This window comes from Neoarius graeffei, chromosome 7 (genome assembly GCF_027579695.1).
Source record: "Neoarius graeffei isolate fNeoGra1 chromosome 7, fNeoGra1.pri, whole genome shotgun sequence".
NCBI classification, from domain to species: Eukaryota; Metazoa; Chordata; class Actinopteri; order Siluriformes; family Ariidae; genus Neoarius; species Neoarius graeffei.
In genome coordinates, this window is record NC_083575.1 from 63181304 (window position 1) to 63253392 (window position 72089).

General features: G+C 41.7%; 1 protein-coding gene across 1 annotated transcript; it reads left to right on the forward strand.

The window, feature by feature from the left end:
- Positions 1-7151: 7151 nt before the first annotated feature.
- valopa (vertebrate ancient long opsin a) lies at positions 7152-46502 on the forward strand. Its single transcript, XM_060926227.1, has 5 exons — positions 7152-7515; positions 23123-23333; positions 26873-26990; positions 27280-27519; positions 46269-46502. Exons 1-5 carry the CDS (start codon positions 7152-7154, stop codon positions 46500-46502), a joined length of 1167 nt encoding a protein of 388 aa, XP_060782210.1.
- The last annotated feature ends 25587 nt before the right edge of the window (positions 46503-72089 follow it).

The following is a 72089-nucleotide window of genomic DNA, read 5'->3' on the forward strand; positions in this document are numbered from 1 at the left end:
CAATTGTAGTCTTCAGCAATCATAGCAAAACTAAGTGTCCAGAGCCATCTTCTATGTGTGTCTTTTGACTATCCATATGGGGCTGTTCTCCACAGGAGCAATGTGATGAGACTCCAGCCAGACATAGGGCATCAGGATGGATCAGGCAGGTCTGAGGAGCAGAAGATTTCAGCATCACTGGTGTCTCAGGATCAACATGTAACTCAATAGAGAGGGACAGACAGAGGGAGAGATGGGGGGGGGGGAGTTGTTAAGTATGCCCGGTGTCACCTAACAGTTAAGAACAGTATACATTTTGTGCTGAGTGCAAGCAGGGACTTCGGCAAGACTAACTATGACAGCATAACAAAAAGGGGAGAGCCAGAAGGTAACACGGACATGTGGGAGCCCTGGGACATAAAGCAGCCAGCCACTCCACCGTCAATAAACCCGAGTGAACGAGTGAGAATGGGGGGGGGCAGTAACCATACATTCCAGTTTACCAAAACACTCTATGCCCGAGGACTGTCCAGATCTACTCCTTTACCTAATAAAAACTATTAACAAAAGGCCTGATTAAAAATATATGTTTTCAGCCTAGACAAACACTGAGACTGTGTTTGAGTCCCGAACACTACTTGGAAGGCTGTTCCATAACTGTGGGGCTTTGTAAGAAAAGGTTCTGCCACTGATGTAGCCTTCACTATATGAGGTACCAACAGACAGCCTGTAACTTTTGATATAAATATCCACTTGCTTTTAATGAGCTTGCTTTAAATGCGTTTGCTTTTAATAAAACTTTTCCTGCATTTACAGCCATCCATCACTTATTCACATGACATTTCTTTCTCTGAGATACACATTCCTCTTACATGCTGAATTTTTAGTGGGCTGCAGTGTTTTCAGGATAATAACCCATGATTTTCAGAGCCTTCATGGCTTCAGTTGACAAATTATGCTTTTATGCTTTTAAACTTGTTCTTAACCATTTTTAAAAGGAAAAAAACAAATACTACCCAAAGTTTTTGCCACAGTCTAATGGGTTACTACACCTGAAAAATAACATTAACATTCTTTACAATGATCTATCGTAGTGTTGTGTAATTATGTGTCTGAGTCATAATACAATTCATCATACAATTCAATTTTTTTATGTAGCACTTAACTATAGACATTTTCATAAAGGAGCTTTAGCGAAATCTGGATGTAGTATTAGCATACCAATGAGCAAGTCAATGGTGACCATGCCAAAGAAAAACTTCCTGAAATGAAATGCAGAAGGAACCAGATTCAACAAACCCATCTTCTTCTGGGTGACAGTGCATAATAATCTTCATTTTAATCAACTTCATAATTCATCAGATAGATAGATAGATAGATAGATAGATAGATAGATAGATAGATAGATAGATAGATAGATAGATAGAGTGGGTATAAAATGTCTACACACCCCTGTTAAAGGTTTTTGTGATGTAAAAAATTAAACAAGAAGACAGAGTCATCTATATCCCCCACCCTATATACCAACTATATACCAAGTTTCAAGATATTATTTGTCATATTTTTCAAGTTCTGCTGCAGGAAACCAACCCTACCTCTTTAAACTGACCTCAGCAGCCCATGGCATAAGCCCACCAGACCTTTGGTCCAGGTGAGCTAAAAATTAAAATTTCTCACATTTCTTAGTATCAAAAGGCACATATGCATTACTTAATCAACACATATACCAACTTTCAAGACCATACCACTCATAGTTTTCAAGTTCTGCTCCAGAAACAAAACCTAGCCCTAAGACTAAACTGAGAAACTAAGTCTGAAATTGTTTCCATGGAAACATGAAAAATTTAAATTTCTCAAATTTCTTAGTATGAAAAGGCACATCTACATTACTTTGTTAACATGTATACCAAGTTTCAAATCCGTAGCATGAATAGTAGGGTTATGACTGTGAAAGTGTTTTCAAAATTTCTACTTTCCTGATGTTGCATTTGGTGAACTTTTACTCATATATTACTTTTTTGAAGTTATTTTTATTGGGTGTGTTTTATTTTAACAATTAATTGCTTAACAATTGTTGTAATAATAATTATAATTGTTAATTACAATTATAATTATTATTACAACAATTGTTAAGCAATTTATTGTTATATAAAAGTACTTTACACATCTTTCAATGAATTTATTTTATAATCATGATTTATTTATTTAATATACATGTATTTATCAAAAGTGAGGCAATGTTGGGTGCGGGAGGTTTTTGCATGACCCAATAAAAATAACTTCAAAAAAGTAATGTATGAGTAAAAGTTCACCAAATGCAACATCAGGAAAGTAGAAATTTTGAAAACACTTTCACAGTCATAACCCTAATGAATAGTTTTGGATATATGCTCCAGAAATGAACATTGCTCTTAGAAACGAAGTCAAAATCTATTTTTTATGTAAAAATTTGAAAAATACTTTTTTTCAAAAATCCAAAATAGCAAAAGGCACCAGTTCACATGTTGCTTGATATTTATACAAAGTTTCATGAAGATATCTTCAGTAGTTTTAAAGATATGGCCCAGAAACGAAAATGTGACCGGATGGATGGACCCCGTTTCTATATCCCCCACCAAACTTCGTTTATGTGGGGGATAATAAAGATAAAATATGTCAGACAAAACATGTGTAATGTGATATAGCAACCAACAAACCAACAGAGAAACCAACAAAATCAAGTGAACACCAAAGTGCAACATTTTAGGAAAAAAGAAAAAGTGACAATAACCTTAACTACTAAAAAAAAAATAATAATAAAAAGCACCTTTTGCTTGTATATAACACTCAAGCTTTTTGGATAAGAATCAACCAGCATGGCACATCTTGATCTGATCATTTTATTCCACCCTTTTTTACAACAATTCTCCAGACCTATCTCATTGTGAGGGGATCTCCTGTGCACAGCCGAATTCAAGTCAAAAGGATTTAGATCTGAGCTCTGACTGGGTCATTCCAAAACTTTTATCATCTTCTTCTGATGCCATTCCTTTGCTGACTTGGATTTATGACTTTGGCTGTTATCGTGCCTGCAGGTTTTATACCAAGAAAGATTGGTATTTGGCATTATCCACGATTACCTCGATCTTGACTACAGTCCCAGTCTCAGCTGAAGAAAAGTAGCCCCATGGCATGCTGCCGCTACCACCACCATGTTTCACCATGCATATTTTGTTATTTGGGTATTTTGTTCTTTTTTATGTATGAAACATACCTTTAAGAATTAGGCCCAAAAGGTTCTAACTTGTTCCCATCAGGCCATACTACTTTACTTTAAAATTTAGGCAGACTCTGATGGGGATTCTTTTTATGAGAAAGTGCTTCAGTCTAGCCACCCTAACCCATAGTCAGACATTTGAAAAATATGAGAAAATGTCATATGCAGAGAGAGACCAGTACTAACCAAGTGTTCCTGCAGTCACTTTAAATGATACCATAGGTCTTTTGACAGCTTTCATGATAGGTTTTCATCCTTTTGTCAATTTTGGAGATATATCATGATTTCAAGCAGATGAAACAAAGAAAATGAACACAGTCACATAGTCCTTAATAAAAGGATGTGCACACTTATGCAATCAGGTTATTGTAATCCTTTTCTTTGTATTTTATTCCCCCTGAAAATATTTATATTTGTTTTCATTTGAAAAAGATCTGATATGATTTGTCATGGTTTCAATTTTTTTACATCACAAAATCCTGCCATGGGCGGCACGGTGGTGTAGTGGTTATCACTATTGCCTCACAGCAAGCAGGTTCTGGGTTCGAGCCCAGTGGCTGATGGGGGCCTTTCTGTGTGGAGTTTGCATGTTCTCCCTGTGTCTGTGTGGATTTCCTCCAGGTGCTCCAGTTTCCCCCACAGTCCAAAGACATGCAGGTTAGGCTAATTGGAAGCTCTAAATTAACCGTAGATGTGAATGTTTGTTTGTCTCTATGTGTCAGCTCTGCAATGATCTGGTGAATTTTCCAGGGTGTACCCTGTTTCTTGCCCATAGTCAGCTGGGATAGGCTCCAGTTTGCCCACAACCCTGCACAGGCTAAGCAGTTATGGATGATGGATGGAAAATTCTGCCATTTTAATAGGGGTGGGTACACTTTTTATATTCATGATAGACAGATAGATAGAGATGCATCTTACCATCCTTAGGTAAGATGCATCTCTTAGGCTCATAAAATAGAGCAATACACATTAGTTTCATTAGCATTACTTCTGTTAACATTATTCCTTGCCCAGTTCCATAACCTAAAACTGATTCTGCTGGAAGATGCCCTTTCAATTACAAAACATACATTTCCATTTGTAAAATGGTTATCAGGGAATGAGGACTGTTGTGGACCTTTAGTACTATTAATTTAGATCGTAATTATAGAACGTGAGTCATAAAGAAACAAAATGTCCAAGACTTAGCAGACTTGATCCACTAGGGGCCATAACAGCAGTGGGACATTTCAGAGACTATGTTAAATCTAGGTCACTTAATGGAGCATCAGTCACTGTGAGATGCAACAGGTTAAAGATTTTATGACCTGATCAAGATGAACCTGTGTTCAGATGGTAACTTGGTGACAGGATTGTTCTAATGACAGGGTAGAGGTGAGCAATAATATTTAACATGCTATGAGGCTGAAAAATAAACAGTACAGCATAAAGTCAGATGGACTAATTATTATTATTATTATTATTATTATTATTATTATTATTATTATTATTATTATTATTATTATTTTCATTATTACAGCTGCACGGTTAAGTCAGATGGACTAATTATTTTTTTCATTATTACAGCTGCATGGTTAAGTCAGATGGGCTAATTATAATTTTTTTTATTATTACAGCTGCATGGTTATTTGTGAAGTAGGGACTGTTAATAATGGGCAATTTAACTTTACTTCATTCATAATCCTTTTTGTTCAGATACACTTTGTTCAGAAGAATTTATTGTCAACAAAACAGCTGTATACTCTCAAAAAAAAGGCCACATTTTGAATCCTTATGGGTTCATCAATTGTCCCTCTGGACAAGTCTTTCAAGGGTCTATGTGAGTTTCTCTGTCAGAAAGATTTCCAAACAGAACCCTAAGAAGCCTTAAGTATACAGAAAACAATATTTTTTTCCTAAGAGGCAGTTTAAAAAAGCAGTTACTACAGGGGGTCTCAAAATTTTGCACCCCATGAGTATTAACACTAGCTAAAAGTGTATTATAATTACTTATATTAGCTATAACATAAGCACACAACCTAAAAGAGTTACACCATATTAAAACATTTTGCACCAGTATTAATAAAACTGCAGTTAGATACAGCAGGATCATAAGGCTGGTCCACCCACCTGAGAGAGAGAGAGAGAGAGAGAGAGAGAGAGAATTTGTGTTATCACAATGATAAATATCTATATTTAATTGTTTATTATATCCATCCATCCATCATCTATATCCGCTTATCCTGTACAGGGTCACAGGCAAGCTGAAGCCTATCCCAGCTAACTATGGGTGAGAGGTGGGGTACACCCTGGACAAATATTGTTTATTATACTTAAACTTAATTTCTTAAAACCGGCTGGCTTGGGGTTTGTCTGTCGGCAACACTGATGGACTGATCGCCGCTACCACTGCTGGATGGGCTGACAGCAACAACAATGCCACAGATGTGCATGTATACTTCACAGATCTCTGGGGTCCCTTAAGCACAATTTGAGAATCATGGATTTAAACAATCTGGCTTAACTCTCTAAACAGTCCCAGTGATTGATTATGATCATTGAGTCTAAAATCAGCCCATCAGTAACACTGCACACGAGTCTCCTGCTGTTCCAGCAATGCTGACTTGTAACTTCATTGTCAATTGTCCAAATACATTTTGATCCAAATTCTTTTAACTAGTAAAGTTAGAAAAGGGGCAGCATGGTGGTGTAGTGGTTAGCACTGTTGCCTCACAGCAAGAAGGTCCTGGGTTCAAGCCCAGTGGCTGATGGGGGCCTTTCTGTGTGAAGTTTGCATGTTCTCCCTGTGTCTGTGTGGGTTTCTTCCGGGTGCTCCTGGAAAAATAGTTGTTTTCCAAGCCCAAAAATGGGAGGATTACAGCAGGAAGGGCATCCAGCGTAAACAACAACAACAAAACAAACTATGCTCCAATTAATATGACATGTGGATCAGTAGGGTCCACGTGGACCCAGACCTGGCAATAGTGCTGGACAAGGAGGAGGAGGAAGAAGAAGAAGAAGAAAGAAGAAACCTTTATTTGTCACATGCACACTTCAAGCGAAATTCATCCTCTGCATTTAACCCATCTGAAGCAGTGAACACACGCACACACACACCCAGAGCAGTGGGCAGCAACACACAGCGCCCGGGGAGCAGTCAGGGGTCAGGTATAGGGCACCTCAGCCCAAGGCCGCCCCACACCAACCTAAGAAGCAGTAAAGTTAGAAAAGGTGTGTGGATTCCCATTTCCACAAATTTCAATGAAATGCAAATAAACAAAATAAAGTAGGCCTTTTTGTCTCGTGGTACATTCAAAATAGATGCAAAGCTAACCAATAAACCGGAAACATTTAATTTCAGTAGGCCTAATGTCGATAATTGCGCGCTCGTTACGCATGCGCTCTGTGCGCATTCCCGCTTATCGATAATCGAGACCAGCGGCTGGAAGGAGAGAGGAGGAAACGGCGCTGTTACTTGAGGATAGGAGAGATGCATGTGTTCTTACCTGGCAGGACGTTAATAGCTTATATAAAGCCACCAGAGACGCGTAACGGTAATCATACCAACTGGAGACATGACCCAAGATGACAACTTGAGCACTGCACAAACTCGATAAGTTCATGGGACTTGCACTTTCCTGCATCCATTAAAATCACAAATAACTGCGGACACACTGCGGACAACTGCGCGCATGGATTCCACGGGCAAAAGAGCCGTTATGGACTTCCTGCACTAACAGAGCACAAGAACATTGATAATAAGCGCACTGAGCTCATTCTGTCTTTCCTTTTCACTCATGTGCAAAAAGAGTGGATGCAGATTTGCAGGAACAAATGAACAAATGACTAAAGGCACAAGGCGCAGCGCGTTCATGGCTATGTAAAGCATTACGCATTGTACAGGATCAGAAGTGCGCTGTGGATCTGGACTGAGAACATGGGCGCGTTTGGCACGGCACTGAGCGCTGTTAATTACACAGAAGTAGCTGATGTGCTCCAACCAGATGATCAGTTTTCCGGACCCGTGAAATCCATTGCGCCGTGGAACTTTACAGTGTTGGCAGCATGGATGATCGTGATCACGTCGCTGTCTCTGTTCGAGAACTTTCTGGTTATGCTGGCTACCTATAAGTTTAAACAACTCAGAAAGCCGTTAAACTTTGTCATTGTTAATTTGTCGGTGGCAGATTTTTTCATGTCACTGATCGGTGGGACTTTAAGTATTGTCACAAATTTCCGTGGCTATTTCTTCCTGGGGTCCTGGGCGTGCGTGCTGGAGGGGTTTGCGGTCACTTTTTTTGGTAAGTGAACTTCACACAGTCCTGACAGCTGTGCGCCTGAGACTTCTCTGACTGTTCTTCCGAAAATTATAACTGTCCTTAATTCCAGTTTATTCTTCACTATCCGAGACATCTGTTTGTTCCTATTAGAATAGGAAAATCAATAATTTAAAAAAAAGACTACTTGCATTACTGAATAAACCTTTCCAGTCTTCATTAGGGCCCAGCTCCAGGTGTTTTGCAGCAATGATTTAAAAAAAAAAATGGCATCAATAACTGTTCCAGTCATTTCTTGTGTAAGGAATAAGATTTGAGGCTTGACTTTTGAGAGGAGTTATTTAAGATATGGCTCTTTGAACATGACAAACTGTTATTTCATTTAAAACTAACAGCCTTCCAGCCTATGTCCTGTGGGATTTTTTTTCAATACTAAACTATGTTAATATATACCTAATAACAGTAATAAAAGGTCTTGAAGTGTATAGAATTAGCTGGAACAGTGGTACATCACTTCAGTTCCACAGCTGCTTTCTTTCAAATTCAAGTGCCACTGTAGTGTCTGAAAGACCCTAATTACTTCGCTGTATTATGTAGTTACAATTTGTGTGAAATGTACCATAGTTAATGGATTTATTTATTTAATTATTATTATTATTTTTTTTTTTTTTTGGGGGGGGGGGGGGGGGGGGAGTTTCACAGGGAAAAGCTAAGGAATATCCGGATTACTTCTACATGGGGTCTGTATTATAAAAGTGCCTCCTGATAAAGCATGTGACCATGTTACATGTTTGGGTATAGGCTTATGGAGTTTGTGAAATTGTACTTTAACCCTTAATAAGATTATAATCTACCAACATTGAGGTTAGATGAAAGAAACAGTGAATGGAGTTTGAAAGTGATTATGCCAATAACTTTTGTGCGGAACAAGTTTATGAAATCTGTTTAAAAAATATCTAATCTAATCAAAATCAGACATGCTGCTGGACCTCTGTGCACTCATTATTATTCAAGATATTTTGTTTACTATTTACTTTTGATACAATTCTTATACATCGTTAATATTTTTAATATAAATGGCACCAAGGAAACTGATGAGAGACGAACCACTGTTGTGGCTGCTTGGCTTGAATAACATCTAACAGCCTGATTGTTCTGTATGGGCTTTTAGAAATTAGTTCAGCCCTCTGAAATCTGGACAACAACAACAACAATAACAAACAACAAAAATATTTATAAAGTGCTCCTAGTGAAAGAGTTCTGAGCACTAAATATAAAATATGTAAATACATATGAATGGGCAATAAGAGATACTAATATGAAGTTCTAAAGAGATGAATCTTAAGCTTTGACTTGAAAAGAGAGAAGGAGTCACAAGATCTAATGTCTATGCACTGTAAAAAATGATTTGTTGTTTTAACTTAAAAAAGGTAGTACCCGGGCTTCCTTAAAATTTTGAGTTCATTGAAATTCATATAGTGAGTTAAATTGTTTGCCTGATTGTGTTAACTTACTATATTAATTTCAATGAACTCAAAATTTTAAGGGAGCCTGGGTACTACCTTTTTTAAGTTAAAACAACAAATCATTTTTTACAGTGTGGGTAACGTGTTCCAGAGGTGAGGTGCAGCTACAGCAAAAGAATGATAGCCATATGTCTTGAGATGGTAACCTACCGGCTTTAAAAGAGCGGCATTCAAAGATCTAAGTATTCTTGTCGGGACATAGAGCTGTGGGGCATCATTGATACTACCAGGTGCAAGACCATGCAGCTGTTTGAAGGCCAGAAGTAGAATCTTGAAGTGAATGCATTTCTTGACTGCTACCCAGTGAAGCTGCTTAAGTACTGGACTGATATGGTCAAATTTATGTGTATACGTCAGAAGCCAAGCAGCGACATTAGGAACATGTTGAAGCTTCAGAAGGTCATACTTCGGCAAGCCAAAGAGAAGCCCACTGTAGGAGTCAATCTTCAATGTCATGAAAGCATGAAAAAGGATCTCGGTTGTGTTGAATGACAAAGTTCCTGATACGTGTAGTATTTCATAGATAGAAGAAAGCACCCTTGCACACAGCATTGAACTGTAACAACACTGACATACAGTGGTGCTTGAAAGTTTGTGGACCCTTTAGAATTTTCTATATTTCTGCATAAATATGACCTAAAACATCATCAGATTTTCACACAAGTCCGAAAAGTAGCTAAAGAGAACCCAGTTAAACAAACGAGACAAAAATATTATACTTGGTCATTTATTTATTGAGGAAAATGATCCAATAGTATATATCTGTGAGTGGCAAAAGTATGTGAACCTTTGCTTTCAGTATGTGGTGTGACCCTCTTTTGCAGCAATAAGTGCAACTAAATGTTTCTGGTAACTGTTGATCAGTCCTGCACACCGGCTTAGAGGAATTTTAGCCCATTTCTCCGTACAGAGCAGCTTCAACTCTGGGATGTTGGTGGGTTTCCTCACATGAACTGCTCGCTTCAGGTCCTTCCACAACATTTCGATTGGATTAAGGTCAGGACTTTGACTTGGCCATTCCAAAACATTAACTTTATTCTTCTTTAAAGGAACAGTCCACCGTACTTCCATAATGAAATATGCTCTTATCTGAATTGAGACGAGCTGCTCCGTACCTGTCCGAGCTTTGCGCGACCTCCCAGTCAGTCAGACGCAGTCAGACGCGCTGTCACTCCTGTTAGCAATGTAGCTAGGCTCAGTATGGCCAACGGTATTTTTTGGGGCTGTAGTTAGATGCGACCAAACTCTTCCGCGTTTTTCCTGTTTACATAGGTTTATATGACCAGTGATATGAAACAAGTTCAGTTACACAAATTGAAACGTAGCGATTTTCTATGCTATGGAAAGTCCGCACTATAATGACAGGCATACTAACACCTTCTGCGCGCTTCGGCAGTGCATTGATACGGAGCTCAGATATCAATGCGCTGTCGAAGCGCGCAGAAGGTGTTAGTACGCCTGTCATTATAGTGCGGACTTTCCATAGCATAGAAAATCGCTACGTTTCAATTTGTGTAACTGAACTTGTTTCATATCACTGGTCATATAAACCTATGTAAACAGGAAAAACGCAGAAGAGTTTGGTCGCATCTAACTACAGCCCCAAAAAATACCGTTGGCCATACTGAGCCTAGCTACATTGCTAACAGGAGTGACAGCGCGTCTGACTGCGTCTGACTGACTGGGAGGTCGCGCAAAGCTCGGACAGGTACGGAGCAGCTCGTCTCAATTCAGATAAGAGCATATTTCATTATGGAAGTACGGTGGACTGTTCCTTTAAAGCATATACGCAGAGCCATGGCCTCACTTTCGTTTATAAATGCCTTGAGACCTCAATAATCACAGAGGAATAGTTTTAAGCGTTAACAATAAATCTAATATAGTAATTTTTACGATTAAAGTGATTTATATAGGTAGCGGTCTGAGTGAATGACCTTGACGTCCATAACGTCACAGCAGGAAGTCTATCAGTCTCATCACCATTTCCGCTATACTAAAACACGGAGCTGACTGCAACTCTGATCCTCCATTTTGAGCTAATTTATCGTTATGCCATGTAGATGTGTTGCTGGACAGTGCAACAACATGACAGAAGGTGGATTTACATTGCATTCATAGCCCAAGAATGTTCAAACTGCAAAGATTTGGACACGTTTTGAGAGAAGTTCACAGGCACATTGGACGCCTATGATGTGGTCTCTCCTCTGCTCTGCACATTTTACTGAAGACTCGTATGAGACTGCTGATCTGTTGAGGATCATTGGCTATAAGCCATATTGAAAGAGGGTGCCATATCAACAATTAAAGAAAAAGAAAACTACAGGAAAAGGAAAGTATTTATTTATTTATTTATTTATTTTTAAAAGGAAAGTGAGTCCAGTTGCACCACTCCTCCTGGAGTGAGCCGAGGGTTGTTGCTAAAACCCGGGACAGAACGGGACGGGACATATCGCTCGGGCAGTGACCTCCCCGCGGTTGTTGCTAAAACTGGTGACATCCCGTTCCATCCCAGGTTTTAGTAATTGCCTGAGCCGAGCAGTAATGGCGGAATAGACAGTATGAAGAAAACAGTGAATGAGTGGACCAGCTGTCTTATTTCTAAACTGGATATTGCTGCCATCTCGCCCTTACATGGAAGAAGTGAATGAACAGAGAACTGAACAAACAACTGAAAGTCAGATTGTTTCAAAAACAGTTGGCCACAAAATCGGCCTTTGAGAAGTGAGAACACAGACGGGTAAGCTCCAACTTTCATTTGGATAAAAAAAAAACACGTTGTTGACCTGCATTTAGATTAATACATGTAACTTGTATTGTGTGTTTAAGTTACCGGTATAAGATTATTTAATTTGCTTCAGAATTTGATTGTCTCAGTTCATCTGCTTAATTAATTAGCCTTTTATGTTTTATCAGTGAAAATGCATGCATGTACATGTATGTTGCATAAGTTGTAATACCTATCTTGTTTTAATGAGAATCAACCCACAGTCAAAGAAATCAAATCAGTCTTAGTTGAGCAAGTCGGTAACGGTATTTCTTATTTTCACCATAAATTTTTATTATATGACTTTGGTCTATAGCTGTAAAAGGCCTCAGCCTTAAAACTGATTATCAGCGGGGCAGCTCGAATGCCAACTTTGTGGTCGATTTTAACTCTCAAAAATATATTTTTTAATTCCCATTTATGCAGCATACAAGAGTCAAGGATGAAGATACTATCCACTCAGAAATTTATTTAAAAATAAAGGTTCTGCGTATCTGCTTTAACCATTCTTTGGTAGAACAACTTGTGTGCTTAGGGTCGTTGTCTTGCTGCATGACCCACCTTCTCTTGACATTCAGTTTAGGGACAGATATCCTGACATTTTCCTTTAGAATTTGCTGGTATAATTCAGCATTCATTGTTCCATCAATGATGGCAAGCCGTCCTGGCCCAGATGCAGCAAAACAGGCCCAAACCATGATACTACCACCACCATGTTTCACAGATGGGATAAGATTCTTATGCTGGAATGCAGTGTTTTCCTTTCTCCAAACATAACACTTCTCATTAAAACCAAAAAGTTCTATTTTGGTCTCATCTGTCCACAAAACATTTTTTCAATAGCCTTCTGGCTTGTCCATGTGATCTTTAGCAAACTGCAGATGAGCAGCAATGTTCTTTTTGGAAAGCAGTGGCTTTCTCCTTGCAGCCATGTCATGCACACTATTGTTGTTCAGTGTTCTACTGATGGTGGACTCATGAACATTAACATTAGCCAATGTGAGAGAGGCCTTCAGTTGCTTAGAAGTTCCCACGGGGTTCTTTGTGACCTCACAGACTGTTACACGCCTTGCTCTTGGAGTGATCTTTCTTGATTGTCCACTCCTGGGGAGGGTAACAATGGTCTTAAATTTCCTTCATTTGTACACAATTTGTCTGACTGTGGATTGGTGGAGTCCAAATTCTTTAGAGATGGTTTTGTAACCTTTTCCAGCCTGATGAGCATCAACAACGCTTTTTCTGAGGTCCTCAGAAATCTCCTTTGTTCATGCCATGATACACTTCCACAAGCATGTGTTGTGAAGATCAGACTTTGATAGATCCCTGTTCTTTAAGTAAAATGGGGTGCCCACTCACACCTGATTTCATATCAATGGGATGACAAACACCTGACTCTAATTTCACCTTCAAATTAACTGCTAATCCTAGAGGTTCACATACTTTTGCCACTCACAGATATGTAGAACATATTATTATTGTTCGTTAATTAATATTGAATGTATTATTATTGTAATATTGGATCATTTTCCTCAATAAATAAATGACCAAGTATAATATTTTTGTCTCATTTGTTTAAGTGGGTTCTCTTTATTTACTTTTTGGACTTGTGTGAAATCTGATGATGTTTTAGGTCATATTTATGCAGAAATATAGAAAATTCTAAAGGGTTCACAAACTTTCAAGCACCACTGTAGTTCTATTCTAGATGGCACCAATATTCCTCACTGAGATTGATCGATCAATGACTTCATCACCAAAGACCAGAGATGGGAAGGGTGGTTGCTTGCGGAACTTTGAATGGAAGATGTTGAAGCTTAGTCTTATCCTTATTCAGTTTCAGACCGTTGATGGACATCCAACAGTTAATATCAACCAGACACCTTTCAATTCCGAGTTTAGCTGCAGACATGTCAGGATTGTCATATGCGAATGTAGCATATATTTGAATGTCATCCGCATACAGATGATACTTCAAATTGCGTTTATGCAGGATATTGCCCAATGGTGAAATGTAAAGAAGATACAACAAGGGACCTAAAACAGAACCCTGGGGAACACCACAGCTAAGTTGGTGAGTTGAAGAGCAGGTATTATCCACATAGATAAGTTGGGCATGATCGCTGAGGTAGGATTTAAACCAGTCCAATGCTTTGCCCTTAATTCCACAATAAGATGACATTATATGGAGCAGCACATGATGGGCCACTGTATCAAAGGCAGCTGACAGGTCTAACAGCAACAGCACCACCAGAGGTGTCAAAAGTACACACATTCTTTACTCAAGTATAAGTATAGATACCTGTGTTTCAAAAGACTTTAGTAAAAGTTGAAGTATTGACTCAACTTTTTACTCAAGTTAAAGTGAAAAGTACAGGCTCTAAAACATACTTAAAGTATAAAAGTATAAAGTAACCTTGCGAAAAATAAGACCACCATTTTAGGGAAAAGGTTACTGGACTCCATGACCAAGAGCAAGCAGAGAAAAATGAAGTGACATGAATACAAAAAACTCTGTCAGCCAATCTTTTCTAAACATATCCAAAAAATAAAACTCTTGTAAAAGATTGAGGGATTGCAAACTCAATGTACATGGTGTTAAAACTTTATTGGTATGCAAATAGATATTACACATAAATATTATCCATCACAACAGACTTACACAGCCTAGACAGTAACATTAAATGCATACCCTATGACTAACGTTTATTTAACAGCAAGAAATCATGAGTAGGACTTTAAGTGCATCTATGTGAGAACTACACACATCAGTGTGTGTGTGTGTGTGTGTGTGTGTGTGTGTGTGTGTGTGTGTGTGTTGGGGGGAGAGGCAAGAGAAAGACAGCCGGTGATGTAAATCTTTAAGTCTGAATTTATGCATGTCATCATTCAAAATTCCGAGTCCCTTCAAAGAACAGGGAAGTAACTACACTGCCAAAACCTCATATATAACTTTACGTGACTGTCCGTCGCTGGAGGGACTATGTCTCTCGGCTGGCCTGGGAACGCCTCGGTGTTCTTCTCGAGGAGCTGGCCGAGGTGTCTGGGGAAAGGGAAGTTTGGGCTTCCATGCTTAGACTGCTGCCTCCGCGACCCGGTCCCGGATAAGCGGAAGAAGACGAGACGAGACGAGAGACGTGACTGTCCGTAAAACATGTGCACGTGTGAGGACAGAGACAACAAACAACCATACCAAACAGGCTGTGTGTATGTTTCCAAAAAAATCTGAAGCCCCTTCTAAACATGGGGAGTAACATTTAAGGTATTCACATCACCACCAGTACCAAAATCTTTTTAACCATGGAGATGTGCGTTGTACAATATTTTGGGTCTGGGAAACTGGGGAGTAGCACAAATATACACAACATTAACTACCACAACCGTGTAAAGTGATGGGACAAAGAACTTTGTGGGAGTGTATTAACAGTGCGCATGTCAGTGTAGGGAAGAAGAAAGACAGAGAGAGAGAAAGAGAGCAGAAGTGATTATAATTATGCCTTCAAGCATGTTTGTGTGTGTAAGAATGTACTGCACGGGCGATTGCTCTAAGACAACGAGGGAGGCTCAGCCTCCTCTAAAAATGACGAACATCGTGTAGGATGAATTGTGCTAGGCTTATGTTATAGCCAACCTTATAATATTGCTATTTCAGATCCAGAATCATAGAAATATATGTGCTCAACCCAACTACAGTATGAAATCATTCCGTTATAACTTTCCCCAGTTCGCCTAATGTGTGCGAGAGTTTTTCCCCCTCGTGACAGCGCGATGCAGCCCAGCCTCAGTGGATTGGGAGCTATGTGCTTGTCAATCTCAAAATGCAAGATGATTATTGGACAAATACTGCAAAAATGCCCGCCCACGGAGTCCCACGGACTCCCAGCCTCAATGGACTTCAACGGCATTTGGGAGCTATGCGCTTTTCAATCTCAAAATGCAAGACGGTTATTGGACAAATACTGCGAAAATGCCCGCCCATGGACTCCGAGCCTCACATGGGAGGGACATGGCAGTTTCCGCGAGGAGACTGGTGATTGGTGAAAGCGGCCGGATATTTTCTTTGATTGACAGCTCATTTCAACTATAGACAGGCAGCACAGTGTTGCCAGATTGAGCGGTTTCCTGCCCAATTGGGCGGTTTTAAGTGCATTTTGGCGGGTTTTGAACATATTTTGGGCTGGATAACGTCAGCAGTATCTGGCAACATCAGTTCAGTCCCATGCGGATTCGCAAGTGCTGTGGTGTATTGTAAGAGATCGGCTTACATTTCAATTTCATTCATTACATACGGTTTCTACCAGCTTTTTTAGTTTGTATATATTTTCATTGTAAATAAAGTGTAAATATAGTGTTGTCAAGTTTGCTATCTTAGTTCCAGAAATTTCATTTATTTGAGTGACTGAACTTGAACTTGAGGGGGCTAGTCAGCTAGCAAGAAAGCTGCGCACGGATGCCAAGCATTGTTGATTTAATTTTGGCGAAGCCATTTGCCAGTCTTCCTTTTGAGGAAAAAATTAAAATTAAAGAGCAGGGTAGACCAACGCCTCAAACTGACTTGGTGAAAAAGGTAGGGAATAATACTCGTTCCTTTCAGCTCTCCTGGTACGAGAAAGTGAATTGGCTAACAGCAAGTGACCCACATCAACAACAGTAAATAGGCTACTTTAGTAATATGTCATGGATGGACCAAAAATATAGAATCTATTTAAAATGTTTATGCTGAGTATATTATATTGGAATATATGTTTTTCTGGATATGAATTAAACACCGCTACAATTTGGAAAACATTTTTAAACAACATGCCACAATTTTAAAATATAAATTGTTAAAATATACCCCCCCAATACCACCATCATGTATATTGGACAGCAGGCTAATGGGCCAAAAGAACCTGTTATTTCACAGTTTGTGACCCTGCCAACAATCAGCCAGATCAGAGGCAAGAGTATGGGCAAAATTGATGTGTTTTTTCTTTTAAAATCTGGAAATATCGTAACTGACCAGCCTCCCCTGTTTGAAAGACTACCAGCCGCCACTGATGTACTGTATATCAGTATTTAGGTGTTTGTGTGAGCCAGAAGTGCAACTCAGGCACAAACCGTAGGACTACAATAATCCTCTGTTTAGCTTCAAAAGCAGTTGATTTTCAAAGTTCTTGGAATGAATACGTGCCCTTTTTGGTGTGAATATCAGTTCGGCTGTGCTGAACAGTCTCTCACACGCAGCTGAGGCTGGTAGTGGAGTGTTAAGTCTTACTGACAGGTTGAATATTGTCGGGAAAGACTTGAGTACCCCCATTGCATCACCTGGGCATCCCAAGTAAGTCTCCACCTGTTTGGCGTTTTCCTGGGAACTAGGGTTCTGTTTGATTGCAGAAAAGAAGTCGTCGTCCTCTGAAGAATGGGAGGTCTCACCTTGATTCTCCACAGCTTGTTCTTGCAAATGACTTTTGATATAGTCAAGGCCTATGGAATAAAAGCAAAATTAGGGCCAAATTGGAATCATGGAATTGAATTACTGGAATGAGGGAATTGGATTACAACATGATTAATATAGTTTGCTAAATAAAAAAAAAAGGATTTCACTCCCTTACTGCAACTTTAATGCAATTGCATGCAACTAGTTAATATGTTAGAGATAGGGCTTTAGGACTTTAAATACCAGATTTTCTATTACCAGGATAAAGACAACAGCGCAATACTTATCAAGTTTTAGGATGCATTCATCGCTTGTCCAGCAGGTATTGAATTTGGGGACAAGAATTGCAGCTGCAATCAGCTCTGGATCTGTAAGCATCTGTCCAAATCGCTTTTCAAGGCCTGCGAGGAGTGCGTCAACCAAAGGCCCACAAAACTTGACGGAAATGCGAAGGTGCTGGAGCTTAGCCTTGAGTAGTGTTATTGTAGGTACCAACCATCCCATCTGCACGCTACTCTCTCCCTGCAGAACATCCAGCACTTTTGCCACCGGGCTCATGGTCTTGACATACTCTGCTAGAAAAGCCAGCTCAACAGGACTGAACCTGTTAAAATAAGAAATGAAAAACATTGGCTACAACATGTCAAGTTTATTTAAATACATGACTGTGCATGAGGCTACTTTTAAGAACCTTCTAAATAAATAAGTGAAATCCAGTGCCAATATTACACACTGCTAATCAACTTTTCAAGAGAATTAGTTGAAATTCATACATAGTAATGAATGTGTGTTAGTAGCACTGAGCAATCCTTATTAGGCTACCACATATTGCAATCATTAAGCTTTAAAAAGCAATTACGCAGGTACGGTACATACATGGTATCTTCAGTGCACTGCAGACAGCAGCAATGGCGCCTTCTCCTTGTTCTCTGGAGATCTGAATGATCCTTTCAACAGCAAGAAAGAGCGAGTTCCACCTTGTGTCATTTGGCCTCAGGAGCTGGAGCTTGCACTTATCTTCAATGACCTCAGCAGCTATGGTGGATCTTGTACTTTTGTTCCACAGACTTGTGCATTTTGCAAATGATGAACAAGAGAGCCGCTTGTAGACTGTGCTGCTGATATTTGCTTCAGCCACATCAACAGTTGACACCAAGTTAAGGAGGTGGCAGGCGCAACGGTGGTGTTTTGGAAGCTGATATTCCAAGCCGTCGTCTTCATCTAAAATGGCTCCAGCTTCAACAAACTCAAGATCAGCATTCTCCATCTCTTCATCATCAACTTCTTCTTCCTCCTCCTCATTGTCGTCTACTTCACAGCTTTCTGCTGCAGGTGCCAGATTGTTATTTTCATCAACATGACCATAGACTCTAAATGCCTTCACAAAATTAGAGCCGTTGTCAGTTGTGGTGCGGGTAATCTTTTCATGGATGTTAAACTCGCTGTGAATTTCATTCAGTGCACTGGCAAGGACTGAAAAGGTGTGGGACCCTTTAAGCTGCTTGCAGGCTAGGGCAGCACATCGTCTCTGCAGAGTTTGGGGTTCAATCCAGTGTGCTGTGACTCCTATAAAACTATCAGTGCGTTTACATGCACATAGAGAAAATCGAATTTCTGCCGTAGCTCGACTGAAATCGAAGTTCTAAATGCCATGGAAACACCTTAGCTCGGCTGAAATCGAACCGGACTGGATTTCTCGTAATCGAGCTACGCGACCTAGATTATGCGATTGTAGCCGAGCTACTTAGTGCATGTAAACCCTATCGAGCTACGTAGTCGAGCTACTTACTTCAGCACTGCCCCTTCCGGAAGTGACGAGTGATGAGACCACAAGTGGGAAACACAACAGCCTCGGTCGGCATGACAACAGTAGTAGTAGCGAGCAGCAGAAGAGGTCAGGAGGAACAAGGAGAACGAACGAACACGGAACTGATAACTTTGTTTATACTCTTGAATAGCTCTTCTTCATGACGACAACCGGAAGTGTACCAACACGATGGGGCGTGTAGCGCCACCTGTGGCTCGGGTGCACAATGTACCTCACACAATAGCTCGATTTCCTTGTGTGCATGTAGGATTGGATTTCTCTGGCACCCCTGCTGGGACCCTTAGCTCGATTATCGACAGCAGCTCGATTTGGATGTGCATGTAAACGCACTGTATGTCGGTGTGAGGTCCAGCAATCAGTCGTTGTCGCAATAAACTCAAGTGTGCTAAGAGCTGTTTTCAGATTATTTTTCATAACCAGTGCAGCCTTGTCTACTCTGTTTTTAGCAGTGCCACGTGACATCACTGACTCATCAGGTTGAAGGTGAAGAACTAGAGCTTTGAAACCCGGCTGCTCAACAACACTCAGAGCGTGCAGGCCTTGAATGACAAAATCCATGACTACTTTATCAATACTGGCCTGCGACACTCTTCTGGTCTCCCATAGTTTTGGTTGTTTGGAGGCTGGACTTTCATCTGTCACTGTAAGCCTTTTGGAAGTGAGGTTTGTGTACCTCTCCAATTGATTTATGTGTCTCCTCTGCAGGTGAAAAGAAGGCACACACACACATTAGAAAACATTAGACTATATTAGACATTAGACTACATGACATAACATAATTTCCTTTGAATAATATATAGCTATACATGAAACAGTATGCAAATTAATATTAGATCATGGTAGTGAAGTGAATATGAGCTTATTTGCAAACTGCACTGATAGTTAGCTAGCTAACCTAAATCCATAGCAGCTACATGCTAGCAAACCAAGACAGCCTACCATATCACTAGCATATCTGCTAGCTGAGTAGCTAACTACAGCATTGCAAACGTAAATTAGCCAAGCCATTATTACTGAAAACGAATTATCTATCCATGATAAGAAGTGTTTCTTACCTCCACATGTTTTTTCAAATTCGAAGGCGAATTCTTGAATGCTAAAAGTTCGTGACGTTTTGGTAGACACAATTTACAACGCATTCTCCAGGAGTCCTTCTTGCGGCCAGCTATTTCAAACATTTCTTTGAGGTAAGGCCAGGGGTGTGGGATGTGCTGGTCTCCACTTGTCTCTCCATTGTCCAAGGGATCTTCACTAACACTCTTACCAGTTTTATCATTCGTTTCACTACGCTAACGTTACGCTTCTAGGTACCACTATCACGAACGATATGATTTTTCTCACTGCCGTTTAGCCACCTGGTTTGTTTTTTTTCTCTTTCGTCTTGTGAGTGTAGACAAATGCACCAATGGGATTGACATTTTTGTGCGTGTTTACATATGTTTCTAATCGTAAACCAATCAGTCACGTTGTCTGCATGGCGCGCATAAATCACAAAAAATGCTTTGCAAAATTGCATAATTTAAATACAAGAGTAACGATCCTGTTTTGAAAATGTAAGGAGTAGAAAGTACAGATACTCATGCTAAAATGTACGTAGTAAAAGTAGAAAGTTGGCACAATAATAAATAGTGAAGTAAAGTATAGATACCCAAAAATTCTACTTAAGTACAGTAATGAAGTATTTATACTTTGTTACTTCCCATCTCTGAGCACCACACAACAGTTGTTGTCTAATACCAATAGGATATCATTCTGCACATGTACAAGTGCAATCTCACAACTGTGATATTGTCTATATGCTGATTGGAGGGGTTTGTACAGGCCATTATTGTGGCATGACTTCAAATATATAGCCATAATATTCTCTATGACCTTGGATATGAAAGGAAGGTTGGAGACTGGTCAGAAGTTCGAAAAAGTCTCATGGTCTAACTGTGGTTTCTTCAGTAATGGAGTAACTACTGTCTTCTTCAAGCACAAGGGCATGTATGATGTCTCCAGACATAGATTGATACAATCACAGGCAAGATGTCATGTTGATACTTACTGAGGAGACTTGAAGGTAAAGGATCCAATCGGCAAGATTTAGACACGACCTTGCCAGTGTTTGTCGATATTTCATCAATAGTAGTTGGTTCAAGAATGTTGAGCTGTCAACAGTGTTATCTGTGCATCATCTGTGCTGAAAAAATATCTGACTGCGAGTCCTTGGATGGGAGTACATTCCTGATGGCCTTGATCTTATCAGTAAAGAATTCAGTAAAACTGTTTGCAAGCTCAACAGCTGAAGCTGCAGTGGGGTAGACTTTCACAGGCTTACAATAGAGTACCATATCTATTAAGTGAAAACGAGCCTTTTGATCATTACCAGCTTCTTCAATGAGAGCAGAGTAGTATTTCCTCTTGGTGGAATAAATGAGATCTTTCAACATTTGGTCAAGTTACCTCTGATGGTCTACTTCAAGCTGAGATTTGCGCCATTATCTTTCAAATCTCCACCTCAGAGTCTTATGTTTGGTGATTTCCTTGCTGTACCATGGAGCAGCTGGTCAAATAACTATAGACTTTCTCTGAAGAGGAGCATGATTATTGAACAAAAAAGTTAGCATGGCATCATACTGATGACAGAGTTCCTGAATGGTTGATTCTGGTTGAGATAGCAATGATGAGGAAAGCAAGTCATGGTGAAAATGAACACAGTCTATATTACAAAGCTTGTGAAAACAAACTTCTTTACTACCAGTGTTCTTCTGAACTAGGAAGAATGTTGAATAGGAAAAATTTTTTTCAGCTCTGGGGTCTACTCTTTTGATTATTCCAGTGTTCAAGAGGGAACAAACTTCTTGGAATAGAGCAGCTAATTCAATGGCATCTGAAATTAACAAGATCCTAAGCCCCAAAAAGGGGGCTATTGGCAGAACTGAAATTAGCCTTGTAACATTTTCATCAGGACCAACCAGTCCAGTATTCGTGCTTTATATGTAGCCTGTGATCCAGGCCACAGTGATTTGAGGGTGCCATCTGTCAGTCGGTCAGTCTATTTGGATGTACTGGTTTCTGTTTTCTGAGACCTGTGTTCTTCTCTCCATGCCCAAAGAACACACTTGACACATAGAATATGTTTCCCAAAGTTGATGTACATGTGTCTGGCAGCACAGACTGCAATTCATAAACCTGATTGACAGAACTATGCAGCCCAGATGCAGTATAGAAGATAGTATTAGTCCTCCGCTGATGGTGTCAAAATAGTCTTTACTCTGTTGGATAGTAATATCCTTTGTACCTGGCATCATGTGGAAGTACACATTCGGTGCTGAGATGTCAGCATATCGGTTCTGTCTGGGCCTCTGGATTTTGGATGTGACTGTTATGGGAGCCTGCCTGTTACTGAATTTAAACATCATGATTCCATTATTCATTTATTTGCACATGATGCCACCCATGCACAGTGTTCCTGGCATAAACTCTGGATCCACTGCAACCCAGACCATGATAAAGTATATATGAAGATGCATGAGTGAACAGTGTTAACATGCTCCTTGATTCACCTTTATCTGAGCTACATTAAAGATCAATATACACTGATCAGCCATAATGTTATGACCACTGACAGGTGATGTGAATAACATTGATTATCTCATTACAGTGGCACCTGTCAAGGGGTGGGATATATTAGGTAGCAAGAGAACAGTCAGTTCTTGAAATTGATGAGTTGGAAGCAGGAAAAATGGGCAGGTGTAAGGATCTAAGTGACTTTGACAAGGGCCAAATTGTGATGGCTGGATGACTAGGTCTGAGCATCTCCAAAATGGCACATCTTGTGAGGTGTTCCCAGTATGCAGTGGTTAGTACCTACCAAAAGTGGTCCAAGGAAGGACAACCAGTGAACCAGCAACAGGGTCATGGGCGTTGAATGCTCATTGATTCGCCTGGGGCACGAAAGCTAGCCCATATGGTCCAATCCCACAGAAGAGCTACTGTAGCACAAACTGCTGAAAAAAGTTAATGCTGACACCTTTCTGTTTTAGCCAGCATTAACTTTTGAATATATTTACAGTATTAACAGAGTTTATTCTTGGACCTTTCTTTCACACCAGGTATCGTGGGTATGTGGTCCTTGGCTACCCTTGCATTCGAGAGATACTTTGTTATCTGTCGTCCTCTGGGAAATGTCCGTCTGCAGGTTAAACATGCAGCACTAGGACTGCTGTTTGTCTGGACCTTCTCTTTTATTTGGACAATTCCACCTGTACTGGGCTGGAGCAGCTATACAGTCAGCAAGATTGGCACCACCTGCGAACCCAACTGGTGAGAATGCACTGCATTTCTGCGAGCATATTCTACACTAAACAAGAAGCAAAACACAAACTGAGACCAGCCAGGCATACAATCTCTGCTGAGCTTTACTAGTGTGCACTTAAATGGTATATACATTAAGAAAAATATGGTCAATTAAATGAACAGAGCACAAACATTTTACACTGTTCTACATTACAGCACTGAAAAATATAAAATATATCAAGGCATATGAGTCATTCTATAATTAGGGGTACATCTCAAGTCCATGTGCTGTATTTGTCAATTTCACTAACTATTAACTTCAGCCAATGATCTTTTGTACATTAGCACACATTTCTCTTTTATATAATACAAAAAGTCAACAAATTACATCATTTTACTCTGCAAAAATGCATATATAATACTGGAATTTGGTGTTTTTATGCTGTCCGATTTTCCAAATGTCAGGTTTGGTCTTCATATTTACATTTTAAAAAAAGGTTTTTGTTTAAAATTTTTTACAAATATTTATTCATGGTAATTATTATAATATGACAAAAGTGTTTAAAAGCCTAAAATGCTTTATATTATAAATTAAATGAAGAATTTTGTGTGCGTCCAAGAAACTTATGTCAACTGTGTTACCCACTGAACCCCCCCCCATAAATTGGCAAATGGTTTGGTCCTAAGTCATGTGACCAACATCATGTGATGTCATATCCTCTTTGGTGGGAAATTTGAAGACCGTGTGGTAAGTTTTGAGTTCACCTCTTCAATATTTTCATCAATACTGTTGTATAGTCCTAGAGAGGGTTAATTGTCTGTCAACTGTGTTGTCAACATATTCATATAAACCTGATTTAGAAATTGTATTTACAAAGTATACAGCTAAAGATAATAAAAATATGAATTGATTAAGGTCTTGTAGTGAAAGCTCTGAGGTCTGCAGTTAGCACAACACTCTAAAAATGGCCGAAATGTCAACTGTGTTACCGTCAACTGTGTTACCCATCAGCTATGACACAGTTGAGGAGGAGTATGTTTTTGTCACTTAATCTTCATATTGACAGACAAACAAACAGAATGATTTAATATGTTCAATTTGTTAAATAAGCTACGTTTCTCTGAAATTGTGTCTAAATGTTGTTTTAACAGTTCACCTGAATTCATCAGCTTATTTGTAGTTAAATTTAAAACAATAAAAAGCTCTTTTTATCCTAAAAAGTGTCCTCTTGTTCTTCTGCCCTGTCAACTGTGTTACTCCCGTCAATTGTGTTACATTGCCTGTCAACTGTGTTGCAAGTGTTTTTTCTGCTATAAATCTCTTATGTGTTTGATGAACTGTAAAATAAAAGATTGGGGATTATCTCTGGATAGGGAAGTCTTGTATAAGGAGGGAGAACAACTCTAAATTCAACGTAACAAGGATTTATGTTGAAAAAAGTGTCATTCTGCATCACAGTGAACCATAAAATCCTATTTATGAAGCTCAAAATTCATATTTTCCATAACAGTTGTACAGATTAATTAAAAACATCTTGTTAATGGACTTAAGCACTTTCAAACAAATGTGTTTTCAAATGTGTAGTATTTTTATATATGTTTAAGATGACATAACATTTGTCCGTAACACGGTTGACAAAATAAACAATCAAATGTTCATTTTCATTAAAATATTTTAAAAGTAATTTAAGATTAAGCTTGGCAATTAATTTGTTTAGGAACTTGAGGGTATATACCATGGAAACATATAGGTTATTTATTGAAAAAGAATACTGATATTTTGAGATTTTGCTTTACATGAAATGTACCCCTAATTATAGAATGACTCTCATGCAGTACTGTCAAGGTCAAGGCTTTTTTGTCATTTCAACAATATATAGTTGGTACAGTACACAGTTGAAATGAAACATTTCTCCAGGACCATGGTGCTACATTAAACATCACAGGACTACAAATCTACATATAACAAAATGCAAGAGTGCAGCGAGTGCAAACATTGCAGACAGTAAACTACACACAACATAAAGTGCAAACAACAAGGACCTTGCAAAAACGACAACTAGCACAAACAGACAGTACAGTACTAACCAGTACTGTATATGTCTTATGTACAGATATAAAACATCTTCCTTATTATAAATCCTTTTTGGAAAAAAAGTAAGATGAATGTATCCTCATTGTGTACTTAAGGACTTCAGATTATGAATGTAGAAAGTTAGAACTGCTGCACTCTTATCAATATCTAAGACCCCTTTGGTGTGAAAACACCTTTTTGCACCTGAAGGGTTGCAGACAATTTAGTGAATAGGGCTTGCATAATGGTGCTCTGACTTCTGGCTGAGATTCAAGTCTAATGTCTTTCATACATTTTCCAAACTATGTGCTTTGTAACTGTTTTTATATAAATGTAGGGATGGATGAATCAGTAGCCCAAGTGCCTGGGACCAGCAGATATTGTGTCTGACATTATTTTTAAAATTCATAGTTAGAAGTTTTGTCAAATAGAATGAAAAAGAGAAAAGTCCTATTTCTATTGTTTTTTTCTCCCCAAAATTATTCATTTGATATGTATGTTTAAATATAATGTGCTTCACCTTGATACTGTAACTATATCATATGCTTCCAAATCCCACTCCATGCTGCACTACACACATTGGCTGAAACACAGTCTAGTTGATGGTACAATGACTTACTAGGATGATTTGACATGCATGAATATTTCATGAATATTCAGACAGATGCCAGACAGATTTAAATAATCTTTAATGTGCAATGCAAGGAGAAAACAGTGCAGCTTATATACTGTAAGCGATATATATAAATAGCTGAAATATTCACCAATGACTTGGCAAATTTTTGTTGAGGGTACAAATACAGTGTGCTACATTACAAATTTTGTTAGAAAAGAATAATAATTAAATATTATTTCTCTTAGTTTGTATTAATTAACTTAGATAACACAATGCCTTTTTATATTTCATGGGCTACCACTTTTTGACCAAGTCATTTAGGTTTGTAGGCCACCAAAACATGGGACTGGGCAGCACATTGGAGCTTCAACTTGTGTGGTGGGCTGGCTAATGGACTGATGATTCATCCACCCTGAAATGTCATGCTACAATGTGACAGCATTAGATAAATGGTTGCTAGAAAACATCTAGCAATTTTTATCATCAGCTGAATCACCTTTGGCCTTGATGGCAGGACTGTACTGAAGAAGTAATGCAACGCCTTGTTCTAGTTCTTAGAACTGTCATTGAATAAACTCCGTATACCTTTAGTGTATCAAAGATGTAATGGAATCCAAAGCTGACATTCACTGTATGAGAGGTACATCCTGCATTTTTAATGAGCACTGTTTTGTTTGGCCAAGAATGTTATTGAAATTCTACAAACGTCACATAGGGGCTTGGGTTAAAATATGCTTTTTTCATACTAGAGTTCATGTTAACTCTTACCAGTATACTATGCTGTGAAAAAAATAAATCACTACTAACAACAATAACAAAAATCTCGCCTCATCTCCACCTGTCATTTAACAGACACTTGGTTTGGTCTCTTAACAGGTACTCTGGTGATCCACACGATCACACCTTCATCATTACTCTCTTCGTCACCTGTTTCATCCTGCCTCTGGCTGTCATCATCTTGTGTTACAGCAAGATGCTTTGCAAGCTGAGAAAGGTTAGTCTGGTGCTTCAGCTGGAGAAATCGTCAGTGTCAGACACATTGCCTTGGATTAAACTGCATGTCATTACTCATCTAAAATATTTCAGTGAATTATCTTCAATTTATGACAGATTATATATTATATATCCTATGTTCTATATAGAAGTGATTTGTCAGCTTCATGCTAAAATAGTTTACAAATTATAATTGCTGAGCTTGATGGTAGACTTAGTATCTGGTTTAAATGATAAAACTAAATAATAAAAGTTTGCTTTGAATCCCTCATACCAGTGTCTCTGTGCAGGTGTCCAACTCTCATGGCAGGTTGGTGAACACCCGCAAGCCTGAACGGCAGGTGTCTCGTATGGTGGTGGTGATGATTGTTGCCTTCATGGTGGCCTGGACACCATATGCGCTGTTATCGATCATCGTTACTATTTACCCCACCATCTACTTAGACCCTATATTGGCTGCTGTTCCTGCTTTCTTTGCAAAAACTGCTGCCGTCTACAACCCCATCATCTACGTCTTTATGAACCAACAGGTATGGAAGAAGCTAAATATTTTAGCCTTTTAGGATATGTTCAATGTTTTGTACAGAGTTACTCAATAGAGTTAAGGCATGAAATAAAAGCAGTTATACCACAGTGCTGTTGAATTCTCAAGTCTGACATTAATAGTGTATATATCAGAGTATTGGGGTATATGCAACGTGGCTCTATGTGTCTGGCTTCCATCTGTCTGGTAGCAGGTTGGAAAATTTCACAGCATCTGGTGCAAATGTCAATCCTGAAGGAAGCCAAGCAGAGAAATCATTTTTTCCTTTTTTCCTCAGCCACCTTTGTTAGATGTGAAATCCTTCTTAAATAAAACACAAGTGTAAAAGAGAAAGGGCAATGTCTTAAAAAATACATTGATTCAGCCAGCCAGATAAAACCCATTTTCCTTTGCTGCTCTCTGAGCAGTTTTTGTTTCAGAATAAACACTAGCTGGCTTATGGTCAACATGACTTTAAATTTTATTGTCACAGTGGTGAATAAGCCTTGCCCAGTATTATTTGACACGCACACAAGATGTTAGAGGAAGCCTGGTCCTCTGGCTCTCACTTGGAAGAGAATCAAGGAGAAAGAGGGTCATTGGTTATTTTACAATGACCCTATTCTAAAGTGGTATTCATTGTAATAATTAATAATTAATAATGATCATTGTACTAAAATTCTTTGGGAGAACCCCTTCATCAATATATTTTCAATATTTTCAAATTGTAAAAGGAAAGTTAGATATCACTCTAACCATGTCTTCAAAGAGATGACATCTCTTGCAGTATTGTGTAAGTCTTAAGTGCATGTAAAGACAGTCTGCAAAACAAAGATAGCTTAAAACATAATAAAACAAACTGTCTCTACATATAAAGATGATAAGAAACAGTAATAACATAAACAAAATCAATATTTTGTGTGACCACCTTTTGCCTTAAAAACAACATAATCTCTAAGTTTGAAGGGAAGAATAGCTGCTAAGTTTTTACAAGCATATTGGAGAAAGTCCCTCAGATCTTCTGGAGACTTTATCTATTTGCTTCTAAAATTAGCCTTTTATAAAAACAGAGGCAGTAATGCATGAGACATATAGTACAATAAATTACAACATACAAAATGTATATTAAACAATGGGTTCCTAAGACTGCAAAGTACTGTATAGAATATGGTTGAATCTGATGATTTGTAATTCCATAACATCATCCTGCAGAATTTAGCTCTGATCCCTAATTTTCACACTGGTGTCCAATATTCAGAAGCTTCTAGCTGTTTTTAATAAATTGAAAAGTATTTGTATAGTCTGTGTTTTCTGTGGCACTCTTTAAAAAAAGGTAGGTATATACATTCCCTCTGGTGTGTATCCACAACAGTGAAAATAACAATACTCTTATCATAGTCAATATAAAAAAAAATATGTTTAAGAAAAAATGTTCAAATTAAAGCATTAACTGATCAACCTTTAATGAAAAAGAATAAAACCCAACAACATTTACATTATTTGTAGATACATAGAGTAATTGCTTCCAGTAGATCTTAGGCTGCAGAGAAAAGGCTTCATGTGGTTAAGATTGCCCCAGTTAAGGATCCCTGCTGCTAAATGGGTTAGTGTGTTTATAAAAAAAAAGTGATTGCACCAAGTAATAAAAAATAAACTTCCTCCTAAATATAGAATACTTTCCAACTTTGAGGCTGTCCTGCCTCACAAGAGGTGATACAGGGTAGAAACACCTTTCTCAAAAAAAGAAGAAAAAAACAACCTTGATCAAACAACAGCTTTCTTATTTTTTCTTAATATTTTAAGATTTCTTATTGTTACTGTTCTTTAGTTTGACAGAACAAATCCTATTAGAGCCACAAGGCTACATCTGTTGCTGCAGATTATGATTGATCTCTAATTTTAGATGGTGTGGGACCTTCAAATGTCTGAGTCCTTTTTGGCAGCACCCTGTAGTTTTAGAATTAACACATGAAGCCTAAACTACAGTATTTGTGTATTGTTTAGATTATTCGTGTTATTTAAAAGTAGCAGTTTGTAATTTTGGGAGCAACTGCTATATCTCATCTCATCTCATTATCTCTAGCCGCTTTATCCTTCTACAGGGTCGCAGGCAAGCTGGAGCCTATCCCAGCTGACTACGGGCGAAAGGCGGGGTACACCCTGGACAAGTCGCCAGGTCATCACAGGGCTGACACATAGACACAGACAACCATTCACACTCACATTCACACCTACGGTCAATTTAGAGTCACCAGTTAACCTAACCTGCATGTCTTTGGACTGTGGGGGAAACCGGAGCACCCGGAGGAAACCCACGCGGACACGGGGAGAACATGCAAACTCCGCACAGAAAGGCCCTCGCCGACCCCGGGGCTCGAACCCAGGACCTTCTTGCTGTGAGGCGACAGCGCTAACCACTACACCACCGTGCCGCCCGCAACTGCTATATGTAAGACAAATTACAATTCGCAATAAAACACTGATAACTGGTTCTCTTTCTTCAACAAACTCCACTCCTACTGTTGTATGCATTAAAGCTGTCTTTAAACCAGTGGTTGCTCATCTATAGGGGCAGGTGGTGCAGAGCCCCACCATTTACGTCAGTCATTTAACAAATATTAATCTGTAGAAAGTCCTAATTCACACTCATTCAACTCTATACATTTTAACATTTTGCAGAAATGCTAATTACTGCTTTTAAAACAATAATGATTTTTTTTTTAAATGTTGCTTTCTGATATGCATAAGCTGATTTTTTTTTTTTTTTGCCTTTCTAGATGGGTTTTGAGATGTAATTGGGCTGGAAATGTTGCTGAAACCATTCAACCCTCTCAGATTGAATTAAACTAGATACATTTACATAGCAATATTGTGAGCCAAGGTTTGCTTTTGAAATTCTAAAATTATTACAGGTCTAGAAACATCATAATTTTTTTTCTCTGATGAAGAGCGTATAATAATTCTGGTACAGAATTATTATAATGCTTTAAAAAGTAAAGCAAAAGGGTTATGATGTTCCAGAAATGTCAAGATTCATTTTTATACAAGTTCTTTTTCATCATGGTTATTCAGTTCAGATAATGCCTGATACACTTAAGAAACCACATGGAACTAAGACTGAAGAACATATGAGTGATGCCTTAAAACGACATGGGAAGACTGGAACATATTGGAAATGATATTAAAGAATGGTCCCCTTTTTGGTACTTAATTAAAATGTTCAGTAACCTAAATTTCTAGCTGTTACAGCTATTAGAAGCCTTGCTAATCTGTCATGCCAATTAGCATGATTAATTAAACAGATTGTTCCTCTTTTCTTTTGAAGAAAAATCTTGCATATTTTTTTTAAATTTAAACATTCCTTCACTCTTTCTTTTGTTTTATGTATGTGCATAATACTATGTACACTATAATGTTTTTGTCCTTGTGTTATCTGCAGTGGCTGACTTGTTAGTGATTGCCATTTGTCAGGATGACAGTAAACTGGGGTTTAGTTTTGCCAGTGGGGAGAATTTACTTGTCACTGTCTTGACACACTCCTTTCTACTGTTAATTAAAGAAAAAGGAACATCAGAGCAACTCTAACGATCACTACAATAAAGGAATCTCAGTATGCTCTACAGTTGGATCTTAAAGACTGCTGTTGTACAGTACCTGAGGGGATACATTTACACTGTGTGGACCTTGGAAAATAATATATAGATTTAGGCACTGCCTAAAAGCGGCACTCCCATCTGTTTCTGGGTTGTAGAATTTTCTTATATCATAGCCAGCCTCTTTTGTTTTATTTATTTACCATTATAGTTACTATACTGTTTCCTTATATTGTACAAAACATACACAGAAAGAGAATAGCTCTGGCCTGATGAGTAGAGTCAGGGCAGTGATTTTATTTACAAATTCGATTTCATCATTGCTGAGACAAGAATACAAAAAAAACAACAACACATATTGGAAAAATATATTGAAAACAAAATATAATACAATGAATACGCTGCCCGGTATGGATAAAAACCCAGTGGGATTAAAAACTCCTGGGAACGTACTCCTCGTTCGAATGCAACGCATGTAGCGCCGAGGATTAGAGCTTTGACTTTAAGAAGACGATAGAGGTTTTCTTTAAAAAAAAAGTGCAATTGAGGAAATATTTAAAACACTCAGCACTGGCATTATCAACATACTAATATTAAGAAATTGTGTTATGAAACTAGAAAGACCATTAAAGAGTTTTCTAGAGTTACAGTTTGTTCATAAAAGATCAACATATATATATATATATTTTTTTTTTTAGAAGTGTGTACATTTTGCATGAAGGTCTCAGGTCCTTATTACACAGTTATCAAAATGAATAATGCATGTAATTCAGTATGTTGAGACAGAAATAATTCCAGTGATCAGCCATCTGGCTGTATTTTTAGACAATTTCTGCAGGCTGGAATCTTTGGGCTTCGTTTCATCCAAAAGAGAAAGTAACTGGTTGCTGATTAGCTGAAAGAAAATTATATTTGTAAATAAGCATACACCCATCACCATTATCATTATCATCATCACCATCACCAACATTTTTTATACCTTGTGATGATTGGGATAAAGTTAGTTGACTGTGATTGCCATCACTCCCATCTATTGTCAAATCTAAGTCTGCAGTATGTAATTGATTGCCTGTTCAGGCCACCAAATAACCATGTATTAGGTAATGTACACAAAAAATAATTGCCACTACAATATATTGTTCATTACTACGTAATCAAAAAGAAAATGAAATAACTAACTTTATGTATTCATCACCTTCATAATTATCACCACTGTTATGTAATCATCATCACCGTCATCATCATCATCATCATCATAATCAACATTATCATCACCATCACTATCACCATCATCATGCATCACTATCTCATGAAACCATCACCATTACCATCATCAACATCAAAATAATTTTTTACACCTTGTGATGATTGGGATAAAGTTAGTTGAACATCATCATCGCCAACACTATCATACCATCTCAGGAAACCATCACCATTACCATCATTTTTTATACCTTGTGATGACTGGGTCAAAGTTAGTTGAGTGGGATTGCCCTCACTCCCATCTACTGTCAAATCTAAGTCTGCAGTATGTGTTTGATTGCCCGTTCAGTCATAAAAAAACAGTGTATGAAGAAAATTCTACTTAAAAAATAATTTCAACTACAATACAGTAAAAAACCCACATATAAAAACCTAGATTTTTTGAAGTTAGGATAAAGCCAGTTGAGTGTGATTGCTTTCACTTTCATCTACTGTCAGACGTTTTTAACTAAGCTTATTGTGATGTTTTAATAATGAAAAGGGCATCTACGTTATATTAATTATTTTTACCTGATGCTGTAGAAAGTCTTTCTCTCTGCAGTTGCTCACCTGTTGTCATGTGGGTTTCTTTTCTCCTTTTTTGTGGTCCATAGTTTTCCTGTACAAAATTATCAGCAGCTGTTTGCTTGAGTAGACAACAATTTGTTCCACTAGCCACATCACATTGGTTTCTCCTTCTTTCTTGCTCTCTTCATTACTCACCTTCTCTCCCTTTCTTCCTCTGTCATGTTTCTCCATCTTTCCCTCTCTTTTTCTTGCCTTCTCTCCCTCTCCTCTTCTGACATGTTCCTTCGTCTTTCCTTTTCTGTCTTGCCTTCTCTTCCTCTCCTCTTCTGACATTTCTTCTTCTTTATCTCTCTTTTGAGAGATAAATGGTAGTTCTGCCACTTACCTTCCCTGACTCCGCCCTCCCGTCACAGACCGGCACTTGACCACGCCCCCGCTGCCACATACCCCCACCGCCCGACTCAGGCCGGGCGGCTGTCCGGCCTGCAGCCGACTCCCCCCCCCCCCCCCCCCCCCCCTTGACGGGAGAGGAAGTCTGCCACGACCATCTGCTCCCCCGGCCTGTGGACCACCTTGAAATTAAAGGGCTGGAGTGCCAGATACCAACGGGTGATCCGCGCGTTGGCATCTTTCATGCGGTGGAGCCACTGGAGGGGCGCGTGGTCCGAACAGAGGGTGAAAGGGTGTCCCAGCAGGTAGTAATGGAGGGCGAGGACCGCCCACTTGATCGCCAAGCACTCTCGATGGTGCTGTAGCACCCCTCACGCACCGACAGCTTCCTGCTGATGTACAAGACTGGGCGGTCCTCCCCCCCCCCACCTCCTGGGACAAAACAGCCCCCAGCCCTCTGTCCGACGCGTCTGTCTGCAACATAAAGGGGAGAGAGAAGTCAGGGGAGTGTAAAAGTGGCCCCCCACACAGTGCAGCCTTTACCTCAGAGAAAGCCCGCTGGCATTGCTCCATCCACTGGACCGGATCTGGTGCCCCCTTTTTAGTCAGATCAGTCAGCGGGCTGGTGACGTCCGAATAATTAGGTATAAACCTACGATAATAGCCAGCCAGCCCCAGGAACTGTCTCACCCCCTTTTTGGTCTTGGGCCTCGGGCAGGCTGCAATTGCTGCCGTCTTGTTAATTTGGGGACGCACCTGCTCATTGCCCAAGTGGAAGCCCAGATACCGTATTTCCACCCGCCCAATCGCACACTTCTTTGGGTTGGCTGTGAGCCACGCTCACCTCAGCGACCTAAGGACGGCCCTCAGATGTTCGAGGTGCCTCGGCCAGTCATTGCTATAGACGATATTGTCATCGAGGTAAGCGGCCACATAAGTGGCATGGGGGTGGAGGACCCTGTCCATCAGCCGCTGAAACATAGCGGGTGCCCCAAATAGCCCAAACGGAAGTGTGACGAATTGGTTTAATCCGAACGGTGTGGAAAAGGCCATTTTTTCTCAGGATAGTGGAGTCAAGGGGATCTGCCAGTATCCCTTTGTCAAATCCAGTGTCGAATAAAAGCAAGCCGTGCCTAGTTGATCGAGCAACTCATCAATCCGAGGCATTGGGTACGCGTCAAATTTAAACACCGCGTTGACTTTTCTGTAGTTCACACAGAACTGGACCGACCCATCGGCCTTGGGTACCAAGACCACCGGGCTGCTCCAGTCACTGTGGGACTCCTCGACGATGGCCATTTTGAGCATGGCCTCGAGTTCTTCCCGAACCACCTTTTTTTGTGTTCAGGTAGCCTGTAAGGGCGGCTACGCACTACCACCCCCGGGGGCATCTCTATCTGGTGCTCTATGAGGTCATTGTGACCGGGCAGGGGCGAGAACACATCCGAAAACTCGGTCTGCAACTGGGCGACCTCCGCGAGTTGGGTCAGGGAGAGGTGGTCTCCACAGGGGACCGGAGGGGTATGTGATGCTAATGCCCCTTTTTGAACCTCCGGCCCCAGCTCCGCTTTCTCCGGAACCACAGACACCAACGCCACGGGGACCTCCTCATTCCAGAGTTTAAGCAGATTGAGGTGGTAAACCTGTAGCGCCCCACCCCTGTCCATTCGCCTCACCTCGTAGTCGACGTCCCCGACTCGCTGTGTGACCTCAAAGGGTCCTTGCCACTTGGTGACCAATTTGGAGCTCGATGTGGGCAACAGTACGAGTACTTTATCTCCCGGTGCGAACTCTCTAAGGCGCGTACCCTTGTTGTACAGGCGGGTTTGCCGTTCTTGGGCCTGCCACAAATTCTCCTGGGTTAGGTGGGTGAGGGTGTGGAGTTTTGCGCGCAGGTCCATAACGTATTGAATTTCGTTTTTGCTTTGTGAAGGTCCCTCCTCCCAATTTTCCTGCAGCACATCTAGAATGCCGCGCGGCTTACGCCCATATAATAATTAGAACGGGGAGAACCCCATGGAGGCTTGGGGGACCTCTCGCACTGAAAACAGCAAGGGCTCGAGCCACTTATCCCAATTACGTGCGTCCTCACTTACGAATTTTTAAATTATATTCTTGAGGGTGCGGTTGAACCGTTCAACTAAACCGTCCGTTTGTGGGTGATGCACGCTGGTGCGGATCGACTTAATCCCCAATAAACCATACAGTTCGCACAGTGTCCGTGACATAAACGTGGTGCCTTGACCAGTCAGAATCTCTTTCGGGATTCCAACTCGGGAGATAACGCGGAAGAGCGCCTCTGCAATACTGCGTGCTGAGATATTGCGCAGAGGCACTGCTTCTGGGTATCGCGTTGCATAGTCCACCAGAACTAATATAAAGCGGTACCCTCGTGCTGACCGATCTAATGGCCCGAAGAGATCCATCCCAATTCTCTCGAACGGGGTCTCGATTAATGGTAGAGGGTGCAAAGGCGCTTTTGGAATGGCCGCTGGATTTACTAACTGGCATTCGCGGCACACCGTACACCACCTACGAACATCGCCGTGAATCCCCGGCCAATAGAATCGGACCATTATTCGGGCTAGTGTCTTATCCTGCCCTAAGTGTCCAGCCATGGGATTAAAGTGAGCCGCCTGGAATACCAATTCCCGGTAGCTCTTTGGAATTAACAGCTGCGTGATTTGCTCTTTCGTCTGAGTGTCCTGCGTCACTCGGTATAATCTATCCTTCATAATAGAAAAATAGGGGAAGGACGGGGTGGCGTTCGGCGGGAGCGTTTGACCATCAATTACTCTCACTTGGTCAAACGCATGCCGTAGAGTCTCGTCTCGCGATTGTTCTAATGGGAAATCCGCAAGGGATTCCCCGAGAGAGAGAGGAAGAGCCTGTGGCTCCTCACTCTGATGCGGAGATGACGTAGATGGCTCTGTGACAGCTGCTCCTGCCAAGGCGACACCGGGACCTCCCCCTGCTGAAGTATGGCAGGACCCACTCTCCACTAAACGACTCAACTCCCCGAATCCCGGCCAATCAGTCCCCAAAATTACCGAGTGGGTGAGACGAGGATTAACCGCCGCCTTTACTATAAATTTTTTCCCTTGGAAAAAAATGTGGACCGACACCAAAGGGTAGCTGTGAACATCCCCGTGCACACACAACACCTTCACCCCCTGTGCTCCCCCCAATGCCTCGTTTTGCACCAGGCTTTGGTGAATTGAGGTTTGATTACAACCGGAATCCACCAACGCCTGATATGTATCCCCTTGAATACTCACCGGTATGCGATACGCTCCGGCCCGATCAAGGGCGGCTCCTGGCGCGTCGGGGATCTGAACCACCGCGCCCACCTCCATTGCTGTGCACTGCTGTTGGAGGTGGCCTGGCTCCCCGCAGCGCCAGCAAACCGGCCCAGGCTTTCTCTCTGCACCGGTGTTCTGAGGCTCACTCACCTGAGGGGGGGAAGAGACAGACACAGAAGGGAGAAACGGGAGGGCACCGCGGGTGCGGCAGGCCACGGTGGGGGAATGGGGTGAGGACGGGACACAGGAGGAGGGGGACAGAGAGAAGAGGAGAGAAGAGGCTGTCTGCTGTCCTGCGGCCGGGACAGCCGCCAAATGGTCCTCCGCCAGCTCGATGGCATGATCCAGCGACGCCAGGCGGTAGCACTGGACCCACTCCGTGGTTCCTGTTGGCAAGCGCGCGATGAACTGCTCCAGTACCACCTGGTCGATGATCCCCTCAGCGTCGCGGTTGTCGGCCCTCAGCCACCGCCAGCAGGCGTCCCGGAGTTGCTGGCCAAACGCGAACGGCCGGCCGACTTCCTCCAAGCACAAAGCGCGGAAGCGCTGGCGCTGCTGTTCAGGGGTGCGCCCCACACGCTGGAGGACAGCCCGGCGAAGGTCTGCGTAGGCCACCCGGTGGTCGGCGGGGAGCTGTAGCGCGGCCAGCTGCACCTCCCCCGTTAGCAGGGGGAGATGGAGCGCCGTGCGTTGATCCATCGGCCACCCCGAGGTCTCCGCGACTTGCTCAAAGAGCGTGATGAAAGCCTCGGGGTCATCCTGTGGGCCCATCTTTGTCAGGGTGAGGGGGGACGGGCCTGCAGTGGGAGCGTTGGTAGACCCCGCCGACGCGAGGAGGTGCCGGAACGCCTGTCGATCCTCTTGCTGGGCCAACACCAGGGCCTCGAATCGCTGCTCCTGCTCCTTATGGAGCGTGACTAGTGCCTGGTGCTGGCTTTGCTGGGTCGTGGTGAGGGCGTGGACCAGGTCGGCGAACAGGGAAGACTCCATGGGGCTGTTCGGCGTCTGCGCTCCAGATCCCAGGTTTCGGCACCACTGTAGCGGTTCTTGTATAAGGGTGGAGCACAGAAGATGGCAGGACAGAGTTCAGGTTGATACAGCATTTTATTGCTACACTTTTCAGTGAGCAATTACTGCGAAATTTACAGACACACACACACAATCGGCGTCTGGTTCGGGGAAGAGCTCCTCTGCTCTCGCTCTCCTAAGTAGGGCGCGGTCACTGGGAAGACATACAGACACAGGTTAATTGACATCAGGTGTAGTGATTCTGCCACTTACCTTCCCTGACTCCGCCCTCCTGTCACAGACCGGCGCTTGACCATGCCCCTGCTGCCACACTGATTAAAGGAATTTCTCTATGTATGCCATTTCCTGATATGGACTGATAAGTGATGAATCTTCACAAATCAATCACGCATCTGGAGACGGGGCTCAATTTGCTTATGTGAGTAAAAGGTGCATTCATGTGAATATTATTTCCAAGATACACAGATGTCTATCAACTTTAGCAGTTCTTGCTTCTGTTGCCTGCCTGTTATATTTTTTTACTACAGAAATAAACGAGAGATACAGAAGGATTGTAGTACGACAGTGCTTCCATTTTGTTGGTTTGCCTTGGTCACTTGGTTTCAGGCTCATGGTTTTAAGGAGGTATCTAAATGAAATTAAAGTCAGCTTCTATTACAAGTTATGTCTGTGAAATAGATATTTTAATAAATAATTGTTAGTGATGCCATTAATTCATATGAGGACATGACTAATTTCTGAGGGGAAAATTCTCAAAAGTTGTCACTGTGTTAGAGGTCAATGTGTTTAGCGCTACATGAAAAGGAAGCTCTTAAAATAAACTCAAACATCTCATCTCATCTTCTTCCGCTTATCCAGGGCCGGGACGCGGAGGCAGCAGTCTGAGCATGGAAGCCCAAACTTCCCTCTCCCCAGACACCTCGGCCAGCTCCTCGGGAAGAACACCGAGGCGTTCCCAGGCCAGCTGAGAGACATAGTCCCTCCAGCGTGTCCTGGGTCTTCCCCGGGGCCTCCTCCCGGGGGGACATGCCTGGAACACCTCCCCAGGGAGGCGTCCAGGAGGCATCCGAAAGAGATGCCTGAGCCACCTCAGCTGATTCCTCTCGATGTGGAGGAGCAGTGGCTCTACTCCGAGCTCCTCCTGAGTGACTGTGCTTCTCACCCTAAGGGAGCGCCCAGCCACCCTGCAAAGGAAACTCATTTCGGCTGCTTGTATCCGCGATCTTGTTCTTTCGGTCATTATCCAAAGCTCATGACCATAGGTGAGAGTCGGACCATAGATTGACCGGTAAATCGAGAGCTTCGCCTTTTGGCTTAGCTCCTTCTTCACCACGACAGAGCGGTAAAGCGACCACACTGCAGAGGCTGCACCAATCCGCCTGTCGATCTCACATTCCATCCTTCCCTCACTTGTGAACAAGATCCCGAGATACTTAAACTCCTCCACTTGAGGCAGGACTTCTCCACCAACCTGAAGAGGGCAAGCCTCCCTTTTCTGGTCGAGAACCATGGCCTCTGACTTGGAGGTGCTGATTCTCATCCTAGCTGCTTCACACTTGACTGCAAACCGCCCCAGTGCATGCTGAAGGTCCTGGTTTGAAGAAGCCAACAGGACATCATCATCTGCAAAAAGCAGAGATGAAATCTTGTGGTTCCCAAACAGGATTCCCTCCGGCCCCTGGCTGCACCTAGAAATTCTGTCCATAAAAATTATGAACAGAACCGGTGACAAAGGGCAGCCCTGCCGGAGTCCAACATGGACTGGGAACAGGTCTGACTTACTGCTGGCAATGCGAACCAGACTCCTGCTCTGTTTGTACAGGGACTGGACAGCCCTTAGCAAAGAGCCCCGAACCCCATACTCCACTCCCGAAGCACCCCCCACAGGATACTACAAGGGACATGGTCGAATGCCTTCTCCAGATCCACAAAGCACATGTGGACTGGTTGGGCAAACTCCCATGAACCCTCAAGCACCCTATGAAGGGTATAGAGCTGGTCCAGTGTTCCACAACCAGGACAAAAACCACATTGTTCCTCCTGGATCTGAGGTTCGACTATTGGCCAAATTCTCCTCTCCAGTACCCTGGAGTAAACCTTCCTGGGGAGGCTGAGAAGTGTGATTCCCCTATAATTGGAGCACACTCTCCGGTCCCCTTTCTTAAAAAGAGGGACCACCACCCCGGTCTTCCACTCCAGAGGCACTGTCCCCAACTGCCACGCAATGTTGCAGAGGCGTGTCAGCCAAGACAGCCCCACAACATCCAGAGACTTGAGATACTCAGGGCGGATCTCATCCACCCCCGGTGCCTTGCCACCGAGGAGCTTGCAAACCACCTCTGTGACTTTGGCTTGTGTAATGGATGAGTCCACCTCTGAGTCATCAGCCTCCGCTTCCTCAATGGAAGACGTGATGGTGGGATTGAGGAGATCCCCTAAGTATTCCTTCCACCACCCAACAATATCCCCAGTCGAGGTCAACAGCTCCCCACCCGCACTGTAAACAGTGTTGGCAGAGTACTGCTTCCCCCTCCTGAGGTGCCGGACGGTTTGCCAGAATTTCCTCGAGGCCGACCAATAGTCCTCCTCCATGGCCTCACCGAACTCCTCCCAGTTCCGAGTTTTTGCCTCCGCAACTGCCCGAGCTGTGGCACGCCTGGCCTGCCGATATCTGTCAGCTGCCTCAGGAGTCCCGGAGGCCAACAAGGCCCAATAGGACTCCTTCAGCTTGATGGCATCCCTTACTTCCGGTGCCCACCACTGGGTTCGGGGATTGCCGCCACGACAGGCACCAGAGACCTTGCGGCCACAGCTCCGAACAGCCGCGTCAACAATGGAGGCAAAGAACATGGTCCACTCAGACTCAATGTCCCCCGCCTCCCTCGGAAGCTGGGAGAAGCTCTCCTGGAGGTGGGAGTTAAAGACCTCCCTGACAGAGTGCTCGGCCAGATGTTCTCAGCAGACCCTCACCATACGTTTGGGCCTGCCAGGTCTGTCCGGCTTCCTCCTCCGCCAGCGGATCCAACACACCACCAGGTGGTGATCAGTTGACAGCTCAGCCCCTCTCTTCACCCGAGTGTCCAAGACATAGGGTCGGAGATCAGATGAAACAACAAAGTCAATCATTGACCTCCGACCTAAGGTATCCTGGTGCCACGTGCACTTATGGACACCCCATGCTCGAACATGGTGTTTGTTATGGACAAACCGTGACTAGCACAGAAGTCCAATAACAAAGCACCACTCAGGTTCAGATTGGGGAGGCCGTTCCTCCCAATCACGCCCCTCCAGGTGTCACTGTCGTCGCCCACGTGAGGGTTAAAGTCCCCCAGTAGAACAATAGAGTCCCCAGTCTGAGCACCTCTCAGTACCTCTCCCAGGGACTCCAAGAAGGCTGGATACTCTATACTGCTATTCGTCCCGTAGGCACAAACAACAGCAAGAGCCCTCTCCCCGACCCGAAGATGCAGAGAGGCAACCCTCTTGCTCACTGGGGTAAACTCCAACACATGACGGCTGAGCTGGGGAGCTATAAGCAAGCCCACACCAGTCCGCCGCCACTCACCGTGGGTGACTCCAGAGAAGTGGAAAGTCCAGCCCCTCTCGAGGAGCTGGGTTCTGGAGCCCAAGCTGTGAGTGGAGGTGAGCCCAACTATCTCTAGCCGGTACCTCTCAACCTCCCATACAAGCTCAGGCTCTTTCCCCCCCAGCGAAGTGACATTCCATGTCCCAACAGCTAGCCGCTGTGTTTGGGGATCAGGTTGTCGAGGCCCCTGCCTTCGACTGCCGCCCAATCCACACTGCACCGGCCCCCTACGGCTACCTCTGTGGGTGGTGAACCCACAGGAGTTCGGGCCCATGTCACCGCTTCGGGCTGAGCCCGGCCGGGCCCCATGGGCAAAGGCCCGGCCACCAGGTGCTCGCATACGAGCCCCAACCCCAGGCCTGGCTCCAGGGTGGGGCCCCAGCTGCGCCATACCGGGCGACGTCACGGTCCTTGATTTTTTTATTTCCATAAGGGGTTTTGGTGAACTGCTCTTGGTCTGGCCTGTCACCTAGGACCTGTCTGCCTTGGGAAACCCTAACAGGGGCGTAATGCCCCCGACAACATAGCTCCTAGGATCATTCAAGCACACAAACCCCTCCACCACAATAAGGTGGCAGTTCTAGGAGGGGAAACTCAAACTCAAACATGTTTCTAGAAAAAGAGTTGCAGGTTTGGAGCATCTTAATTCATGATGCTAACATAACAGAAACTGGTCAGCTAGTTTGGTCAAATCCAATCCATCCAAGAACATGAGAATGGCATAATTATTGCTGGTTCTGCTTTTGTCAGCATTAGCCATTTTAGCATCAACTCTGTCATTATTTATTGGTGACCCAGTTACCACATTTCACCATATATAAACCATGTTTGTTTGAAGTAACAGCAGCAGAAGTCTACCTAAATACCAGCTGCTAAACAGCTATGTGGCTAAAACACAGAACGTATATAGCAGGGGTGTCAAACGTGGCTCGTAAGCCACAACAGTCCTGCACAAAGATTCAAAATGGCCTGCATGTCAACCAAAGAATGTAGGTTGCGTCAACCATTCCCACAAAATGCAATATGTCAGTCATCCATCAACTAGGTGGTGACAACCTATTTCAAGTAAACAGCTAATCGTTCATGACTAAAGAAAGACTGCAAGCTAGCTTCTTGCTGTCAAGTGTCAAGATGTTGTCAAAGAAAAGGAAAGCTGATAGTGTTGAAACTTTCAAGAAACACACCCACACACACACACACTCAAATACACTTTTTATTGCAACATAGTTTTTGAATGGTGAGGACAGGCAAGTTTATAGCCTGTACTGAATGTAAATTGTTGACTGCACTTATTTTCATTGATGTTATTAATTCTATTGTATGTTCCATGTTAAAAACATCAAACAAAACACACTGGAATATCCTTGAAAATATTGGGAATGAATGAATGGGAAATGTATGGAAGGTAAATTTTAAAGATGTTCGTATTGAAATCAAATGAAGTTTTTACTGCCACATTGGTGATGACAGGCAAGTTTATAGCCTATTGAGATACTGAATGTAAATTGTTGACTGCTCTCACTTTTATGTTTCCATGTTAAAAGGTATCAAACAAAAGGTTGGAAATGTATTGAAATTGAATCAAATTAAATGAATGGGAAATTAGTAGAGTGGCAGCTACAATTATTGACACCTTAACAATCTTTTGGCCATTGCAAAAGTAGAAAAGACTTAATATGTAAATTGTGCATGAATAGTTACTCAAACTTCCACTGGAAAAAAAAAACGAGTCGATTCCTGATTACTTAGAATATCAGATCACATGACACTGTTCCACAAGTATTGACACCTTTGTCCACAGTTATCGACACCGTTCCACAATTATCGACATCCAGATGATTATTTATTTTAAAAAAATCAGTGTTGTATTAAGTTAACAAAACAGTTTTTATTTAAAATTTGTTTTACATAGACTTATATTTAGTACAAAATATATTTTATATAAATATATCGATGCTTACGTATATAAGTAATTCTAATGCTTGTAAACAAATGAACTGAATGTTTAACCTGTGTCAGAAAATCTTTTTGTTCCACTTTCTACCCACTTTCTAAGTATTTTCAGAGATCACATTTTGTTAATCATTTGTTGTTTGTATTAATTTCTAGTTTTGTAGTTTACCAATTAATATCAACAGGCAATTGATATTGTAACCACATGAAAATCCAGGTCAAAAGTCAAATTTTTTTTAAATTGAGATTTTAAATTTACATCTAAAAATATAAAATGGCTACTGATTTTGTAATATATGGTAGATATTTACAACAAACTGCAAAAATAATATTTTCTGAATGGAATAGAAAAATCTGAATATTTCAAGTATGTAATTTTTTATATGCGATGAATTTAATTCTATTTATTGCAGTAGGATTCCAAATATTCTATAAGCATTCCATTCTGTTATGAATCAGAAAAAAAATTATTATAAATCACAGCACTTTTACTTTTTTAAAGTACTTCATCTCCTTCAACAATGTTACACAAAGATCAATCCATAACAATTGTAAATATCACTTAATTCCACAGGGTGTCAATAATGGTGGACACTGGTGAAAGTGATCACTATTATAGACACCTCATGTGCCTTCTCAAATGCACGTTCTTGAATAAACTAATAATTTTTCTATACTGATTTCATGGTTGCCCTTTTTAAATGGATGTCAGGTGATTATTTGGCCCTCAATAACCTAGAAATTTAGTGATGTGACCCTCCATGAAAAAGAGTTTGACACCCCTGGTATATAGGGAGACTAATTAGGAGGAGCACAAAACAGGTGCTGGAAATGAGGGGAACCAGAGAAGAATAATTTCAAAGCTTTGGGAGAGGATGCCCTCTGACGGCTTGGCGGTGAATTGTTTAAGATGGTTAAGTTACCAGCTTCCTGCCTCTAAAACTACTAATCCGCATTATGTGTGTGTGTGTGTTTGGTTTTTTTAATTTATTTTGTATGCTCTATTGGACTATAAATATCAGTTATGTTATGCTATTGCTTTGCTGTGCTTTTGGGTGGCACGGTGGTGTAGTGGTTATCATGGTCACCTCACAGCAAGAAGGTGCTGGGTTTGAGCCCAGTGGCTGACGAGGGGTTTCCTGTGTGGAGTTTGCATGTTCTCCCTGTGTCTGTGCGGGTTTGCTCCGGTTTCCCCCATAGTGCAAAGACATGCAGGTTAGGTTAATTGGTATTGTAAATTAATTTTGAAAAACCCTGTTGGAGAATTAATAAAAATTGTATTGCCTGCTGAGCAATATTATAAAACCTAGATGCATTACCTAGACCCCAAGATATGTACCCTCTATGTGATGTTCAGTACACGTTGCACACTCCGCTCTAATAACACTGAGATATGAAGGGAGCTCTGAAAATTTTTTCCCACCATATTAGGATTTAGAATATATCATTTCATTTTCAGGCTCTAATGCCTGAACGGCCTTGATTACAGTTATCTGCCATTTTGATAGAATTACTTCTTTGTTCACATACTACAAACACTACAAAAGAAATTGCTGTTTTATTGTGGCTTTTAGGATAAAGTTTACTCTTTTTAACAGTGTAGATCCATAGGAATATCTAAACTCTATGGAGTAATGGTCTTGATATACAACCTTCTTTTCAAGGGTGGATGATATATACATATGTCAAGTCAAGTTTATTTGTATAGCGCTTTTAGCAATAGACATTGTCGCAAAGCAGCTTTACAGAAATTTAAAGATTTTAAACATGAACTAATTTTATCCCTAATCTATCCCCAATGAACAAGCCTGTGGCAACAGTGGCAAGGAAATTCTCCCTCAGACGACATGAGGAAGAAACCTCAAGAGGAACCAGACTCAAAAGGGAACCCATTCTCATTTGGGTGATAAAAGACAATGTGATTATAAATAACTAGCTTCTATAACTGTGTCCTATATAGTCAAAGTACAACTGTGAAGCCAGGAAATTCATTATAGTTTTAACATGAAGTCTATTTTGTTGAAGTTATAAACTGTTCATTGATGGAAACTTGAGTACAAAACTGTTCATGACAACTGCAGTCTTCAGCCATAAAAGCATTACTATAAGTGTCCAGAGCCACCTATATACATATGGACATTTATAATATACACATGTATACAGATTATTTACTATTAACAATTTTTTTTCATTTGAACTTTTGTGGAAACGGGTTGAGAGAAATACACAATGCTTTAAATAAGCAAAGCTCAGGCAAATTGTAATGAACCCACAATTATAAATTCATGTGTCCTGTCAGTGATGGGCATGTGAGATGATTACACGGAGTACATTTTGTCTGCATTTGGGGGGATTTAAAAAAAAAAATCACTGACATCATTAGCAGTGATTGAGAGGGCGCATGTGAAATACCATCACGGGAATAATGAACGCTAATAATTTGGATCATTTACTTTGGTTTTCTTTTTTACGCAAAATCCTTTTGAAATGGCAACTAAAAGTAATTATTATTCAAATAATTTCTATGTAATTTTGATTAGCTGAGTGAACTGCAAATAACTGCCTACAAATAATATTCTGCACATGCTCAGTTACTTTGCATTTTTGTATTTTGAAGTCTATGAGATGTAAATAGAAGTGATTGCATCTGATTTCTTTGTTATTGTTTGACTCGTCACACAAACTTTATAATCAGCATTTTTTAAAAAATCATTTGAATGATAAAACAATAACTGAACTCGGTTTTTACAAAGTATTGTAATTTGTTCATGTCTCCCAAGCAAATATTTGCCTCTGCCTTTGAAATTGGCAAATAATTGCTTGCTTGCCACTAACAAATCATGATATTTTGTTCAACCTCTTCCAGTAATTGCTTAATATTAGATAAATATTAGATTTTAACCCTCCAAGCTACAGTAATATCACCACCATCTGTCACTGCTCCTTTTACATTTCTGACCTCTTTTCCTATCCATTGTGCCTATTCTTTTGAACAATTTTTAAAAATTAAGGTCACATGAGCCCATGAAAAGTTTACTCGGCTACATTACAATTGTGCTGCCAGCTGAGATTATAAAATCTAGATGCCTGATCTCTAAACTGTCCTGATATTTGCCCTCTTTGTGTTGTTCAGTTCAGGAACTGCCTGATTCAGCTGTTCAGCTGCAACCGCAACACCACAGTGGAGGTGAACCAGTCCACAGACCGAGCAGTCATGACCAGTGACGGCAACATGGGCGAGATGTCAGCCATAGCTGCCAGAATCCCTGCTGCTAGCACCACGTCACCGAAACCTAATGAGCAGCACAGCAATTCCAACTCCTACTGCCAACTGCCCATCCCAGAAAACAAAGTGTGCCCTATGTAACTGAGCAGTACCTGAACTCAAATTCAGAGTTACATGTCAAGGAGACCTATTGAACATTGTTTTCCACCAAAATAACAGGATTCTGACAGTATCACCTCTAAAGCTCCACAACCCCAATTCCAAAAAAGTTGGGACACTGTGTAAACTGTAAATAAAAACAGAATGTGATAATTTGCAAATCACGGAACCCTATATTTCATTGAAAATAGTACAAATACAACATATCAAATGTTGAAGCTGAGAAATTTTATTGCTTTTTGAAAAATATATACTCATTTTGAATTTGATGCCAACAACATGTTTCAAAAAAGCTGGGATAAGGGCATGTTTACCGCTGTGTTGCATCACCTCTACTTTTAACAACACTGTAAACATTTGGGAACTGAGGAAACCAGTTGCTGTAGTTTTAAAAGAGAAATGTCACATTCTTGCCTGATATACAGTTTCAGTTGCTCAACAGTTCAGGGTCTCCTTTGTCATATTTTGCACTTCATAATGCACTAGATGTTTTAAATGGGAGACAGGTCTGGACTGCAAGCAGGCCAGTTTAGCACCCGGACTCTTTTACTACAGAGCCATGCAGTTTTAATATGTGCAGAAAGTGGTTTGGCATTGTCTTGCTGAAAGAAGGAAGGCCTTCCCTAAAAAAGATTTTGTCTGGATGGCAGCATATTGTTCTGAAATGTGTATATATCATTCAGCATTAATGATGCCTTCCCAGGTGTACAAGCTACCCATGTCATGTGCACTAATGCACCCTCATACAGTACCATCACAGATGCTGGATTTTGAACTGTGCACTGATAAGCTGGAGGGTCCCTCTCCTCTTTAGCCTGGAGGACTTGGTGTCAATGATTTTCTAAAAAGAAATTCTACTTTTGATTCATCAGACCTCGGGACAATTTTCCACTTCACCTCAGTCCATCATAAAAGAACTCAGGCCCAGAGAAGGTGGCAGTGTTTCTGGATATTGTTCATATATGGTTTTAAGTTGCATTTGTGGATGCAGTAATGAACTGTTTTCACAGACAGTGGTGTTCTGAAGTGTTCCTGAGCCCATACAGTGATTTTCACGACAGACACATGTCTGCTTTTAATGCAGTGTCACCTGAGGGCCTGAAGATCACAGACATCCAATGTCAGTTTTCAGCCTTGTCTCTTGCATACAGAGATTTCTCCAGATTCTTTGAATCTTTTAATGATATTATGTACCACAGATGATGTGATCCCCAAATTATTTGCAATTTTACATTGAGGAATGTTATTCTTAAATTGTTGCACTGTTTCCCCACCTAGTCTTTCACAGAGCGGGGAACCCCTCCCCTTCTTTACTTCTGAGAGACTCAGCCTCTCTGGGATGCTCTTTTTGATACCCAATCATGCTATTGACCTGTTGCCAATTAACCAAATTATTATTATTATTTTTTTAGCATTACATAACTTTTTTCAGTTTTTTGTTGCCTCTGTCCCAACTTTTCTGAAATGTGTTGCTGACATCAAATTCAAAATGAGCATATACTTTAAAAAAAAAAAACAATTTCTAAGTTTCAACATTTGATACTTCTTGTCTTTGTACTATTTTCAATGAAGTATAGGGTTTCCATGATTTGCAAATCTTTACATTCTGTTTTTATTTATGTCTTACACAATGTCCCAACTTTTTTTTTTCGAATTGGGGTTGCATAACTTACATGATTAGACCAGTAAATTGATTACACATAGCCTAGTTTTAACATCCAGGAAGGTTAGCTCTACTTTGGATATCATACCTGATTGTTTTTTGACACTCTGAGGATACAAAGACTAAGTAAGTCAGAGCAAACATATTTCAGAATGAACTGACTGTGTGTGTGTGTGTGTGTGTGTGTGTGTGTGTGTGTGTGTGTGTGTACTTGTTACATATTGCAGACCAGAATAAGTTTTTTACCAACAGAGTTAAGACATTTTGGCTAGTCCTCATGTCTTTAAAGGATTGTTTCATGGTTAAGACTTGATTTTAGGGTTCAGGTTAGAATTAGATCTGGGTTAGAGTTGGGGCTAGGCATTTAGTTGTGATGGTTAAGGTTAAGATAAAGGGCGAGGGAGTGCATTATGTCAATAAGTGTCCCCACAAAGATAGAAGTACGTGTGTGTGTGTGTGTGTGTGTGTGTGTGTGTATTATGTATGTGTATTGTGTGTATATATGTACTGGTGTGTATATTTGGTGGGTAATAGTATAGAATTGTTATTAAATGAGTTAAAACAAACAGTGTATATCATGTCTCATGTCGCGATCTTACATCAGTGATCGTAAGTGACAGTGTGTGACAATGAAAATAAGTTTGAGCAGTTAAAGACAATTAAATTAACATTCTCCCTCTGGGTTCCTCTGATGTACTGTACAGGCATTCTCCCACCTTGCTCCTATGGTTTCTGGGATAGACTCCAGAGCTACTTTGACCCTGCCCAGGATAAAGTGATTACTGAAGATGAGCAAATGAATGATGTATTTTAAATTTGATGTAGAATTTAGGTTGGGCCATTATTTTAGCTCTATAAGCTTGACTCAGTGTAAATCATAATAAAACTCCATAAATATTTCACAGCACTGGCTCACTGGGGTTTTTCACTACTTGGTCATCAATTAGCCTTCCATCCATCCATTTTGGCATATCACTACAGTGATGTGGCCACTCTGATGGCTTCAGCCATCAAAGTCTCTAGAGAACATTACAGTAGTGGTTTCCCATTGCCTTCTACTGGATTATTATAGAGGTTTTCTCCTCTCAACCATTCACACTCACACCTATGGACAATTTAGAGTCACCAATTAGCCTAACCTGCATGTCTTTGGACTGTGGGGGAAACCCACACAGACACGGGGAGAACATACGAACTCCACACAGAAAGGTCCCCGTCAACCACTGGGCTCGAACCCAGAACCTTCTTGCTGTGAGGTGACAGTGCTAACCACCACGCCACCATGCCGCCCAATTAGCCTTACTGAGTTCAAATCCATTGGTAAAATGCTGCTGTATGGTTCACTGATGACACAGAAATATTCCACCTATGTCAGAGTAGCTCTGACTAAAATTGACCTTAAAATTTAATTAATAAAAAAAATGCAACAGTATAGTCATATTAAAACACATGAAAACATTCACTGGGGTACAAAAGTCTGACACCCATGTTAATTACAGTACTTTGTACAAAAGGCCAGATTTTTCTCGCCACTAATCTCTTCTATCAAAGCATGTGTTCATACAACACTCTGATGGATTTGATCTAAAATTTAAGGTTTTACGCAAACTTGTGGAGTCCATGCTAGTTTGAGTGCCCACTGTCATTAAAGCAAAATGGGGACGTACCAAATACTAAGAAACTCTGAAATTCATCTAAACATCTCAAAGATTCTTTTCACTCAAGTTGTTGTCAATAATTTGTCATGAAAATTGTATTAAATTACAAAAGAATGCAAAATAGAAGCATTTTCACTCGTGCTCTCAGACTTTTGGATCCCACTGTACATTTCAGTGCAACCACACATTCATGTTCCACAGGTCTGCTAGCTGGCCATCAGTCCATGGTTACACTGGAAGATTTACTTTATTAACACACTGCATGACTCTTTTTAACTTTCTGCAGTGCTCAATGTGCCACAATATTTATTTACCCATGGTAAAACCAGCGACTAACCCTGTGTTCTTTCGTTTGTTTGTTCTCTCTCTCTCTGCCAAGCTACACATGCCACTCCTGGGATACCAGTGATCATGACATCATCTGCTCTCCAGACCTCCCTGATCCATCCTCATACCTTACTTCTGGCTGGAATTCTCATTGTTTTGCTCCTGTGGAGGATGGCCCCATATGAACAGCTTAAAAATACACTGAAAAGATGGCTTTGGACAATTAATATGAACAGTTTTGCTATGATGGCTTAGGACTATAATTGTCACAATAAATTTAGGACTGCAGTTGTCATGAACAGTTTTGCACTGAAGTCTCCATCAGTGAACAGTTGGTAACCTCAACAAAATAGACTTCATGTCAAAACTATAATGAATTTCCTGGTTACATAGTTGCACTTTTTGACCATATAGGACACCGTTATCGAAGCAAGTTATTTATTAATCATGTTATCTGTTGTCACCCAAATGAGGATGGGTTCCCTTTTGAGTCTGGTTCCTTCCTCATGTCATTCAGGGAGATTTTCCTTGCCACCATTGCCTCAGGCTTGCTCATTAAGGATAAATTCATATGTTTAAAATGTATATTTTTTCTGTAAAGCTGCTTTGTGACAATGTTGATTGTTAAAAGCACTATACAAATAAAATTGACTTGACTTAAATGTGCCTCAACAATAATTGTTATGGGTTGTTTTACAATCAGGGTACAAAGTTTGTGTCACAGGGGTCCAAAATTCAAATTGATTCAAACTGGTTCTTGTACCAGTTTTTAAGTGAAGGACAAGTTAAAGAACAGATTTCAGGTAATTTTTTGACGTGTGTATGGTAGTTTTGTGTAATCTGCCATAAGATGGGAGAAACAAATGAAGTGATTCTCGGAGAGGGCTTTTTTTTTGACAATTCAGAATCCACTACTTCCATCTCATCTCATCTCATTATCTCTAGACGCTTTATCCTGTTCTACAGGGTCGCAGGCAAGCTGGAGCCTATCCCAGCTGACTACGGGCGAAAGGCGGGGTACACCCTGGACAAGTCGCCAGGTCATCACAGGGCTGACACATAGACACAGACAACCATTCACACTCACATTCACACCTACGGTCAATTTAGAGTCACCAGTTAACCTAACCTGCATGTCTTTGGACTGTGGGGGAAACCGGAGCACCCGGAGGAAACCCACGCGGACACGGGGAGAACATGCAAACTCCGCACAGAAGGGCCCTCGCCGGCCACGGGGCTCGAACCCGGACCTTCTTGCTGTGAGGCGACAGTGCTAACCACTACACCACCGTGCCGCCCACTACTTCCATAGTGCTTTTAAATATAAGGCTGTAAGCTTTGTGTTAGTTGTCTCTAATATTTATGTCCCAATATCTTGACCACATTTTAGGATGAAAATAATAATTTTAGATGTGTTATTTTATATTGAAAAATTAGCTGTCTCGGAGAGGACATTTTTTGACACAATTACATACTAATTTGGTCAAAATAGTCTGAAAACTTACTGGCATTAAACATTAAAACTTAACTATGTTTCCAATGATATGGAACCAAATATTTGTTTTATGGTATAAATAATGATTTAAGTGCATCCCTTTTGGAGCTACCTGTGGTCAAAAAAGCACTTTTTCTAAATGACACGAGTAATTTTGCTAAATATGATATATATTGCCATACATTCACCAGAAATAACGTTATCACCACATTTTTTTTTTTTGCATGGTAAATAGAGCTATCACAGGGCTACAATAAACAACCAAGTTTATTTAGTCAAGCCTTTTGATATTGAAGATAATAAGTGTTAAATGTGATTTTTAGCTTGCGTACCCTGATTGTAAAACAACCCTTATCTTAAAGTCACTGTGGCTGCCGTCATCAGTCCTAGCATCTTTAACAGATGCCAGTACCCTAGGTGGCTGAATCTGATTGGTGAGCATAATAATAACTGCTATATGCTGGGGTGATGGAATGCTCTCAGTGAATGTGTGGATGGCTTCAGAGTTAGAGAGCTCTTCTTGAGTTCACTGGGTTAGGTGATGGAGAAAATAATAGGCACAACACACACCATGAATTTTGAGTGCAGGTGGGCCTGCCTGATTTCCCACAGGAAGATCTCAACATCCTTCATCATCTTAAATGCTTGCACTGTACTATCACAAACTCTCTTGCAACAGGTCGTGTGCAATGTTGTGGACTGCATTGCACTATCCAACTCTACTCAGGCTGCTACCATATTTAGAGTGGATGCCATGACAAGTTTCAAACCTGCCTTAGGTACCTATGTGCCTATGAGACTCTTCTTCAGATGTTACTGAGATTGTAGTTGAAAATGTCTGCTTAGCTGCAAGGTGAGTATCATCAGAGACAAACCTCCCAGATGTGGCTGTAGACACAGCAACACTTGTTCCTCTGATAGTAGATGGCTACTAACAGCCATTAACTTTCATTTTCTAGCCCATTTAAATTAAACTGACAGATGGATGTAATGGTATAATGTTAAGAAGCAGGTTACCAACAATAAGCACTTGTCATATGTTAAGGTGCTTTGCGTCTTGGGGCAAGATCAGATTTATGAGGTTAACAGAAGTATTTTTAAGACTTTCAAGCATCAGTATTAATGCTGCTTGAAACCTGGATTTCATGGAGAGATTAACTTTTCTGATTCAACAACATCCCTTCAGCATGAAATTACAAAAATGTCTCTAGATATTAGAATTAGGCGTACCTGCTCTGACTTGGATGAATTCCCTTTCTTTTATTTCTACATTTGTTAACAGTGTTTCTGTGTCTTGGGTAACCTGCTGGCAGCTCAGTTTGAGTTCTCTCACTTGGTCTTGGAGATGACGCTCCTCTGCACTCTCCCTCGCCTCTTCTTGCTTCATAATTATCCTGAGCAGAGAGGGAAATGCAGAGACATGCGTGCCCTTTTTAATTACTGTACCTCACAGCTATGCACATGGGACACTAGAGTTATCAGGCAGCTCGTTTTCTCTTCCTAAGGACAAATTATTCAACACTTCAGTACCCAGCCTACTATTGACCCCAGCAACTGCTACTCGGTCATACATTTTGAGCCAAGAAATACTAAACTGACTCTAAGCCATACCAACACTATAGCATACATTTTAGACATAGTTAAGACAAAGTTCAGGCTGAAAATGACAAATGTGGGTGTGTCAATTGATAGGTTGAAAATTATTCTGTTACTGCATGCAACAATACAATTTAACATCATATAATGGCAGCATTTATAATTTATTTAGATCAACATATGCACATTTTTGGTCATCTCCTACAGTAGTGCTTGAAAGTTTGTGAACCCTTTAGAATTTTCTATATTTCTGCATAAATATGACCTAAAACATAATCAGATTTTCACACAAGTCCTAAAAGTAGATAAAGAGAACCCAGTTAAACAAACGAGACAAAAATATTATACTTGGTCATTTATTTATTGAGGAAAATGATCCAATATTACATATCTGTGAGTGGCAAAAGTATGTGAACATTTGCTTTCAGTATCTAGTGTGACCCCCTTGTGCAGCAATAACTGCAACTAAACATTTCTGGTAACTGTTGATCAGTCCTGCACACTGGCTTGGAGGAATTTTAGCCCATTCCTCCATACAGAACAGCTTCAACTCTGGGATGTTGGTGGGTTTCCTCACATGAACTGCTCACTTCAGGTCCTTCCACAACATTTCGATTGGATTAAGGTTTAAGGTTTGGATTAAACTTTGACTTGACCATTCCAAAACATTAACTTTATTCTTCTTTAACCTCCTAAGGCCCAAGCTGTTTTTTTACATGCATTTTTTAATTTCTCTTTGCTATTTGGGCTTATTAGAACCTGATTAGAATAAAAACTAAGCATCATCTTTTGATAAGATGTACTTTTAGAGAAAAAGTATGTCCACATATGTGGATTCTTGTTTTGAATTTCCATAAAGTGCTGTCCACGCATGTGACCGCTAAGCCCTAGGAGGTTAACCATTCTTTGGTAGAATGACTTGTGTGTTTAGGGTAATTGTCTTGCTGCATGACCCACCTTCTCTTGAGATTCAGTTCATGGACAGATGTCCTGACATTTTCCTTTAGAATTTGCTGGTATAATTCAGAATTCATTGTTCCATCAATGATGGCAAGCCGTCCTGGCCCAGATGCAGCAAAATGGGCCCAAACCATGATACTAGTAGCACCATGTTTCACAGATGGGATAAGGTTCTTATGCTGGAATGCAGTGTTTTCCTTTATCCAAACATAATGCTTCTTGTTTAAACCAAAAAGTTCTATTTTTGGTTTAGAAATTTTTTTCCAATAGCCTTCTGGCTTGTTCATGTGATCTTTTGCAAACTGCAGACGAGCAGCAATGTTCTTTTTGGAGAGCAGTGGCTTTCTCCTTGCAACCCTGCCATGCACTCCATTGCTGTTCAGTATTCTCCTGCTGGTGGACTCATGAACATTAGCCAATGTGAGAGAGGCCTTCAGTTGCTTAGAAGTTACCCTGGGGTCCTTTGCGACCTCGCTGACTATTACACGCCTTGCTCTTGGGAGTGATCTTTGTTGGTTGACCACTCCTGGGGAGGGCAACAATGGTCTTGAATTTCCTCCATTTGTACACAATCTGTCTGACTGTGGATTGGTGGAGTCCAAACTCTTTAGAGATGGTTTTGTAACCTTTTCCAGCCTGATGAGCATCAACAATGCTTTTTCTTATCATGGCAACATCCTTTGTTCGTGCCATGATACACTTCCACAAACGTGTTGTGAAGATCAGACTTTGATAGATCCCTGTTCTTTAAATAAAACAGGGTGCTCACTCACACCTGATTGTCATCCCATTGATTGAAAACACCTGACTCTAATTTCACCTTCAAATTAACTGATAATCCTAGAGGTTCACATACTTTTGCCACTCATAGATATGTAATATTGGATCATTTTCCTCAATAAATAAATGACCAAGTATAATATTTTTGTCTCATTTGTTTAACTGGGTTCTCTTTATCTACTTTTAGGACTTGTGTGAAAATCTGATGTTTTAGGTCATATTTATGCAGAAATAGAGAAAATTCTAAAGGGTTCACAAACTTTCAAGCACCACTGTATATCTGTCTGTTCTGATCCAAAACATAATCAAAGAGGGCAAAATTCAGATCCTCTCTTAGACAGAGAAAAAAAAAAGAGTAGAGCAAATAGTTTGGAGTCACCAACCAGTAGCAATATCGTCAATAGGCAAGGCAAGTTTATTTATATAGCACATTTCATACACAATGGCAGTTCAATGTGCTTTACAGAAGTAAAAACAAAAACAGTAAACAATAGAGAAATAAAATTACATAAAATAATTTTATCTTTATTCTAAAATAATTAATTAAAAGAATTAAAAGAAAATAATAAGAATTAAACAATAGTAGAAATAAAATATTAAAATGCCAAAAAGAAAAAGGAGAAAGAGAAAGAGAAAAAAAAACTAGCAGAATAAAATAGAATAAAGTTAAAATAAATTTAAAACATGCAGAGAAAAAGATTATAAAAAATGTAAAATATTAATTATTTAACAGAAAGCATCTGAAAACAGCTTGGTCTTTAACCTAGATTTGAAGCTGCCAACAGCAGGAGCATTTTTAATGTCCTCTGGCAGTTGGTTCCATAGCTGTACTGCATAGTAACTAAAAGCTGCTTCACCACACTTTGTTTTAACAACTGGTTTTAATAGTAAATTTTTCTGTTGCGATCTGGTAGATCTGATTGGGTTAGGCCGCTGCAACATATCAGAGAGGTAATTGGGCCCTGTACCATTTAGAGATTTGTACACCAGCAGCAATGCTTTAAAGTCAATTCTGTAGCTTACTGGAAGCCATTGAAGGGACCTTAGAATTGGGGTAATGTGCTCTGTTCTTTTTGTTCGTGTGAGAACCCTCGCCGCTGCATTTTGAACCAGCTGAAGTCGTTTAATGGTCTTTTTTGGCAGGCCTGTGAAAAGGCCATTGCAGTAATCAACCCTACTAGAGATGAAGGCATGTATTAGTTTTTCCAGATCATGTTTTGACATAAGTCCTCTTAGTTTGGAAATGTTTTTTAGGTGATAAAATGCCGTTTTAGTGATTGCTTTCATGTGACTGTCAAAGTTTAGCTCGCTGTCAATGAAAACACCAAGATTTTTAACCATTTCTTTAGTTTTAATCCCTTTTGTGTCAAGAATAGTGGTAATCCTGAGTCTTTCATCTTTTTTTCCAAATAGAATTATTTCTGTTTTATCTGTGTTCAGCTGAAGAAAATTTTGTGACATCCAGCTATTGATTTGATCGATACACTGGTAGAGACATTCAAGGGGGGCATAATCATTTGGTGATAGAGCAAAATAAATTTGGGTATCATCTGCATAGCAGTGATACAAAATTGAATTTTTATTGATAATTTGCCCAAGCGGGAGCATATAAAGGTTGAAAAGTAATGGTCCAAGAATCGACCCCTGGGGGACACCACAGGTCAAGGGCATTGACGTTGAGGAACAATTTCCCAGGGTAACAAAGAAGCTTCTATCTTTTAAGTATGATTTTAACCAATTGATAACTTTACCAGTCAATCCAACCCAGTGTTCAAGTCGATATAGCAGTATGTTGTGATCAACAGTATCAAAAGCTGCACTGAGGTCCAGTAATACCAGGACCGATGTTTTGCCTGCATCAGTATTAAGACGTATGTCATTTATAACTTTAATCAGCGCTGTTTCAGTGCTATGATTGGCACGAAATCCTGACTGAAAATTATCAAAACGGCTGTTTGATATCAAGAAGGCAGTTAATTGATTGAAGACAATTTTTTCCAGGATTTTCCCGATAAATGGTAGATTTGATATTGGCCTGTAATTATTTAACACTGAAGGATCCAGATTATTTTTTTTAAGAAGGGGCTTTACAACAGCTTTTTTTAGGGACACAGGAACAACACCAGTCTCCAAGGATGTATTTATAATTTGAAGCACATCTGTAATTATAAGATGAAGAACAGACTTAAAAAAGTTGGTGGGCAGAATGTCCAGTTCAGATGTTGAGGAACTGAGATTTTGTACAGTTTTTTCAAGAGTCTCATAATCAATTAAACAAAATTCTGACATTGTGTTAAAGTTATCTATCTGTGTCATTGGTGATTGCAGTTTTTCAATTTTTTGCAACTGAGATATATTATGAGAAATATTCTGCCGTATTTTATCAATTTTACCTTTGAAGAAGGATGCAAACTCATTGCATTTATTAACTGAGAGAAGTTCAGGTGCTAATTGTGGTGGGGGATTAGTTAGCTTCTCTACTGTTGAAAATAGCACACGGGCATTGTTCATATTCCTGCTGATGATATTGGAGAAGAAAGACTGTCTTGCTTTACGAATTTCATAATTATAATTACAAAGCATCTCTTTATGGATTTGATAATGGATGTGAAGTTTAGATTTGCGCCATTTTCTTTCAGTCTTTCTACATTCTCTCTTTAGCAGTTTAACAGCCGGGTACTGCTTCCATGGTGCTTTCTGCTTATCATTGACTCTTTTGATTTTGAATGGAGCAATATCATCCATAATTTGGGTCATATTTAAATTAAAAAATTCCAGTAAATCATCTACAGAGTCTGACATTTTGGTTGAGTTCTGAGAGAGAGCTTGCTTAAAAAGAGCACATGTGTTGTCGTTTATGACTCTCCTGCCTATAGTCGTTGAGCTATTCTGAATGTGAGGAGACATAGAAACTTCAAAGAAAACACAGAAATGGTCAGATAAGGCCAGGTCAACAACAGTATAAGAAACAGTAAGACCCTTTGTGATGACGAGGTCAAGAGTATGACCACGAGAGTGGGTCGGTCCCTGTACATGTTGTACCAGGTTAAAGTTATCAATAATTGCAAATAGTTCTTTGGCATAAATGTTATCAGTATTATCTACATGTAAGTTAAAATCCCCAAATATAATAAGACAATCAAACTCTAAGCAAATGACTGATAACAATTCACCAAACTCTTCAAGAAAGACTTTGGCTGAATGTCTCGGAGGCCTGTAAATAGTTAATAATAATATGTTAGGAGAGCATGTAACAAGTGCACATAAGTGTTCAAAGGACATAAAATCACCAAGTGAGGATTGTTTACATTGAAAAGAGACTTTGAAAATATTTGCGATCCCTCCACCTTTCCCTTGTCGGGTAACATTCAAAAAATTTAAAAAAATTTTATTTTCAATATGACAAGTTTGTACACTCTTTTGTTACATATTATTCCTTTATATTTTTTGTCTCTTGGTTAAACAGTAACCAATTCCCAAATTAAGCAGGGCATACATCAGTGCAGCGTACTTAAAGTGTAAGGCTGTCTCTATTTCTAAGGAGACATTCATTTTAATAATGACCGTAACGAGAGCAAATTCTCCTTAGTAATTACTTTTATCCCTTTCTACCCCTTTGCCTCACAGAAATATCAAGATTAATGACATGTATAGCACGTTAGACAGACCTCCAAAAAGTCCACTGCATAACCTGTACTTTTGTCCTTAATATGAATTAATTCAAACACAGTCTGTTGGCTCTGGACAATGGTGGATGATGGATGTATCCCTTTATCAGGAAGTGTGCTTCAGCTCAAGTTATTCTCGCACTCAGGACACATGCTTTGTATCACTATAGCCCCTTTCACATATGAAACCCATTATTGTATGCGGTAAAAACAACATGGAATAGATAACTAATTGTCATTCCCACTCAGTCTTCCATAATGGAAAAATAATGGGGAAGCCATGAGCTAATGGTTAGAGAAGAAGCTTTGGGACCAAAAGATTGCTGGTTTGATTCCCTGGACCAGCAGGAATGGCTGAAGTGCTCTTGAGCAAGGCACCTAACCCCCAACCGCTCCCCGGATTCGGTTCTGTTGTACGTCGCTTTGGATAAAAGTGTCTGCTAAATGCCTGTAATGTAATGGATCATGTATATTCCCACCTGACTGTATTTAACAGAATGCTACGAAGCATGAACCTCTGTGTGATGTATAAAACATGCTAGACTGGAAATAATTCACATATAATTCACGAAGCAGCAAGTCCATTGCTGTGAAAAGCCCAAGCTGAGACATTAGCTAGTTAGCAAAATGGCACGAGTCGAACTGCATCACGTCTCCATTGAGAGTGTTCTCTTCCTGTTTCTGAAGATGTGTTTTGTTCAAGCAAAGTCTATTTATAACCTTTTTGCTTATAAATGTCGATGTTTTCTTTGCTTGTCTTTTGAGTTTGCCGTATGGGTAGTATGAGTAGTTCCGTCCCAATATCACGACATCATCATTTACATCACTGCCAACATCATCATGAACAGTCACAATACATAAATCTGATGTTTCTGATTTTCACTGGAGTCAAAGAAAAAGATTTCCATAAATGCTACTAGGTTGTCAGAGGTTTGATTAAAGTTTCAACTTTGCCATTTGCTCCCATTCCTACACGACACCATTACAGCATAATAGTGGAAAATATACGATTTTCAGTGTGACTGTGAATGGGCTCTGTATATCTTTGTGAGGTATTCCCATTGACTAGCTAAATAATTCTATGTAACTCTATACAGGGTAAGCATACACTGCATTCATTTGTTTCTCATTTTTTGAAAAGAAAAAGTTCTTGAATTTCTTCTTTGTTTCTTTTTCATTTCATATTCATTATGGGGGGGTTGCACGGTGGTGTAGTGGTTCGCATAGTCGCCTCACAGCAAGAAGGTCCTGGGTTTGAGCCCAGCGGCTGACGAGCTAACCAAGTGTTACTGTAAGAGGTTCCGATAAGGATGTCCCAACTCGAGTATGTTATTCTCTGTCCCTTAAATAGCTGTCGAACCAGCGGAGAGCCCTATCAGAACTGCCCAAGCTTTGCAATTTACGAAGTAGTGTTGAATGACACAAACTGTCAAAAGCCTTGCTCAGGTCAATAAGCACCATCGCAGTGATTTGCTTATTGTCCATGGCTTGGAAAATATGATTGGTAACTAACAAACTCAATGTTTCGGTTGAATGAAATTTCCGATTGCCACCCTGATCTGGCAAGATGCGATTATTCCGGGTCAGGTAGTCATCAAATTGACGCATGGCAATCTGCTCAGCAACTTTGGAGAGGACTGGTAATAGGGAAATAGGCCGGTTGTTACCTGGTACTTCATGATCTTCATCCTTGAAGTGAGGAACCACTTCACTCCTTTTCCAGGCCCTTGGAAAGGTGGAACATGAAAATGAATGGTTGATGACATCAGTTAATGTAGGCAGGATGTGATCAAGACAGCCCTTAACTACCAAAATGGGCACTTTATCATACCCCGGGGACTTATTTGATGGCATAGTCATAATTGCCTCTCATACATGTGCACTAGAGACAGGTTTAAATTCAAACAGGTTGTCATCAGCAACAACAGTGGAGGAGAATGGAGGACGCATATCATCCAACCGTTGCAAAGTCGCTAATTCTGCAGATTTTGTTGCAGTGACTATTCAGGTTGAGACGAAAAACTTGTTAAATTCATTTGCCAAGACGCTAGTGTCCTTGGTGTAGTGAAGTCTTTGACTTGACTTTGCTGGTAAAGCGCTGCGTATTGTTTTCCACATGGCACTACTGTTTCCTTTGTTTGTGATCACCCGCTGATTGAAATAATCCCGTTCTGCTTCCATGAATGCCTTCTTGATATCCCATCGTAGTTTCGTGAATGCCTCCTAGTCCTCCTGAGATCTGCTTTTTCGTGCCCTCTTGTGGAGCTGGTTCCTTGATCTTATAAGGTCCTTAATTTCCGTGGTGATAGCTGGATTAGATTTGCGCTTTAATTTCACCATTTTTATTGGCACATGACAGTTAAGGCAGGTCATGAACAAATCATTGAACACATCCAATTTATCGTCAGTAGATTCCATTAAGTTCACTGTGTCCCAAGGGATATGGGTGATGTCGCTGGCAAACTGATCAGCGGTATACCTTTTATAGCGCCGAGTTGTGATGTAGAGGGGAGATTGCTTTGAGACTTTCAGGTCCAAAGTAACATACACTAAGAAATGATCACTGATGGTAAGTTCCTCCACATCACTAGATTTAACTAGTTGCTGATTCGATACCATGATGATGTCCAGGAGGCTGTGTGAGGTCTTTGTAACTCGCGTAGGTTTTTCAATCAGTTGCATAGCATTTGCAGATTCACAAAAGGAAAGCAATGCATCCCCCTTAGGGTTCTTAGTCAACAAATTGCAGTTTACATCGCCAGTGAGGACAATATCCTTGTTAAGAGACAGGGCTTGGACATTGTAGAAATGTTCTGGATGTGGGTGGATCACAGAAGTACGGCAGGCTATTTGCTTCTGAGTTATTTTTATTTTTGCCTTTCAGCACAACTCTGTCTGTTGGGGACACACTCAAACACACACTCATACACACAGACTACTATCGTGTTCTTCTCTGATCTCTCCTCCTCTCACTCCTTTTATAGGGCGCCGTCACTGTAAGAGACACACAAACACACGTTAATTGACAACAGGTGTAGCAATACGACCACTCACCTTCCCTGACTCCGCCCTCCATTCACAGACTGACTCTCAGCCACACCCCCACTGCCACATACTGTACCCCCACCACCTGACTCAGGCCAGGGAGCCATCCGGCCTGCAGCGGACTCCCCCCCTCCCTTGATGGGACAGGAAGTCCGCCACCACCATCTGCGCCCCCAGCCTGTGGACCACCTTGAATTTGAATGGCTGGAGGGCAAGATACCAACGGGTGAGCCGCACGTTGGCATCCTTCATGTGGTAGAGGCTGCACGCTGCAGGGGTGCGTGGTCCGAACAGAGGGTGAAAGGGTGTCCCAGTAGGTAGTACCGGAGGGTGAGGACTGCTCACTTGATGGCTAGGCACTCTTTCTCTATCGTGCTGTACCTGCCTTCTCGCATTGACAGCTTCCGGCTAATGTACAGCACAGGATGTTCCTCCCCCTCCACCTTCTGGGACAGAACAGTCCCCAGCCCTCTGTCCGATGCGTCCGTCTGCAAAATAAAGGGGAGAGAAAAGTCAAGGGAGTGTAACAGTGGCCCCCCACACAGTGCAGCCTTTACCCTAGAGAAAGCCTGTTGGCATTGCTCTGTCCACTGGACTGGATCTGGTGCTCCCTTTTTAGTGAGATCAGTCAGCGGGCTGGTGATGTCTGAATAAATAGGTATGAACCTATGATAGTAGCCAGCCAGCCCCAGGAACTGTCTCACCCCCTTTTTGGTCTTGGGCCTTGGGCAGGCCACAATCGCTGCCATCTTATTAATTTGGGGACGCACCTGCCCATGGCCTAAGTGGAAACCCAGATACCATACTTCCACCTGCCCAATTGCACACTTCTTTGGGTTAGCTGTGAGACCCACATGCCTCAGTGACTTTAGGACGGTCCTAGGGTGTTTGAGGTGCCGCGGCCAGTCATTGCTATAGATGATAATATCATCGAGACACGCAGCTGCGTAGGTGGTGTGGGGGCAGAGAACCCTGTCCATGAGCCTCTGGAATGTCGCAGGAGCCCCAAATAACACAAAAGGAGGTGTGATGAATTGGTGTAAGCCAAACGGTGTGGAAAAGGCCGTTTTCTCTCGGGATAGAGGAGTCAAGGGGATCTGCCAATATCCCTTCGTTAAATCCAGTGTCGAATAAAAACAAGCAGTGCCTAATCAATTGAGCAGGTCGTCAATGCGAGGCATTAAGTAAATGTCAAATTTAGACACCGCGTTGACTTTTCTATAGTCCACACAGAACCGGACCGATCCATCAGTCTTGGGGACCAGGACCACTGGGCTGCTCCAGTCACTGTGGGACTCCTCGATTATGCCCATTTCAAGCATGGCCTCGAGTTCATCTTGGACCACCTTTTTTTTTGTGCTCAGGCAGGCGGTAAGGGCGGCTGCGCACTACCACCCCCGGGGGTGTCTCAATGTGGTTTTCTATGAGGTGGGTGTGGCCAGGCATGGGTGAAAACACGTCGGAAAATTCCTTCTGCAACTGGGCTACCTCCATGAGTTGGGCCTGGGAGAGGTGGTCTCCACAAGAGACCAGAGTGGTTGGCGATGTTAGTTTTCTTTTTTGAACCTCAGGCCCCAGCTCCGCCTTCTCTGGGATTACTGGCACCAATGCCACAGGGACCTCCTCATTCCAACATTTTAACAGATTGAGGTGGTAAATTTGCAATGCCCCACCCCTGTCCGTTTGCCTCACCTCATAGTCGACATCCCCGACTCGCCGTGTGACCTCGAAAGGCCCTTGCCACTTGGCAATCAATTTGGAGCTTGACATGGGCAATAATACGATTACTTTGTCTCCCGGTGTGAACTCTCTAAGGCACGTGCCCCTGTCGTACAGTCGGATTTGATGTTCTTGCGCCTGCCGCAAATTCTCCTGGGTTAAGTGCGTGAGTGTGTGGAGTTTGGCTCACAGGGATTTCTTTCGGAATCCCAACCCGGGAGATAAAGCGGAAGAGCACTTCCGCAATACTGTGTGTTGAGATATTGCGGAGAGGCACTGCTTCCAGATATCGCATTGCATGGTCCACCAGAACTAAAATAAAGCAATATCCCTGTGCTGACAGATCTAATGGCCTGATGAGATCCATCCCAATTCTTTCAAAAGGGGTCTCAATTAAAAGGAGAAGGTGCAAAGGAGCATCTGGAGTGGCCACGGGATTTACTAATTGGCATTCGCGGCACGCCGCACACCACCGACGGACGTCCCCTTGAATCCCTGGCCAATAGAACTGGGCCATTATTTGGGTTAGTGTTTTATCCTGCCCTAAGTGTCCGGCCATGGGATTAAAGTGAGCTGCCTGGAATATGAGTTCCCGATGGCTCTTTGGGATTAATAACTGTGTTATCTTTTGCGAGTTTGAGTGTCCTGCGTCACTAGGTATAACCTATCCTTAATAATAGCAAAGTAGGGGAAGGCCAGCATCACATTTGGCTGGAGAATTTGACCATCGATTACTCTCACTTGGTCAAATGCATGCCGCAGAGTCCCGTCTCGTGACTGCTCTAATGGGAAATCCCCAAGGGAATCCCCAAAAGAGGGAGGAGGGGCGGGGTGCTCCTCACTCGCGTATCGCCCTGAAGTGGTGCTGACGTAGACGGCTCTGTGACAGCTTCTCTTGCCAATGCTAGTCCGGGGTCTTCCCCAGACGGATTACTGCAGGACCCCGTCCTTACTATGTGTGTCATTAACACCTTAAAACCCGGCCAATCAGTCCACAAAATCAGTGAGTGGTTAAGACAAGGGTTAACCGCCACCTTTACACCCTGAAATAGAATGTGGATGGACACTAAAGGGTAGTTGTGAACATCCCCATGCACACACAACACCTTCACCATTTGTGCTTTCTCCAATGACTCACCTTGCACCAGGCTTTGGTGGATTAAGGTGTGGTTATAGCCGGAATCCACCAAAGCCTGGTACGTATCCCCTTGGACACTTACCGGTATACGATATGCTCCAGCCCAATTGAGGGCAGTTTCTGGTGCATCATGGACCTGGACCACCGCGCCCACCTTCATCGCGGAGCACTGATTTTGGAGATGTCCCGGCTCCCCGCAGCTCCAGCACACCGGCCCAGGCTCTCCCTCTGCACCGGTGTTACGGACATCACTCACCTGGGGGGGGAGAAGACACAGACAAGGAAGGGGAAAATGGGACGACACCATAGGTGCGCCGGGCCGGCTGGGGGGGAGCCGGCCCCCACCTCCATGGTGGGGGAATGGGGTGAGGACGGGAAGCAGAGGGAGAGGGAGGGAGAGAGAGAGAGAGGAAAGAGGAGAAGAGGAAACATGTCTTCCTGTCGTCAGAACTGCCGCCATGTGGTCCTCTGCCAGCTCGATAGCTTGATCCAGCGACGCCAAGCGATGACACTGGACCCACTCTGCCGTTCCTTCTGGAAGTCGCATGATGAATTGTTCCAGTGTCACCAGGTCGATAATTCCCTCGGCATTGCGATCGTATACCCTCAGCCACCGCCGGCAGGTGTCCCAGAGTTGTTGCCTGAACATGAACAGTCGGCTGACCACCTCCAAGTGTAGTGAGCGGAAGCGCTGCCGCTGTTGCTCTGGGGAGCGGCCAACACGCTGGAGGATGGCTCTTCGGAGATCCGTGTACACGAGCTGGCTGTCGGCGGGTAGCTGCAGTGCGGCAAGCTGCGCCTCGCCCGTCAGCAGGGGGAGGAGACGTGCTGTGCGCTGCTTGACTGGCCAACCCCATGCCTCCGCTGCTTGCTCAAAGAATGCGAGGAAGGCTTCTGGATTGTCATGCGGACCCTTCTTTGTTAGGGTGAGGTGGGGAGGGTCCGCTCTGGTGGCAGTTGTGGACCCCGCCGACGTGAGCAGGTGCCGGAATGCCTGGTGGTCTTCTTGTTGGGCTAGCACCAAGGCTTTGAACTGTTGTTCCTGCTCCTTTCGGAGGGTGATCAGCGCTTGATGCTGGTTCTGCTGTGCTGTGGCGAGGGCATGGATAAGCTCTTTAAACGGCGAGGACTCCATGGGGATGTTCCCTTCTGCACTCCTGGGTTTCAGCACCACTGTAGAAACATTCCGGATGTGGGTGGAGCACAGAAGTACGGCAGGCTGTTATTTGCTTTGGAGTTATTTTTATTTTTGTTTTTCAGCACAACTCTGTCCGTTGGGGACACACTCAAACACACACTCCTACACACAGACTACTATCGTGTTCTTCTCTGATCTCTCCTCCTCTCACTCCCTTTATAGGGAGCCATCACTGTAAGAGACACACAAACACACATTAATTGACAACAGGTGTAGCGATACGACCACTCACCTTCCATGACTCCGCCCTCCATTCACAGACTGATGCTCAGCCACGCCCCCACTGCCACCGACATATTTTGGCATGAGTTCATTTTCAAGACAAGAAAGGCCAGTTTCCGGGGGCCTATAAACAATGCATACCAAAAATGATCATAGTTTCTTACTCTGCACTTGTATCCAGAGTTGATGGAATCTGGATTCTTCTATGCCTGTAATATCCTTTTGAACCTTACATTTAAGCCCATGCTTAACATAGGCACAAACTCCACCACCAGGTTTTCCTAGACGATCTAATCTAAAGATTTGATAACCATCAATCTCAACACTGGCATTGGTCGTTGTCGAATTGAACCAAGTTTCCGAGAATGTGTAAATGTCAAAGTTTTTCTCTAATGCCATTTCTTTAATCTCCTGAAAATGCTGCCTGTTTTTCAAAGATTCTGCATTGAGATGAGCAATTTGAAAATATTTGTTTTGGCTTACTCGTATAGATGGTTGTACGTGAGTCAATAGAGATCTTGCAGTCACGTGACCGGAAAGTACACAACCGCCATCTTGTCAGTCAAAAACACCGCTGAATACTGCTGCACTCGTGTACAGAATGGATCAATTTCAACCGACGGACTACACGGTTCATTTTTCTAATGAACAGATAACTAGATATATGTCTAAAATAAACGATCTACAGATTTGTGACCCTTATGGCTTACCGGACAGAGTTTTCACGACCGGATTTTGAACTGCCAGCGGAATACCCGGACGTGTATGATTACCTCATTAACTTTCCCTCGCTGTTCAGTGGTGAAGCACTGCGTGCTTATAAATCTCTGGACAGTTTTCTCTACAGAAATTCAGGATTTGTCAGCGACTCAGATGTGGCATCTTGTAACAAGAATCCTCATTGGATGGGTAAGTCACTTAAGTATTGAGTATAGAAATCTTGCAGTCACGTGACTGGAAAGTACACAACCCCCATCTTGTCGGTCAAAAACACAGCTGAATACTGCTGCACTCGTGTACAGAATGGATCAATTTCAACCGACGGACTACACGGCTCATTTTTCTAATGAACAGATAACTAGATATATGTCTAAAATAAACGATCTACAGATTTGTGACCCTTATGGCTTACCGGACGGAGTTTTCACGACCGGATTTTGAACTGCCAGCGGAATACCCGGACGTGTATGATTACCTCATTAACTTTCCCTCGCTGTTCAGTGGTGAAGCACTGTGTGCTTAGAAATCTCTGGACAGTTTTCTTTACAGAAATTCAGGATTTGTCAGCGACTCAGATGTAGCATCTTGTAAACAAGAAAATAATCCTCATTGGATGGGTAAGTCACTTAAGTATTGAGTATAGCACTGACCAGCCGATTATAGAATAGAATAAGGTAATTCCAAATCGTCCGTCTTGTTTACATGGATCTGGCGTTGGAGAGGTAGAGGCTTGGCAGTGGAGGTTTGAGTAGCTGTTTTCTGAGCTTAGTCAACAGGCCGGCTCTGCCTGTAGCCTCGCTTTTGCTTCCACTCCCGGCGCCGCCTCCTTCGCTTTGCTTCCAATAACAATCCACGGAGACCCCGCTGGTCTCGCCATCTCGTCCGGAATGTTTTTTTTTTCTCGTCCGGAATGTTGTGCATGCGATGGAAATCGCTACAAACCATCATTTTCTGCTGGAAACCAATGTCCACTAAGTCATACGGTTGTAGTGGATATTGAAGTCCGGTACAGACGAACAACACGCAAAAATACACACAAAAAACATAAAAAACGTGCACAGGTAGGGAGAGCTTGTAGCTGCAGCCGTTGTAGTAGAATTGTATATAGTAGGGTTTTCCAGAAGAAAAGGTAGAAGTAAAAGCAGAAGTAGAAGTAGAAGGCGGAATATGGCATTTGACCGACACGATGGCGTCTGTCACAATCTGGATCGGCTGTGACGTCACATGCAAGTGCTCCATAGCACTGACCAGCTGATTATAGAATAGAATAAGGTAATTCCAAATCGTCCGTCTTGTTTAAATGGATCTGGCGTTGGAGAGGTAGAGGCTTGGCAGTGGAGGTTTGAGTGGCTGTTTTCTGAGCTTAGTCAACAGGCCGGCTCTGCCTGCAGCCTCACTTTTGCTCCAGGCGCCGCCTCCTTCGCTTTGCTTCCAATAACAATCCACGGAGACCCCGCTGGTCTCGCTATCTCGTTCGGAATGTTTTTTTTTTTCTCTCGTCCGGAATGTTGTGCATGCGATGGAAATCGCTACAAACCGTCATTTTCTGCTGGAAACCAATGTCCAGTAAGTCCATACGGTTGTAGTGGATATTGAAGTCCGGTACAGACGAACAACACGCAAAAATACACACAAAAAACATAAAAAACGTGCACAGGTAGGGAGAGCTTGTAGCCGCAGCCGTTGTAGTAGAATTGTATATAGTAGGGTTTTCCAGAAGAAAAGGTAGAAGTAAAAGCAGAAGTAGAACCAGAAGTAGAAGGCGGAATATGGCGTTTGACCGACACGATGGCGTCTGTCACAATCTGGATCGGCTGTGACGTCACATGCAAGTGCTCCATTGAACTACAGTACGTCTCACTTTAGCGTGACCAAGCATGTTGAATTTATATCTCTCTGGTTGGTTTCCTAAACAAACAGGATTCGATTTTCTGGGCTTACATTCTGGGCCAGGAAGAGGATGGACATCACCACTTAATATAATGCAAAGTTCCATGTAGTTAAAAGTCGTATAAGAATTTGAATAATAAGAGACTCGACTCTTTAGCCATTTCCTACACGTTGCAGTGAATTTGTATACAGTGGAAATCGTGGTGAATTTGTATACAGTAAAGGTCACGGTTAATTTGCATACGACAAACATCGCATTTGAGTTTAGATGGTAGAAAGCTCGCCTCTAGCCATTTCTTACGCATTACGGTGAAATTGCCAAAACCTTTATTTATTCTCCAAGGGAGTTTTGTATGTAATTTTGAATTCTGTTGTTTTTAGCAAATTAATGTACTGCTCAGTTTGGTTTGGAACTTTTAAACAAAATATCCACAAGCTGCAACTTATGCAAAACTTTGCCGCATGAATACTTACTAATACTAGAAAATACGACCACATCTCTCCCACACTAAATGAGCTTGGTTGTCTGACTGTATGTTATGCCTGCGTGATGTTACTATGGTTTATAAATGTTTAAATAACTTGGTGCCTAACTATTTAAGTACAACGCTTACCAAACGTTCTGATGTTCATAGGTATAATACCAGACTCAAGGATCTCTTAAATGTACTCAAGTGCTGCACTGCAACAGCTCAGCGTGCTTTTTTCTTCAGAGCCGTAAATTCTTTTAATGAATTATCACCGGAACTAAGGAATGCGACAACACTCGCTTCCTTCAAGAGGCAAGCAAGACAAGAACTGAAAAACCCCCCGCTGATTTTAATTTTGTATATATGCATATATTATTATTTTATATCATTTATTCTAGTATTATATAATTTTATATATTATTACTGTAATTAAGGATGTAGTTTTCTTTATTTATATTTTAATATTAAGCTTCATGTAAATTAATTCTGAAAAACCCATTTGGGAGAATTAATAAAGGTGTATTGTACTGTACTGTACTGTGGGGCCTCTCTGTGTGGAGTTTGCATGTTCTCCCTGTGTCTGCATGGGTTTTCTCTGGGTGCTTCGGTTTCCCCCACAGTCCAAAGACATGCAGGTTAGGCTAATTGGTGGCTCTAAATTGACCGTAGGTGTGAATGTGAGTGTGAATGGTTGTTTGTCTCTATTGCCGCTTTTCCACTACAAACGCGGCTGAGTCGGGCTGAGCCGTGCCGTGCTGAGTCGAGCTGAGCGGGGCTGTTGGAGTTGCATTTCGACTACAACCGCGCTGAACCGTGCTGGCTGGAAGTGGGTGGACACATTGGGTGGAGTTAGCGAAAGTGGGTGGACGTCATGTGATGTCGTTAAGCAGCGCAAACAGTGACACCAGTGAGCTTTTAAGCGGTAGTCTCACGACCCGAATAGTAAACAATAAACATGGAGGACATGGAGTCGTTAGTGTTGCTGGTCTTGGTGCTGTGGCTTGTTGTCACCGACAATGCAAACAGATACTGGCAAGAGCGTATAGATGAGGCGAGGCGCATAAGGCTTCAGAAATTCTCGTAATTCTTCTTCTTCCGGGTTTGCGGTGTTTACAGATCCCAGCGCGCTCGCGGGGCGTGTGTGAGCATGTGAGGACACTCCTCCTCACCAATCAGTGCACAGGGGAGTGTCTGCTCACGCCCCCAGCCTCACTCGGCACGGTTTGGCTCGCTTCAGCCCCACTCCAAAACGGTGCGAGTTTTAGGGGCTAAGCAGGGCTGAAGTGAGCCGAGTCGTGCTGGTTTTTGGTAGTCGAAACGCGAGCCGTGTCGGGCTGAAGTGAGCTGAAGCGAGCTGAAGTGAGCTGAAAAAGGGTAGTGGAAAAGGGCCATAAGTGTCAGCCCTGCAATGACCTGGCAACTTGTCCAGGATGTACCCTGCCTCTCGCCCATAGTCAGCTGGGATAGGCTCCAGCTTGCTTGCGACCCTGTAGGATAAGTGGCTACAGATAATGGATGGATGGATGGATGGATTCATTATGGGGCTAAAAATTAATGATCTAGATGTCTATGAGCAGTTACTGAATAGCAAGTACCAAGAAGTAGTGCCTTCTGTACTACTAACATAGCAAGTTCTGTGTAGATACATGCACAGATACATACATATGTACAACATTACAGCATTAACCAGCTACAGGACTTGGTTGTAGTCAGGAATCTGATCATCGTTGACAGTTGTGTTTGAGAAGTGGCAGCCTAATTATTACTAAATATGAAAAGCTTACTTCCCCAGCACTCTTTCGACAGTGTGACACTTACCCTCCATGTAAGAGTCATAGAGTAGATGTGAAACAAGGCCTGCAGAGGGCTGCTGGGATTGCAGCATCAGCTTTCTCAGTCTCTCTTATTCATCAGCTCTGAGGCCCTGCAGTAGTGTGAAGCACCTCATGTGCTCTGTGAACCTCCTTCCTCTACTGGACCCCTCCAAATCCCACAAAATCCCAGTCGCTGTTTCGTGGAACATCACACTCCCCAATGCACAGCACCTCCTGTTGGCTAAAAGCCAAGGAACAATGTAATACTGAAAAAAGTCAGTGAGAAAAAGTTAGGTAATTATCATGAAACAATGGCGGCTCCAGAGATTTTTCCTTAGGGTGGCAAAGGAGGGGCATAGGTTCCAGGAGGGGGGCATAGGTTGTCGATGCAGCAGTTTATGCAAATTGTAGAAATAATTTTTACTTACGTACGCTCAAGAAAGACTCACAATCAAGTCATCTTGTCAAATATGTATTGAGCTATTGTACCATCAAGGAAAACGGATTCAACCATCTAAACCATCTTTTCTGAAAATATATTCCCAAGCAATGAATGGAACTATTCTGCCCTAGCGATGTATAAAAAAAATAGACAGATAGCGAACAGTTTAGATTGTGGATCTTTACTGAAGACTTCAAACTTATACAGATGTGTTCATCCTTGATTTCTGTAAAACTAAAAGAAACAAATTAAGTACATCACTAAACTGAATAGGGGCGGCACGGTGGTGTAGTGGTTAGCGCTGTCGCCTCACAGCAAGAAGGTCCTGGTTCGAGCCCTGGGGCCGGCGAGGGCCTTTCTGTGTGGAGTTTGCATGTTCTCCCCGTGTCCGCGTGGGTTTCCTCCGGGTGCTCCGGTTTCCCCCACAGTCCAAAGACATGCAGGTTAGGTTAACTGGTGACTCTAAATTGACCGTAGGTGTGAATGTGAGTGTGAATGGTTGTCTGTGTCTATGTGTCAGCCCTGTGATGACCTGGCGACTTGTCCAGGGTGTACCCCGCCTTTCGCCCGTAGTCAGCTGGGATAGGCTCCAGCTTGCCTGCGACCCTGTAGAAGGATAAAGCGGCTAGAGATAATGAGATGAGACTAAACTGAATAGCACACAGGTGAAAACGCGAGCTAGGCTGACCTGCTAGTAATGCTAACACACAAGTTGTTTACTTTCTAAAGCCTATCACTTTACAAAACTATTAGCTTTCATTTCG

What these genes read in the sequence shown, in the direction of transcription:
- valopa (XM_060926227.1), top strand. Translation starts at nt 7,152, where the DNA reads ATGGGCGCGTTTGGCACGGCACTGAGCGCTGTTAATTACACAGAAGTA. An exon ending in GTTTGCGGTCACTTTTTTTG is followed by an intron (nt 7,516 to 23,122) that starts GTAAGTGAACTT and finishes CTTTCACACCAG; the next exon opens with GTATCGTGGGTATGTGGTCC. An exon ending in TGCTTTGCAAGCTGAGAAAG is followed by an intron (nt 26,991 to 27,279) that starts GTTAGTCTGGTG and finishes GTCTCTGTGCAG; the next exon opens with GTGTCCAACTCTCATGGCAG.